Source organism: Manis javanica, chromosome 18, assembly GCF_040802235.1.
Source record: "Manis javanica isolate MJ-LG chromosome 18, MJ_LKY, whole genome shotgun sequence".
NCBI lineage: Eukaryota > Metazoa > Chordata > Mammalia > Pholidota > Manidae > Manis > Manis javanica.
In genome coordinates, this window is record NC_133173.1 from 24476819 (window position 1) to 24548907 (window position 72089).

The 72089-nt window shown below is 39.7% G+C and overlaps 4 pseudogenes; 2 read left to right on the plus strand and 2 right to left on the minus strand.

Annotated features, from left to right (window-relative positions):
* Positions 1 to 1046: 1046 nt before the first annotated feature.
* LOC140847270 (olfactory receptor 7A17-like) lies at positions 1047 to 2585 on the minus strand (annotated as a pseudogene).
* Positions 2586 to 14913: 12328 nt separating this feature from the next.
* Positions 14914 to 17945, plus strand: LOC140847271 (olfactory receptor 7A17-like; annotated as a pseudogene).
* An 18309-nt stretch (positions 17946 to 36254) lies between these two features.
* LOC140847272 (olfactory receptor 7A10-like) lies at positions 36255 to 37702 on the plus strand (annotated as a pseudogene).
* A 21262-nt stretch (positions 37703 to 58964) lies between these two features.
* Positions 58965 to 59855, minus strand: LOC140847273 (olfactory receptor 7A5-like; annotated as a pseudogene).
* Between the last annotated feature and the right edge of the window lie 12234 nt (positions 59856 to 72089).

Sequence of the window (72089 nt, forward strand, 5' to 3'; positions counted from 1 at the left end):
ATATCTTGATCTGAGTGATTAAAAAGTGCGGACATACTATATACATATGTAAATTCATCAAGTTGTACACTAAAATTTGTGCATTGTATTGTGTGTATCACAATAAAACTATCATTAAAAAATGGAAGCTATTGAGGTTTCCTTTCAGACAACCAAGAGACTCTAGAAGGATGTGCCATGCCTCTCACAGTTATAACTTCAATTACATGAATGGACAGGAATTTAAAGTCTGTAGTGAGTCATCCTTTGATCATGAGAATATATATATATATATATATGTATGTATGTATGTATGTGTGTGTGTGTGTATATATATGGTGTATAATACATGGTGTTGATGTCATTTAATCACTGCCCATTTTGCCATTTTTTCTTTATGATAAAATCTAGAAAATGGAGATATTTCGTGTAGAGCAGTGCAGTCATATTTGTAGGTATCACTGGAAATTTTAAATTGGAGAAAGGGGAGTGTGGGCTGCCCTTGCATAACTGTAAAGGTGGTTCTGATTTTAATGCCTGGCATAAGGAGGAAGAGAATTCAATAAACATGGCAAACAATCCTTCATCTCAATGGAAAAATAAAAACCTTGCACATGGACACCAAAATCCATACTTCAATGTATCAGATGTACAGCATAATTCCACAGATTTTCCATTATTATCAAACTATATACTTAGTTTGCTTGTCAAAAGTAGTTTTTTCCTTACAAATAATAGAATTTGTGACTATACTTTCAGTAAAAAAATGGGATGATATGTATCATTTGAAAAGAAAGCCATGCTACCATATGAAATAAGTGGGAATTTCCAAATATTTTGGATCAAGTTTGGGCAAAACTATGAGAAAATAAGAAGTGAATAAAAGGAATACTGCCTGTATGTCAGACACAGAAGAAAGCTTTATAAGGTGAGTGACTTAAACTGAATGGAGAAATTGAACTAAGAAAATGAAAATTCAGGAATTAAATAGAAGGAACAAGTTCTACTTCCAATATCTGATTTAAAAAAAATAGCAAATTCTGGCTCTGAGGCTTTGAGCCCTGACATCACAGGCACTTCTTCATTCCTAGAACAATTGGACCCATTATAGCTGTCATCCCCATGAATCTTTTTAGAGCCCTATTTATGTCCTTATTCCTGAGACTGTACATGGAGGGGTTCAGCAAGGGTGTGAGCACGGTGTACATCACAGGCTACTGCACTTGTGTGTGAGCTGGGGGTAGCAGCAGAGCTGAGGCTTCTACAATAAAACAAGGAGACAGTGGAGAGGTCAGATGCACAGGTGGAAAATGTTTGATATTGCCACAGGTGGAAAATGTTTGATATTGCCCTGAGCTGATGACATTCCATATATGGAGGGAACTATCTCAGAGTAGGAGTAAAGGATCCCATTGAGGGGACCAACAGCCAGGAGCACAGCTGTGACATCCATCACTGTGTCAAAGATAAAAAGGTGTAAGAACAGGAAAATCAGACAATTGAGTTCACAGATAAAATGGGGGATATCCAAATCTGTACAGAATGACAGTCATACCACCAATAATCTTTCCAGAAAGGAATTAAGAGCACTGATGATCCAGGACACCAGCCACAGCAGTCCCCAGAGTTCATAATGACCTTGTAGTCCAGAGGGTGGCAGATGGTCACATACCAGTCACAGGCCATCACACTCAGGAGAAAGGGGAAAAAACTCTAAAGAATATGAAAAATACATTTGGCTGGTGCATCCTGCATAGGTTATTTCTTGGCTTTGCACCTGGATGCTCAGCGGCATCCTGGGGCTGGTGGTGGAGGTGAAGCCAATGTCCGCAAAGGACAGGTCAGAGAGGAAGAAGTACATGGGTGTGTGCAGGTGGGAGTCTGAGCTGACAGCCAGGATGAGGAGCAGGTTCCCAAACACAGGCACATGGAGAGGAAAACTCCAAATATGAAGGGCTGCAGTTCTGATACACAATGAAACTTGTGTATTATTTCCTGGGTCCATGTGGTAGAGATGACTACCAGGAAACAGGAAAACAATATGACTAATTTTTAATAATTGGCATTACTAATGCAATGAAATTATACAATCTATATTTTGCAGTCAGTAAGTCAATAATCATAATTTTGTATGAAAATTATTCTCCTCAAGGTTTCCCCCTCATCATCTCTCATTATTAATTCCTATCCACCCTCAGTCTTTTCCCCCAAAGGTCCTGTGTTCTACATTTTAAATGAGAAATTATGTGTGGCATTTGGGTACATCCCATGCTTTCCCTGAAAATTGCTATTCCCCTCTTCAACAGCTGGGGAAACTCTGCTCATTTGACCTGAAATCTTGGAGGCCACAATCCATGGCTTCATAACACTTTTGTCAATATAATGAGGAATTTCCTTCTTATTTCATAAGTTGAGTTGGGATTTAATCTCCCTTTATAAAATGTTTGATAAATCTCAGAGAGTTATTTAGAAATTTTTATGTAGTGGAACCTTACTTTAGCACCTCCTATGCATTGATCTCCCAGTCATGGAAACTGACTTGCACTGTCACCAGACACCCCAGCTCCAAGGCTCAGATCCTTCCCTCTGTGTGGAACCTTGCTCATGGGTCTATTTGGAAATTTTCATCTCCTCTCTGTCTTCAAAGCTTCATCTCCTCTTCCTGACTGTTAAAATTCGTATCCCTCATGAATCTTTTTTTTGAACATTCTCACAGAAAATAACCCTTCATTTTGCACATAATTTTGATGTTTGCACTATCATGGTATAATTTTTCTTTTCAGAGAGATTTATTTATTTGTTTATTTTTATGTTAAAACATTTTATTAAGGTATTATTTATATACATTCTTGTGAAGGTTTTACATGGAAAAACTATGTGGTTACTACATTTACCCATATTATCAAGTCACCACCCATACCGCAATGCAGTCAGTGTCCATCAGTGCAGCAAGATTGCCAGAGATGCACTATGCACCTTCTCTGTGCTACACTGTTCTCCCCGTGATCCCCCACACCATGTGTACTAAACATAATACCCCTCAATCCCCTTCTCCCTCCCTCCCCACCTGCCCGCCCACACCCCTCCCCTTTGGTAACCACTAGTCCCTTCTTGGATTCTCTGAGTCTGCTTCTATTTTGTTCCTTCAGTTTTGCTTTATTGTTATAATCCACAAATGAGGAAAATTATTTGGCACTTGTCTTTCCCTGCCTGGATTCTTTCACTGAGTATAATGTCCTCCAGCTCCATCCATGTTGTTGCAAATGGTAGGATTTGCTTCTTTCTTATGGCTGGATAGTATTCCATTATGTATATGTACCACATCGTGTTTATAGATTCATCTACTGATGGACACTTAGGTTGCTTCCATTTCTTGGCTATTGTAAAAAGTGTTGTGATAAACATAGTGGTGCATACGTCTTTTTGAATCTGAGAAATTGTGTTATTTGGGTAAATTCCAAGGAGTGGGATTCCCAGGTCAAATGGTATTTCTACTTTTAGTTTTTTGAGGAACCTCCATTTTGCTTTACACAATGGTTGAACTAGCTTACATTCCCACCAGCAGTGTAGGAGGGTTACCCTTTCTCCACATCCTTGCCAGCATTTGTTGTTCTTAGTCTTTTCAATGCTGGCCATCCTTACTGGTGTGAGGTGATATCTCATTGTGGTTTTAATTTGAATTTCCCTGATGATTAGTGATATGGAGCATCTTTTCATGTGTCTGTAGGCCATTAGAATTACTTCTTTGGAGAACTGCCTCTTCATATCACCTGCCCATTTGTTAATCAGGTTGTTTGATTCTAGTTGTTAAGGCATGACAGTACTTTATATATTTTGGATGTTAACCCTTAGTTGGATATGTCATTTACAAATATATTCTCCCATACTGTAGGATACCTTTTTGTTCTGTTTATGGTGTCCTTCGCTGTACAGAAACCTTTTAGTTTGTTGTAGTCCCATGAGTTCATTTTTTATTCTTTTTCCCTTGCTCGAGGAGATGTGTGCAGGAAGAAGTTGCTCATACCTATATTCAGAAGATTTTGCCTATGTTTTCTTCTAAGAGTTTTATGGTTTCATGATTTACATTTAAGTGTTTAATCCATTTTGAGTTTACTTTTGTGTATGGGGTTAAACAATAATCCAGTTCCATTATCTTGCATGTAGCTGTCCAGTTTTGTCAACACCAGCTGTTGAAGAGGCTGTAATTTCCCCATTGTATGTCCATGGATTCTTTATCATATATTAATGGACCATATATGGTTGGGTTTATATCATGGCTCTCTAGTCTGTTCCATTGATCTATGGGTCTTTTCTTGTGCAAGTACCAAATTGTGTTGATTACTGCGCCTTTGTAGTAGAGCTTGAAGTTGGGGATCATAATCTCCCAGTTTTATTCTTCCTTGTCAGAATTGCTTCAGCTATTCGGGGTCTTTTGTGGTTCCATATGAATTTTAGAGTGATTTTCCCTAGTTAGTTGAAGAATGCTGTTGGTATATTGACAGGAATTGCATTGAATCTACAGATTGCTTTAGGCAGGATGGCCATTTTGACAATATTAATTCTTCCTATCCTTGAACACAGGATGCATTTCCATTTATTGGTATCTTCTTAATTTCTCTCATGAGTGTCTTGTAGTTTTCAGAGTATAGTTCTTTCACTTCCTTGGTTAGGTTTATTCTTAGGTATTCTATTCTTTTTGATGAAATTTTGAATGGAATTGTTTTCCTGATTTCTCTCTCTGCTAGTTCATTTTAGTGTATAGGAATGGAACAGATTTCTATGTGTTAATTTTGTATCCTGCAACTTTGCTGAATTCAGATATTAGATCTAGTAGTTTTAGAGTGGATTCTTTAGGGTTTTTAATGTACAATATCATGTCATCTGCAAACAGGGACAGTTTAACTTCTTCCTTGCCAATATGGATGCCTTTTATTTCTTTGTGTTGTCTGTTGTGGCTAGAACCTCCAGTACTATGTTGAATAGAAGTGGGGAAAGTGGGAGTCCTTGTCTTGTTCCCGATCTTAAAGGAAAAGCTTTCAGCTTTTCCCTGTCAAGTATGATGTTGGCTGTGGGTTTGTCATATGCGGCCTTTATTATGCTGTGGTACTTGCCCTCTATACCCATTTTGTTGAGAGTTTTTATCATGAATGGATGTTGGATTTTGTTGAATGCCTTTTCAGCATCTATGGAGATGATCATGTGGTTTTTGTCCTTCCTGTTGATGTGGTGGATGATGTTGATGGATTTTTATCCTCGAAACCCTGGAATAAATCTACTTGATCATGATGGATGATCTTTTTGACGTATTTTTTAATTCAGTTTGCTAATATTTTCTTGAATATTTTTGCATCTATGTTCTTCAGGGATACTGGTCTGTAATTGTCTTTTTTGTGGTTTCTGTGCCTGGTTTTCATATTAGAGTGATGCTGGCCTTGTAGAATGAGTTTGGAAATATTTCCTCCTCTTCTACTTTTTGGAAAACTTTAAGGAGAATGGGTATTAGGTCTTCACTAAATGTTTGATAATTTTCAGCAGTGAAACCATCTGGTCCAGGGGTCTTGTTCTTAGGTAGTTTTTTGATTACCAATTCAGTTTTGTTGCTGCTAATTCGTCTATTCATATTTTCTGTTTCTTCCTTGGTCAGCTTTGTTACATTGTATTTTTCCAGAAACTTATCATTTCTTCTAGGTTATCCAGTTTGTTAGCATATAACTTTTCATAGTATTCTCTCATAATTCTTTGTATTTCTTTGGTATCTGTAGTGATTTTTCCTTTCTCATTTCTGATTCTGTTTATGTGTGCAGACTCTCTTTTTTTCTTGATGAGTCCAGGTAGGGGTTTATCTTTTTTCTTTATTTTCTCAAAGAACCAGCTTTTGCTTTCTCTGATTCTTTCTATTGTTTTATTCTTCTCAATTTTATTTATTTCTGCTCTAATCTTTGTTATGTCCCTCTTTCTACTGACTTTGGGCCTCATTTATTATTCCTTTCCTAGTTTCATTAATTGTGAGTTTAGACTGCTTGTATGGGATTGTTCTTCTTTCCTGAGGTAGGCCTGTATTGCAATATACTTTCCTCTTGGCATGGCCTTGGCTATGTCCCATAGATTTTGTCGTGTTGATTTATTGTTGTCATTTGTCTCCATATATTGCTTGATCTCTGTTTTTATTTGGTCATTGATCCATTGGTTATTTAGTAGCATGTTTTGAAGCCTCCATGTTTTCGTGGGAGTTTTCATTTTCTTTGCATAATTTATTTCTAGTTTAATACCTTTGTGGCATAAGAAGCTGGTTGGTAAAATTTCAGTCTTTTTGAATTTACTGAGGCTCTTTTTGTGGCCTAGTATATGATCTATTCTTGAAATGTTCCATGTGCAATTCAGAAGAATGTGTATTCTGCTGCTTTTGGGTGTAGAGCTCTATAGATGTCTGTTAGATCCATCTGTTCTAATGTGTTGTTCAGTGCCTGTCTCCTTACTTATCTTCTGTCTGGTTGATCTGTCCTTCAGAGTGGAGTGGTGTGTTGAAGTGTCCTAGAGTGAATGCATTGCATTCTATCTCCCATTTTAATTGTGTTAGCATTTGTTTCACATATGTGGGTGCTCCTGTGTTGGGAGCATAGATATTTATAATAGTTTTATCCTCTTATTGAACTGACCTCTTTATCATTATGTAATGTCCTTCTTTGTCTCTTGTGACTTTTTCTGTTTTGAAGTCTATTTTGTGTTGTACAAGTACTGCAACTCTTGCTTTTTTCTCTCTATTCCTTGTGGGAAATATCTTTTCCATCTGTTCACTTTTAGTCTGTGTATGTCTTTGGGTTTAAAGTGAGTCTCTTGTAGGCAGCATATAGATGGGTCTTGATTTTTTATCCATTCAGTCACTCTATGTCTTTTGATTGGTGTATTCAGTTGATTTACATTTATGGTGATTATCAATAGGTATGTCCTTATTGCCATTGCAGGCTTTAGATTTGTGGTTATCAAAGGTTCAGTGTTAACTTCCTTACTATCTAAGACTCTAACTTAACTCACTTAATATGCTTTTACAAATACTATCTAAAGGTTATTTTCTTTTTCTCCTCCTTTTTCCTCCTCCTCAATTCTTTATATATTAGGTATCATATTCTGTATTCTTTGTCTATCTCTTGATTGACTTTGGAGATAGTTAATTTAATTTTTCGTTTGCTTAGTAATTAGCTGTTGTACTTTCTTTACTGTATTTTTGTTCCCTCTGGTGACAGCTACTAAACATTAGGAACAATTCCATCTATAGCAGTCAGTAAAAAATACACTGTAGAGATGGTTTGTGGGAGGTAAACTCTCTCAGCTTTTACTTATCTGGAAATTATTTAATCCCTCCTTCAAATTTAAATGATAATCTTGCTGGACAAAGTAATCTTGGTTCGAGGCCCTTCTGCTTCATTGCATTAAATACATCATGCCACTCCCTTCTGGCCTGTATGGTTTCTCCTGAGAAGTCTGATGAAAGGCTGATGGGCTTTCCTTTGTATGTGATCTTATTTCTGTCTCTGGACACTTTTAGTAGTCTGTCCTTTTCTTTGATCTTTCCCATTTTAATTATTATATGTCTTTGTGTTGTCTTCCTTGGATCCCTTGTGTTGGGATATCTGTACACCTCCATGGCCTGAGACACTATCTCCTTCCCCAGATTGGGGAAGTTTTCAGCAATTACCTCCTCAATAACACTTTCTAACCCTTTCTCTCTCTCTTCTTCTGTTATCCCTATAATGCCAATATTTTTCCGTTTAGATTGGTTATACAGTTCTCTCAATATTCTTTCATTCTTATAGATCCTTTTCTCTTTCTGTTCCTCAGTTTCTTTGTATTCATCTTCTCTAGTTTCTATTTCATTTATTGTCTCCTCCACCATATCTAATCTGCTTTTAATATCCTCCATTGTGCTCTTCAATGATTGGATCTCCAACCAGAATTCATTTCTGAGTTCTTGAATATATTTCTGTACCTCCATGAGCACGTTAATTTTTATTTTGAACTCCCTTTCAGGAAGAGTCATAAGGTTCATGTCATCTTTGTCAGGAGTTTTATTAATTTTACTTTGAACCAGGTTTCTTTGGCATTTCATATTTGTATGTGGTGCTCTCTAGTGTCCAGAAGCAGTAATCTCTGAAGCTGCTCCATCCCTGAAGCAATGTTGGGGGTCACAGGGGAGTGGTTTTGGTGACTGGGGGTAGGAAAGACCTGTTTCCTGCTTCCTGGCTACTATGCCTGTGTCCTCTGCCTGAACAAGTGCCCTGAGCTCACAGGTATAAGCCTCTATGCTTTGCGTCTGTAGTTGCTGTAGACAGATCTTCCCTCTGGCCTGCCTAATGCCAGGGTAGGGTTCACTGGTTTGTTAGTCAGGTGGGGCTGGCCAGGAGAAAGGCACAGTAGGCTGCATATCATGGAGGGGGTCCTTGGAGCTGTGTAGCCAGCCAGGGAACTGGATCACCTGAAAATAGTGAAAGCTCCCAAACTGCTGAGCAGAGTGCACCTGGAAAATTTTGTGGAGCAGTAAGCTCTCTGCAATTCTTGCCCCTTTAGCAGCCCTTTTGCTAAGGGCTTCTTTGTTAGGAAGTCTCTCAGACTGCCTGCCTTAATTTTTTCCTAGAGCACCTGGATATGGATCCCTGCTTTCCACAACTGATTGGAATCTCAGTCTCTCCACAAATTCTGCCTGTTTTAGCTTTCCAATCCCCTAATCATGAGAGTATCATGAAAGCACCATGAAATGTAGGTTTGTGCTCCCAGAGCAGATCTCTGGAATTAGGTATTCAGCAGTCCCAGGCCTCCACTCCCTCCCCACTCCATTTATCTTCTTCCCACTGGTGAGCTGGGGTGGGGGAAGGGCTTTGGTCCTGCCAGGCCACAGCTTTGGTTCATTACCCTGTTCCTTGAGGTCTGCTCTTTTCTCCAGGTGTATGCAGTCTGGCACAGTCCTCTTTCCTGTCGCTCTCTCAGGGTTAGGTGTATTAATTATATTTTCATATTATATGTTGTTTTAGGAGGAAGCCTCTGTCACACCTCTCATGCCGCCATCTTTAATCTCTCCCTGTAATTATTATTTAATTCCATGTCCCATTTTTTTGCAAGACTGCGAGTGCCTTGAGGCTCACATTAATGTTATACATATTCCCTGACCTTAACCCCAAGATAGAGTTTAACTGAGAATGGTAGCTGAATTCCGCTTGGAATGTTTGTGTTTTTATGGAAATTGTTGATGTTGAGAAATGAAAGAAAAGAATCTGGGAAATTCTATAATGAGAGGGTGTTATGGAAAATACTGGAAAAACCTGGACTGGATAATTGACAGAAGAACCAAGCGGCACTTGGAGGTCTTGGAGTGTTGAGTTTTTATTTTACATTGGGGAGTAATACAGAGGGGAGTAATCTCCCAAGGTCTGAGCCCAGAACAAAGGCCAGGGGAGCAATGTGTATTTTTCTGCTTCTGTAACTGCAACATTCCTACATGCACAGCAATGAGCAGGCAAGGGGGAGGGAGTTTGGGGAGTGAGTGCCTGGCAGAGCAGTGGGGTGAAGGGGAGGGGGAAGCGGTAGTCTCTGTTGTCTTTGCTAAGAAGAGCAGCAGAAGGGAGCCACCTGGACTAGACTGCTATCCTTGTAAGTTTTTCCCTACCACTCCCCCACCTCTGATGCCCCTTTAAACACTTCATTTTAGAGGGCATCATTTCCTTGGTTTATGACAGGGTCATAATGGCTCTGCATATACATGAGCTGTACGGAGGAAATGCGTTCTCTGATAAAGTTAATGAGCCAGTTGAAGATGCAGGGTCCCACTAATAGTTCAAGTAGCAACAGAACCATTGGCCTGGCAAGGCTATTTGAAGGAGTAGCCACGGATTCTATTTTAACATTTGCAGCTTGGAAGGCACAAACATCAGGGTTATTGGAGGCGATGGGCACCTTTTTCAAGGGCCGATTAAAATTAGAAAGGAGAGGGAGGGGCACATACCCCCTCCCGCCCCAGTCCTCCTTGGCGCACTTCTTTGGCACGGAGCTCCACCATCTTTGCGCAGTGGGAGCTGAGGATACTCAAGGGACTGAAGGCAGACCCCGTAGTAATACTAAACTGCTTAATCTGTTATAGTAAAACCTGAGAGGTCTATATTTTGTGGTAAACTGGCTCTTTAGTTAGTGCCTTTAGGTCTGCTTGACCTTTTAATCCCTGTCCCTTCATGCTTGGTTCTGGACTCCCCCCTATCAGACATTCCAATGTGGGTGAGGGAGGTCCAGCGGACAGTGGATCCCTTTCTTCCCCTAATTGCACAGGTCTGAGTCCCATTTATTTATTGTTTTAGTTCAGTACCTTTTCCCATCTTTAAGGCAAAGAGTGGCTCTCTTCTTACTATAACATTTAGCAGGCATGTGGCTGTAGGCACTGAACCCAGTCCCCCATTTGTCTGACTTTATGCAACCACACTGAGGTTGCCCAGAAGTGAGGGGGAGAAAAGGAAGGGAAAAATGGTATAAAACAACATTACATTGTGGTAGTGGGGAGATGCAGGCTGAGGCTTTAGTATAGTTTAGGAGAAACAGGTAAGCACAGCAAAACAACCTACAATTACCCAATAGACAATTAAAAGGGCAAGTTTTGAGGAATAGTCCAGTCTGGGGGGGTGGGAGTAACAGCAGAGAGTTCAATGCCTAGAAAGAAAGATGCCATGCCAGGGAGGGCCAGGATCCATGGCGTGCAGGTGTTCATTAGTCAGAGGGTAATTGTTGGATGAGGAGGCAGAGATGGTTCTGGAGGTCTGGCTGGGCTTCCCACTGATGTATTTTTTCCATCCAGATTACGGGCCTTTTCACTCTGGAATGATGGACCCACCCAGTGATGTCTGCAACCTTGAGGGCAGTAAGAGTAGTTAGAACAACAATGTGGGGCCCAGTCTACTAGGTTTGAGAGGGTCTCTTTTCCAATTCTTGACTCAGACTGAGTTCCCAGCCTGGAAGGACTGTACTGGGGTCCCTAAGGAGATCAGGGCTCTTTCTATGGTGTATTGCTGCAGCTTATTTACAGTAGCTCCCAAGGCTTGGAGATTTTCTCTTGCTCCCTCATCTCCTATCTGGTGTAGGTTCCCTGGGAACTTCCTAGACATGGGAGGGTGTCCATACACTAATTCAAAAGGGGAAAAGCCTTGAGTCCCAGGTGTGCAGTGAGCACACAGAGAGCCAGGGGCAGTACAGCCAGCCATGGTAGACCAGTTTCTTGGCAAAACTTAGCTGAGGTTCCTTTGAGGGTGCAATTCATTCACTTTACTTTCCCTGAATTTTGTGGCTTGTATGCAGAGTGGAGTTTTCAGGTAATGTTGAGAGATTTCCTGCATTTTCTACAAAGGCTGGTGCATTGTCACTGAAGTGTAGATGGTAGGCTAAACTGGGGCACATTTTTTCTCAGAAGGACTTTGGCTACTTTCCAGCTTTGTTCTGTCCTGGTTGGGAAGGCTTTGACCCACCCAGAGTATGTACACACTATTGCTAGGAGGTATCTGAGTCCCTTGCTTGGCTGGATGTCTGTGAAATCTATCTCAAGGTCTTCAAAGGGGGCAACTCCTACTCTTTGGACACTGGGTGGGGGTCGTGGTACAGATCGCGTGTTATTTCTGGCACAAGTCATGCACTGCTCACTTACTGCTTGGCATAATTCTGGCAACTGGCTAATATAATATTGCTCTTTTTTTTTAGTTAGGGTGGCTCCTTTAGCTATGGCTCAGTCTTTTTCCTTTTTAGTGTGCTTGGGTGGAGGGGCCTGCACTGAGGGTGTTAGGGCCATAGTGAAGGAAGGAGCTTTATCTGTTTTTCTATTGGGTGCTGTTTTATCTGCTTTATCTGTTAGCTGATTCTCCTGTGTTATAGGATTGTTTTCCTTTTGATGTGCTTTGCAATGCAGAATTGCTACTTTTTTATAGACAAAGATTGAAGGGCCTTTTCATATCTGGCAGGCCTAGGGCTGGTGCTTGTTCTGAAGCAGCTTTCATTTCCAGGAAGGTGGCTCTTGCCTCTTTTGTCCAGACAAAGGGCTTTCAGTCTGGCCTCTCCCCAGGAGGCTGTAGAGGTGTCTTGCCATTGTTGAGAATCTGGGAATCCAGATTTTTGCAGAACCCGGCAACCCCTAGGAATTTTCATATGCCTTTCTTCATCTGGGGCTGGGGTAAGGAGTTAATGACCTTTTCCCTCTCTGGCCCTAGTGCCCTTTCTCCTTGGATGAGGAGGAAGCCTAAGTACCAGACTCACTGCTGGTAGATTTGTGCTTTTTTCTATGAGACTTGGTATCTTGAGTCTGACAGGAGTTTGCAGGAGGGCCTTTGTGCCTTTTGCACAATTTTCCAAGGTGTTACTGGCAAGGAGGATATCATCTACATACGGCAGGAGGGTACAGCATGTGGCATCTCTTGGAAAGCTGGCAAGGTCTGTGGCTAATGCCTCTTCAAAGAGAGTGTGTGAGTTCTTGAACTCTTGTGGAAGTCATGTCCATGTTAACTGCATTTACCACCTTGTATCCAGTTCAGTCTAAAAGGTAAACAAGAGATGGCTTTAGGGGGCCAGCCAGAGGCAGAAAAAGGCATCTTTAAGTCTATCAAGTGAAACATTTGGCAGACCCCAGGATCTGGCTGAGGAGGGTATACAGATTTGGGAACACCAGGTGTAAAGAAACAGTCACTCTGTCAATGGCTCTCAGCTCTTGAACAGGCTGGTGGCCTCCTCCTGGCCTTTTGACTGGTAGAAGCAGGGTGTTCCAGCATGACTGACACTCAGTTAGAATGCTTGCCTCTCTGAGTCTGGTCAGGTGTTCCTGGATGCCTGCTCTCAGCTCTTGTGAGAGGGGTACTGCCACTGTCTTTGTGACTCTGAGAAATTGCAGTCTTTTCACTGAAGGGGACTACAGGGAGGGTGGCCACAGAGTGTTCTGCCCCTGTGTCAACCATAAAAGTTATGGTTTGGCTCCCCACATTCATTCTGACCATGGGCTCATGGGAACCAAGAGTGAGAGAGCCTATTCCTTGTTAGTCTGAGTCTGTTCCTGCCAGGCCAGTGAGCCTTTCCCCATGGGGCTCCTCCCAGTAGCAACTGGATTTCAGGGCTTTGCCTCAGTTGGGGCATTCATCTTCTAATGCCCCTTCTCTTTATCGTAAACACACTGGTCCCTGATGGGGGTTCCTAGGCCTCCCCTCTTTTGGTGGTTGGCTTTTCTCTGCCTTTTGGTCAACTCTTTTACTTTTAGGGTGGCTCCTAGGAGGCTGGTCTTTTTCTTCATTTTTCTTTCAGCCTCTCTGTCAGCCTGAACTTCTCTGTTTAGATATACTTTGTTGGCAATTTTAATCAGCTGAGTGATATTCATCCTGGCAAAGCCTTCAAGTTTTTGGAGCTTTCTTCTGATGTCTGGGGCAGCTTGAGCTATGAATGAGGTGTTGACCATTTATTGGCCCTCCGGTGACTCAGGATTGAAGGGGGTGTAGATGTGATCATCGTGACACAGTCTTTTCATAATCATCCCCAGAAGACTCCCCTGGTTGTTGAGTGACTGAATAAACTTTGGTCATGTTCATAGGCTTTTTGGACCCAACTTGGAACCCCTGGATGAGTGCATCTTGATATCAGTGTATCAGGGGTGGTTTTATCACTGTGGGTGCTCCTTGGGGACAGTGATTTCAGCTCATGTGTCCTAATCAAGGATCCTGGCTGCCTCTTCTCTTCTATTATGAACAGGGTGAGGAGAAACTGTTGACAGTTTTTTTAGATTGGCTGATGGGTTTGGAAGACGGATTAAATGAGATTAACCAGGGCTTGTGGCTTTTCTGAAGGGGTGTCAGTTGTGGAGAAGGGTTAATAGTAAAACATGGACTGGCAGGACTGGATGGTTGCATATTTATTATGTCTTTCATGCTCCCTCATCTCTTGCACCAGAATCTGAAGGGTGCCTGCTCCCAGGTGAGGGTGCAGTCTGGCTGCTGGTCTGGAGGAGAGTGGGTCCACTGGTTCTGGAGTTGGGAGGGTTGCTTATGGTGGCAAGGTATCTGAGAACAGGGCCTGGGTGCTGACTGCCTTGGGGTTGCATAAGGTGGGGGCAATATTAGCTCTTCCTCTGCATCACCAGCAAGAATTGCAGAAGCTAAGGCTTCTGTTGATTCTTTGTGGGCTGCTTCATTGAGGCAACTAAGACCCTACCCTGTCCCTGCCTGTTGCAAGTGAATCACACCCAAGGGGGAAGAGTCTGGACAACTCCTAACCAGGAGTCAATGTATTGGAACTGGTCAGGATGACCTGGATCTCCAGTGATGACCTACCAGACCTGAAAGACTGTTGGGACATCTAGGGCCCCTTCCGGAGGCCATCCTACACTTAAGATGGGCTATTCAGATTCACACAGAGTTCTTAACCTGCTGGCAGTTAATTTTACTCTGCAGTCTTTTTAAAATCCCTCCCTAAAATTTTTCATGGTGTCAAGAACTGTGGGTTTCCTGTGCCCTTACCCCTGGTGTGTCTGTGTAACAGTACTACCACAACAGACAAGGGCGGGGTGCCTCCTCTAGAGAGGAGACCAGTCAGATGCCCATCCATTTGCACTCCTTGTGGCGACTTCGGCCAGCCTTGGTTAAGGTGCACCTGTATAAATCCCAGGCCAGGCCAGCCAAAGCTGAATCACCGATATGCCCTGATGGCTGACCGCAAAAGCGGAGGAGGGCCCATGCAGATTCCGTAGCACAGGCCGTGGAATCACAGATTCAGTGCAGACTGAATAGCTTCAGCTGCCCTGCACACTCACTCACACACACACCCAGGCAGACCAGAGTTTAAACATTCCCCCCTCCCGCCCCCGGGAATATCTACCTGTGAGAATTCTAATAAGCCTCCTGGGAGGTGATCAGGCTCTCCTTCCACCCCAACGGGTGGGACTGGATGGGTCAGGGGCCCTGGGGCCTTACAGAATTTGATGTCAGAACCAGGTTCTCACCTACCAAGCCTCCTTGTGTCCAGCTGGAACAGCAGAACGGGGCCGGCTCAGGGCAACCAGGCCGGAGCCTGCCAAGGGGTCACCGACCCCGCGGTTGCCCCAAACCGGTGGCAACAAAGGGCCAGCGCAGTTGGGTTTCCTGGTCAGTGAACCAAATTTATTGAAAATAACTGGAGAAACCTGTACTGGATCACTGACAGAAGAACCAAGTGGCACTCGAAGGTCTTGGAGTGTTGAGGCTTTATTTCACACCGGCAGGCCCAGAGGGGAGTAATCTCCCAGGGTCTGAGCCCCAAACAAAGGCAAAGGGAGCAATTTATATCTTTCTGCTTCTTTATCTGTAACCTTCCTACGTTCACAGCAAGCGAGCAGGCAAGGGGGAGGGAGTTTAGTGAGTGTGAGGCAGAGCAGGAGGGGGGAGGGTGAGCTGGAGTCTCTGCTTTCTTTTCTAAGAAGAGCAGCAGAAGGGGGCCACTTGGACTAGACTGCTGTCCTTGTAAGTTTTTCCCTATCAAGTGGAGGATACATTAGAGGAATGTTTTCCATATTTGAGATTAGGATCCATTAGAGGGTCAGGTATGGCTTTAAGAACTAAATAGAATGGAATATGTAGCTTTCAAAAGAAAATATCAGAATTCATTATACGTAGGAAGTGTACATACTAAATGGTTTCTTGATTCTCTTTGTCCAGTGCTCTGCATGTGTGCGTATGTGTGTATTTGGTTTTGCATTTGCACACATACTGGATCACAAGTGTAAGGCATGCCTTATTATGGAATGAAAATGGAAAAACATTTGGAATCCACTGCAGTAAAGAATAGTTTTAAAAGAAGTCCAGGTCCTTTTAGTGAGGGAAAAACAGTATGAATGAAGAGACTAAAAGAAGGGGCCAGTGCAGAGAGAAGGGGCAACCAGGACGTGTGCTGACATGAACTCAGACCCAAGGGAGCACACACTGCCTGCCCACATACCTCTGTGTCCACGTCACACACCCAATCTAATTGAATTGATGTGTTACAGATTTTATTATTCCTTCTCCATGAACTCAGCCTTACAGCCCCTTACTTGACCCTGACTTTATGTTTTCTCCAAAGGCTAAGACTGAAGATCCCATTAGGACTAATTCTCTTAGATCCTTCAGGCATTGAATTCTCCTCTCTGCAGCAAATGGGAGGACTGCCTCTTGTCCCTTTTATATAAATTTTGGGCACCACAATCCTTGGCTTCATAACAATTTGGCAAAACAATGAGGAATTTCCTACTCAGATCCGAAGTTAAGAGGTGGAATCAGTCTCCCATTCTACAATGTATGTTTAGTATCAGAGTTACATTTAGATTTTTTGTGCACTATAACCTGATCTTAACACCTTGAAGGAACTGTGTGATTTAACTTTTAGAAAATTTCATTCTATGAAGTAGTATTATTAAGAAATTCACTCCACCTTGAATAAGTGGAGCTTGAAAGAGTTTAGTGATTTGCTGGAACTTATAATCCAAGTATGAGTTGGACCTTCCTTGGAATTCTGTCACTAGGATTCCAGTTCTCAAGTACACATAGAGTGGTTCTCAGCCATAGATAACTTTTTCCCCAGGGAGTATTTGGCCATGTCTGGAGGGATGCTGGTAAACACATACACTGCACAGGATACACCCAACACAAATAAGCATCCCATCCTAGATGTCAGCATGGCAGTGTGAGAAAACCTAGTATACACCAAATCTCCTCCCACTTCAAAGTTTATTCCCTTTGCTGCTTATTCTAGTGGGTTGTCCAGTGGGTCAGCTCTCTTGATAATGTGAAGACATTACTTCATTCTCTTTAGGATGCATTTTTTTCTGCTTTCTTATTCTAAGCATCATGGGGATGTAACTGGGCTGCATGATGGGAGAGCCAAGAGAGCTTTATTATCCTCACAATCTCTAGGGACCACCTGAGCTTATTTTTCCCACACACGTCCTTTCTTTTATCACTTTCTCTCAGGTTTTTGAACTGGTATTTTTTTGTGTGTAATTATTGGACACAAACCAGTCATATTTAAACGGTTTGCCATGTTTACATGTGGGAGACATAACAACTAAAACCTGGGGACAATTTCTGTATGCTTAGGAGAAAGATAATGTGATATTGACAACTTGCCTTGCATCATTGTTTACTTACTCATTGAAGCTGCAGGTGAGACTATCCTGGTGGTAACATGGGCCCAGGAGGCCACAGTGTATGTATACATCTGTGTGTATTCTGGAACATGAGTTGTTCTCAAGGCTATTAGGGGGCAAGTTCCATACAAAAACTATGGATGTTGGTTTTTGAATGTAAATACAGATTGGAGAATTCCAATTATATTTGTAATTCCCATTTTACAAAAAATGTCATGTTATTTTTTGAGTCCTGGAGTCACTTCCAAAATATGGAACCAGAAAGTGATAAAAAATCACAGAATTTATTCTGGATTTTCTAAAAAGCCACCACTGCAGCCCCTCCTACTTGGGGTTTTCCTCTCCATGTACTTGATCACTGTGTTTGGGAACCTGCTCCTCATCCTGGCTGTCAGCTCAGACTCCCACCTGCACACACCCATGTACTTCTTCCTCTCCCATCTGTCCTTTGTGGACTTCTGCTTCACCTCCACCACCATCCCCAAGATGCTGCTGAGCATCCAGACACAGAGCAAAGTTATAATGTGTTCAAACTGAATCAGCCAGATGTAGTTTTTCATACTCTCTGGGGCTTTGCACATTTTTCTCCTGACCATGATAGCCTATGACCTGTAACTGGTCATCTGCCATCGTTGTACTGCACAGTCATCATGAAACCCCTTAGCTCTTTAGACTCCTGGTTCTGGTGATTTAGATCAAGAGCACTCTGAATTCCTTGTTAGAAAGGTTAATGATTTTGTATCTCTCTTTCTACTCAGACTTGGAAATCCATCACATTTCTTTTTGTTTTACCTGGAGAATAGTTGATATACACTATTAAATTGGTTTCGAGTATACAACACAGTGATTCAACAGTTATATATATTATTAAATCCTCACCTCAACTAGTGTAGTTACTGTCAACACAGAAACATGTTACAGAACTATTGACTATATTCTCTATGCTGTACTTTCATCCTCATGACTAATTTATATTATGATTGAGGTTTTGTGTCTATTTATTCCTGCACTTATTTCACCCACAAACCCCAACTCCTCCCTCATAGTAACCACCAGTCACTTCTCACTCATATTTTGTTCATTTTGTTTTTTTACATTTGGTTTTTAGACTCCAGCTATAATTGAAATCATATGGTGTTTTTCTTTCTCTGCTTGGCTTATTTCACTTAGCATAATACCCTTTAGGTCCATCCATATTGTTGCAAATGGCAGTATTTCTTTTTTTATGGATGAATAATATAAATCATATATATCCATTTATCTATTTATGGACATTTTGGTTGCTTCCATGTTGTCTATTGTAAATAATGTGGCAAAAAACTGTTGCATATAACTTTTTGAAACAAATATTTTCTGGCCTTCAGGTAGATTTATCAAAATAGAATTACTGGTTCATTTGGTATTTCTGAGTTTTTGAATGAACCTCCATACTCCTTTCCATAGTGGCTCACGTATACACATTCCCACCAAAAGTGTAGGAGGTTTCCCTTTCCTCCTCATCTTCACCAACACCTGTTATTTCTTGTCTTTTAGACAGTGGATGTTCTGACTTCTCTGAGGTGATATCTCAGGGTAGGCTTGATTTGCATTTCCCCAATGCATAGTGTGTGGAGCATCTTTCATGAGCCTATTGATCATCTATATATCTTGTGCAGAAATTGTCTATTCATATCCTCTTCCCAATTTTTAACTGGAATAGTTGTTTCTTTGATGTTGTGGCATATGATTTCTTTATGAATTTTGGATGTTAACTCAAACCAGATATATCATTTATGAATATAGTCTCCCATAGTGTAAGTTACCTTTATGTTTTGTTGATGGTGCTCTTTTGTGTGGAGAAACTTTTCATTTTAATGTGGTCCCACTTTGTTGATTTTGTTTCCCTTGGCCAGGGAGATGTGCCCAGAAAATTTTGCTGATGATTATGTTCAAGAGATTATTGCCTATTTTTCCTTCTCATAGTTTTATTGTTTCATGTATTCTATTTAGGACTAATTCATTTTGAGTTTACTTTTGTGTATGGTGTTAGTAATCCAGTTTCATTTTCTTGCATGTATCTGTACAGTTTTGCCAACACCAGCTGTTGAAAAGGCTGTCATTTCCCCACTGCATATCTATGACTCCTTTATCGTATATTAATTGACCATATATGGTTGGGTTTATATCAGGGTTCTTTAGTCTGTTCCATTGGTCTATGGGTCTGTTCTTGTGCCAGTACCATAGTGTTTTGATAACTGTAAGTTTGTAGTAATTATAGCTTATATTCAGGAGAATGATACCCCCAGATTTGTTGTTCTTTCTCAAGCTTACATTGTCTACATTGGAGGCTTTTGTGGTTCCATGTAATTTTTTTCTGCTTTTTTTTTTTTGCTATCATTGATGCATAATCACACGAACAACATTATGGTTACTAGGCTCCCACTATTATCAAGTCCCCACAACATACCCCATTACAATCACTGTCCATCAGTGTAGTAAGATGCTATAGAAACACTACTTGTCTTCTCTGTGTTACACTGCCTTCACCATGTCCCCACCACTGCCTACATTATATGTGCTAACTGTGATGCCTCTTTTTTTCCCCCTTATCTCTCCCTTCCCACACATCCTCCCCAATCCCTTTTCCTTTGGTAACTGTTAGTCCATTCTTGGGTTCTGTGAGTCTGCTGCTGTTTTGTTCCTTCAGTTTTTCCTTTGTTCTTATGCTCCACAGATGAGTAAAATCATTTGATACTTCTCTTTCTCTTCCTATCTTATTTCACTGAGCATAATACCCTCTAGTTCCATCCATGTTGCTGCAAATTGTAGGATTTGTTTTCTGCTTAAGGCTGAATAATATTCCATTGTGTCTATGTACCACATCTTCTTTATCCATTCATCTATTCATGGACACTTAGGTTGTCTTTATTTCTTGACTATTGTAAATAGTACTGCAATAAACATAGGGGTGCACATGTCTTTTTCAAACTGGGCTGCTGCATTCTTAGGGTAAATTCCTAGGAGTGGAATTCCTGGGTCAAACAATATTTCTATTTTGAGTTTTTTGAGGAACCTCCATACTGCTTTCCACAATGGTTGAACTAATTTACATTCCCACCAGCAGTGTAGGAGGGTTCCCCTTTCTCCACATCCTTGTCAACATTTGTTGTTGTTTGTCTTTTGGATGCTGGCCATCCTAACCGGTGGGACATGATATCTCATTGTGGTTTTAATTTGCATTTATCTGATGATTAGGTATGCAAAGCATCTTTTCATGAGCCTGTTGGCCAACTGAATTTCTTCCTTGGAGAATTATGTGTTCAGCTCCTCTGTTCATTTATTAATTGGATTATTTGCTTTTGGTTTGTTGAGGTATGTGAACTCTTTATATAATTTGGATGTCAACCCCTTATCAGATATGTCATTTATGAATATATTTTCCCATACTTTCCGATGCCTTTTTGTTCTTCTGATGGTGTCTTTTGCTCTACAGAAACTTTTTAGTTTGATATAGCCCCACTTGTTCATTTTTGCTTTTGTTTCCCTTGCCCAGGGAGATATGTTCATGATGAAGTTGCTCATGTTTATGTCCAAGAGATATTTGCCAGTGCTTTTTTCTAAGAGTTTTATGGTTTCATGATTTACATTCAGGTCTTTGATCCATTTTGAATTTACTTTTGTGTATGGGGTTAAACAATAATCCAGTTTCATTCTCTTACATGTAGCTGTACAGTTTTGCCAGCACCAGCTGTTGAAGAGGCTGTGATTTCCCCATTGTATATACATGGCTCCTTTATTGTATACTAATTGACTGTATATGGTTGGGTTTATATCTGGGCTTTCTGGTCTGTTCCACTGTTCTGTGGGTCTGTTCTTGTGTCAGTACCAAATTGTCTTGATTACTGTGGCTTTGTAGTAGAGCTTAAAGTCAGGGAGCGTAATTCCCCTGATTTATTCTTCCTTCTCAGGATTGCTTTGGCTATTCAGGGTCTTTTGTGGTTCCATGTGAATTTTATAACTATTTGATCTAGTTCATTGAAGAATGCTGTTGCTATTTTGATAGGGGTTTGCATTGAATCTGTTGATTGCTTTAGGCAGGATGGTCTTTTTGACAATATTAATTCTTCCTTTCCATGAACATGGTATATGTTTCCATTTCTTGATATGTTCTTTAATTTCTCTTATGAGTGTCTTGTAGTTTTCAGAGTATAGGTCTTTCCCTTCCTTGGTTAGGTTTATTCCTAGATATTTTATTCTTTTTGATGCTATTGTGAATGGAATTGTTTTTCTGATTTCTTTTTCTGCTAGTTCATCATTAGTGTATAGGAATGCAACAGATTTCTGTGTATTAATTTTATATCCCAGAACTTTACTGAATTCTGATATTAGATCTCATAGTTTTGGAGTGGATTCTTTAGGGTTTTTTGTACACAATATTAGTCATCTGCAAACACGGACACTTTGACTCCTTCCTTGCCAATCTGGATGCCTTTTATTTTTTGTGTTTTCTGATTGCCATGGCTAGAACCTCCAGAACTATGTTGAAAGTGGGAGGAGTGGACATTCTTGTCTTGTTCCTGATCTTAAAGGAAAAGTTTTCAGCTTCTCTCTGTTAAGTATAATGTTCGCTGTGTGTTTGTCTTATGTGGCCTTTATTGTGTTAATGTACTTGCCCTCTATGCCCATTTTGTTGAGAGTTTTTATCAAGAATGAGTGTTGAATCTTCTCAAATGCTTTTTCAGCATCTATGGACATAATCATGTGGTTGTTGTCCTTTTGTTGATGTGCTGGATGATGTTCATGGATTTTTTAATGTTGTACCATCCTTGCATTCCTGGGATGAAACCCACTTGATCATGATGGATGATGTTTTTGATGTAGTTTTGAATTTGGCTTGATAATATTTTGTTGAGTATTTTTGCATCTAAGTTCATCAGGGATATTGGTCTGTAATTTTCTATCTTTGTGGTATCTTTGCCTGTTTTTGGTATTAGAGTGATGTTGGCCTCATAGAATGAGTTTGGGAGTATTCTATCCTCTTTTACTTTTTGGAAAACTTTAAGGCAGGTGGGTACTAGGTCTTCACTAAATGTTTGATAAAATTCAGCAGTGAAACCATCTGGTGCAGGGATTTTCTTTTTAGGTGTTTTTTTTCATTATCAATTCAATTTCTTTGCTGGTAATTGGTCTATTCAGGTTTTCTGTTTCTTCTGGGGTCAGCCTTGGTAGGTTGTATTTTTCTAGAAAGTTTTCCATTTCTTCTAGATTATGCAGTTTGTTAGCACAAGATTTTTTCATAGTTTTCTCTCATAATTCTTTGTATTTCTATGGTGCTGCAGTGATTTTTCCTTTCTCATTTCTGATTGTCTTTATGTGTGTAGACTCAATTTTTCTTGATATGTCTGGCTAGGGATTTATCTATTTTGTTTTTTACCTCGAAGAAGTAGCACCTACTTTCATTGATTCTATTGTTTCATTCTTCTCAATTTATTTTTATTTCTGCTTTAATCTTTATTATGTACCTCATTCTACTGACTTTGAGCCTCATTTGTTATTCCTTTCCTAGTTTCATTAATTGTGAGTTTAGACTGCTTATATGGGATTGTTCTTTCCTGAAGTAGGCCTGTGTTGCAATATTTCCCTGTTGGCACAGCCTTCTCTGCATCCCACAGATTTTTCTGTGTTGAATTATTGTTGTCATTTCTCTCCATATACTGCTTGATCTTTGTTTTTATTTCATCATTGACCCATTGCTTATTTAGGAGTGTGTTATTAAGCCTTCATGTGTTTGTGAGCTTTTTCATTTTTTTGTGTAATTTATTTCTAGTTTCATACCTTTGTGACATGAGAAGCTGGTTGGTACAATTTCAATCTTTGTGAATTTACTGAGGCTCTTTTTGTAGCCCAGTATATGATCTATTCTTGAAAAATTTCCATGTGCACTTGAGAAGAATGTGTATCCTGTTGCTTTTGGATGGAGTGTTTCGTAGATGTCCATTAGGTCCATCTGTTTTAATACATTGTTCAGTGCCTCTGTCTCTTTATTTACTTTCTGCTTGGTTGATCTGTTGTTTGGAGTGAGTGGTGTGTTGAAGTCTCCTAAAATGAATGCATTGCAGTCTATTTCCCCCTTTAATTCTGTTAGTATTTGTTTCACATATGTAGGTGATCCTGTATTGGGTGCATAGATATTTATAATAGTTATATCCTCTTGTTCGACTAACCCCTTTATCATTATGTAATTTCCTTCTTTGTCTCTTGTTACTTTCTTTGTTTTGAAGTCTATTTTGTCTGACAAAAGTACTGCAACTCCCACTTTTTTCTCCCTATTAGTTGCATGAAATATCTTTTTCCATCCTTTACTTTCAATCTGTGTTTGTCTTTGTGTTTGAAGTGACTCTCTTTCAGGCACCATATAGATGGGTCTTGTTTTTTATCCATTCAGTGTCTCCACATCTTTTGATTGGTGCATTCGACCATTTACATTTAGGGTGATTATTGGTACACATGTACTTATTGCCATGGCAGGCTTTAGCTTTGTGGCTACCAAGGGTTCAAGGATAATTCTTTTACTATCTAACAGTATAATTTAACTCACTTCATATGCTATTACAAAAGCAGCCTAAAGATTCTTTTTTTACTCTTTTTCTTCCTCTTCCATTCTTTGTATGTTATGAATCATAATCTGTACTCTTTGTCTATCCCTTGAGTGACATCTATTTAGTCTTAGGAATACTTTCATCTATAGGAGTCCTTCCAAAATGCACTGTAGAGGTGGTTTGTGGGAGATAAATTCTCTCAGTTTTTGCTTATCTAAAAACTGTTTAATCCCTCCTTAAAATTTATATGATAACCTTGCCAGGTAGAGTGTTTTTGGTTCAAGGCCTTTCTGCTTTACTGCATTAAATATATCACTCCACTGCCTTCTGGGCTGTAAGGTTTCTGTTGAGAAATCTGATGATAGCCTGATGGGTTTTCTTTTTACGTGATCTTTTTTCCCTCTCAAGCTGCTTTTCAAGTCTATCTTTATCCTTTTCTTTGCCATTTTAATTATTATATGTCTTGATGTTGTCTTCCTTGGTACCCTTGTGTTGGCCTCACTAAAATTTTTAAAAATATAATTTATCAGAATATAGTGACATACAAAAAGTTATACATATTTAAAATGTGAAATGTTCTGATTAAAAAACAAAAATTAACTGTACATACTGCATGTGTTCATTTATCTGTGAATGAAGAAAGTGCACCCAATATTAGTTTTGTTATGTAATTTAAAAAGTTAATTACCCTGCCTTTTTTTCCTTATTTCTGATGGTGATGTGGGATATAAATTTAATTCAGGTGTTTGTTCTTAGGAATAAATGAAATGCTGGGAACAAATGTTAAGCCCAAGAACTCTTTCTTGGGAAAGAATACATGTGTGTGCATTTGTACATGATTTTCTTTCAAATAAACATACTCACAAATATGTGGATATACACAGACATTAATAGTCCCATGCTTTATGATGAAAATAAATTTATGACAAAATTGTATAGGATAGAAATTAAAAGAATGAATGGTTGAGTTACCATTAAATTAAAAGGCTAGAAATTTTGACACAAAGATACAATGGGAACTCACTACATGCAGCAATGTGGCAGAACTCCTGACTTTAAGTTTTCTCTTCTACCTACTGTTAGATTTCAACACAAAATTCCTTTACCAAAAGAAAGCAAATTGAACTTTGAGAGGCTAATATTCAATTTCCTCAAAGAGATTTAAAAAAATGTGTGTATCATATTTCTGTTGCTGCTGTAAAATATTAGCATACTGTGAAGGGTGTAAAAGCAACATTTATGTTCTTATGTTTTGGAGGAAAGAGCCTGAAATGAGTCTCTGTAGACTAAAATACAGTGTCTGAAGAATTGGTTTCCTCTGGAGACTCCAGAAGAAAATTCCTTTCCTTTCCTATTTGAGTTTCTGGTACACACAACCTTTCCTTGTCTCATGGCCCTTTCTCCATCTTCAGAGCCTCCAGTATAGCATATTCAAATCTCCATCTGATTTCAATTATTCTGCCTTTCTTTTTCACATTTAGGGAACCATGACTGTGAGAAAATATTTGCAAATGATACATAATATAAAGTTTTAATATCCAAAATGTATAAAGAATTCATACAACTCAACACCAAAAGAACAAAAAATCCACTTAAAAAATAGGCAGAGGACATTAGTAGATATTTTTCTGAAGAAGAATTCAGATACATGGAAAGGTGTTCAACATCGCTAATCATCAGGGAAGTTCAAATCAATACTACAATGAGATATCAATGTAATGTTTATTCATGGATGTGATAATGTGCTTCAAGGTTAGGCCTCTGCAAGACAGGAGAATTCATGGAGAAGCAGAAATAAAAACAAGATTCAGCTGAATTCTAACATGGTCTTGGGAATAGAAAATTGATAGATAATTTCCCATTGTATCCAGACCTGTGTCCCACAGGGCATGATATCCTCATAGGCAGGACAAACAATGGAAGCAGTGACTAATAGGAAGTGGTGAATACCTCATATGTTGCATCCCTCAGCATATGCCACCTTGGGCTGCACAGGACATAGTTGTGCTTTTGGAATCCTAAGTCTGGTCTGCACAGGACATAGCTGTACTTTAGGAATCCACCAAAACTTGACTCTTTCCTGCTGTCTTATCTGTGGACAAAGCTCCAGTCTGATCATCAGGCATCCAGGGAAAAATTATGACTTCCACAGGGAGATATTCCTCTCAGAGACCTCTTCCAGGTGAGTCTGAGAGCCCAGCAGACTTGGCATGTAAGGGTCATGGAGAAGCAAAGCCAAGAAAAATGCTATTGATGGACACCTGAGAGCCAGTGCAGCCTAGTCTCCAGCCTAGGGAGGACTGCACTGGTCTCATTGCTTGTTTAACAAAGTGATACAATTATCTCGGAATCTGGACAGAGATGCAAACATTGAATTCAGCAAGTGTGGTGTCATTTTGACTGTTAATTGACAGCAGAACATAAGTCCAACTGTCCCTCTATTTCAGGTTGTCAGGTAGATTGCTAGCTGTGAGGAGATACACAGTGAAGCGACGGCATTTCTTTTAATTTTTAACATGCCGAATTTTTCACTATTTTAATATTGATGAGAAAGATCCAGATCAAGGAATGCTTCCAAATACATCCCTGCACCACAATGATGCTGAGTGAGACATAGACTTCACAGTATCTTCTCCATTCTGGGTGTTCACACGAAAAAAATCTATTTAATAGGTCAGAAAGCATATGCCAAAGAGCATTAGTTTATTATTATTTCATTATGTGTGAGGCCATATGTTTTGTGGATTAGTTAACCATTTCCTTTCTCTCTTTTTTTATGATTATTCACTTGATTTTTATACTTGATTTATATGTGAATCCCACATTTCTCCCTTATTATTATTATTTTTTTAAATAAAATGCTGAAGTGGTAGGTAGATGTAAAATAAAGGTATAAAACATAATTTAGTGCTGTAAGAGGGCAAATGTAGATGATCAGGTCTGTGCCTATAGACAAAGTATTAATCCAAGCTAGACAAGGGCAACAAAACATCCAAGGATGCAGAAGATTTCTCTCAAAACTGGGGGGGTGGGTGAGGTTCTAAGCCTCACCTCTGTTGATCCCCAATTTCTCACATGATGGCCTCCCTTCGACTGTGCCTGTCTTAGGTTGTTTCTTCCTTGAGGAATCTTACCTGTCTCTGGCTAACCAGCCATCTTCCGGGCCATACAGAGAAATGTAAAGTTGGTAAGTGAGAGAGAAGCAATATTCTTTGAAAAGGTTAGCTTTTTACTTCTTTGCAGATTTATGCCCTGTGGCTTCCATGCCCAGCATTTGTCTTGAGGTATCTTTACCACTTGGAAGAATTATGATACTAGGTAATTTTCAATATGAGGCACGAATTCTAGTAAAGGGCTGTAATAGGAAGGACTCTAGAAGTAGCAGAGAGAAGAAAACATGGGAAGATTGATTATTTCTTTGACATAATTTCTTGTAGAGTAACATAAGCATGTATAGGTTCTAACAAACTACTAATTAAATTGTGTACACACATTAACAGAATAGGAATACAGCTATATAACCAAAGCAGACCTACAATTACCAGCCATTTCCAGTGAAACCAAGAAAACCAGTTAGGCACCCTAGGCATTTGTGAAAACTTACCAATGATATGATGGATATTGTCTAACTGAATTTGAATAGTTTGAGGAAAATCAGACAAATTAAAACAACACATTCCTGGGAACTGTTCACATCCCGTTTGTTCTTTTAACAGTAGATACTCTATAGTCACACGATTTTGGAGCACTGCAACTTGCACTTCTCCTAATTCTTGGTTGAGTTCCGACAACATAGATCCAGTCAAATTTGTTGTTTTACTGTATGCACAGGCCAGCTTAGATATCTCCTTCTTCATTCCAATGGCAAGTCCAGGAACTGGTGGGATGAATGCAGCTACAACTGCAACAGCGCCAGGATCTTTGTTGAAGGTTTTTGATGATCATCTTCTGGAATGACTCTTCCAGAGGATGTTGATGTTGGAAGTTCTTCATATCGTATCTTAATTCGTTTTCTGGGTAGCCAAATTAGGCTTTGATCCTCTGTATAAACACAAACAAACCCTTTGTCCACACTTTGAAATGACCTTTATACCATTGTGGGGAACCTATTAGAGATCACCACACAGGGACTGCTTTTTTTTTAAAATAAAGAATTATTATCAGAAAAATGTACTTCCATAGCTGATCAAAATTAAGGATATGTCATTTCCTTTCTTTTTAAATAATATTTATTGAGGTATAGTTGATATACAATATTATATTGCTTTCAGATATAAAACATGGTGATTGAACAATTATGCACATCCAAAATGCTTTCCACAATAAATGTAGCTAAAGTTCATCAACATTCAAATAAATTACAGTATTATTTACTATATTCCCTATGCCATAGTTTAATTCATAAGACTAATTTATTTTCCACTTGGAACTTTGTACCTCTTTATCCCCCTCATCCATGTTGCCCATACTCCAACTGTCCCTTATGGTAACCACTAGTCTGCTATGTTTGTGAGTCTATTTCTGCTTTGTTCATTTGTGTTTTTTTTATATTCCACATATAAATGAAATGATATATTTTTTGCCTTTCTGTCTGACATTTCACCAGTTATAATACCCTATAGGTCCATTCACATAGCAAATGGCAGGGCATTTTTAATGGCTGAATAATATTCCATTGTGTCTATGTACTACTTCTTTATCCATTCATCTACTGACTGTTAAGTTGCTTCCATAACATGGTCATTATAAATACTTCAGCAATGAACATGAGGGTGCATATACCTTTTTTTGGTGTCATTAATCTACAATTACATGAGGAATATTAACCCACAAATACCATTACAGTCACTGTCCATCAATGTAGTAAGATGCTGTAGAATGACTACTTGTCTTCTCTGTGTTGCACAGCCCTCCCCCTGCCCCCCACCACATTATACATGCTAATCATAATGCCCCCTTTCTTTTCCCCTCCTTATACCTCCCTTCCTACCCATCCTCCCCAGTCCCTTTCCCTTTGGTAACTGTTAGTCCATTCATGGGTTCTGTGATTCTGCTGCTGTTTTGTTCCTTCAGTTTTTTCTCTGTTCTTATACTCCACATTTGAGTGAAATTACTTGGTACTTGTCTTTCTCTGCCTGGCTTATTTAACTGCACCTTCTAGCTCCATCCATATTGTTGCAAATGGTAGGATTTGTTTTCTTCTTATGGCTGAATAATATTCCATTGTGTATATGTACCACATCTTCTTTATCCATTTCTGTACTCATGGACACTTAGGTTGTTGCTTCCATTTCTTGGCTATTGTAAATACTGCTGTGATAAACATAGGGGTGCATATGTCTTTTTCAAACTGGGCTGCTGCATTCTTAGGGTAAATTCCTAGGAGTAGAATTCCTGGGTCAAATGGTATTTCTATTTTGAGCTTTTTGAGGAACCTCCATACTGCTTTCCACAATGGTTGAACTAATTTATATTCCCACCAGCAGTGTAAGAGGGTTCCCCTTTCTCCACAACCTCACCAACATTTGCTGTTGTTTGTCTTTTGGATGGTGGTGATCCTTACTGGTGTGAGGTGATATCTCATTGTGGTTTTAATTTGCATTTCTCTGATGACTAGCAATGTGGAACATCTTTTCAAATGTATGTTGGCCATCTGAATTTCTTCTTTGGAGAACTGTCTGTTCAGCTCCTCTGCCCATTTTTTAATTGGATTATTTGCTTTTTGTTTGTTGAGGTTCATGAGCTCTTTATATATTTTGGATGTTAAGCCTTTATTGGATCTGTCACTTATGAATATATTCTCCTATATGATAGGATGCCTTTTTATTCTGTTCGTGGAATACTTTGCTGTACAGAATCTTTTCAGGTTGATATAGCCCCACTTGTTCATTTTTGCTTTTGTTTCTCTTGCCCAGGGAGATATGTACATAAAGAAGTCACTCATGTTTATGTCCAAGAGATTTTTGCTATGTTTTTTTCTGTTTTATGGTTTCATGACTTACATTCAGGTGTTTGATCCATTTCCAACTTACTTTTTTGTATGGTGTTAGGCAATGATCCAGTTTCATTCTCTTACATGTAGCTGTCCAGTTTTGCCAACACCAGCTGTTGAAGAGGCTGTCATTTCCCCATTGTACATCCATGGCTCCTTTATCATATATTAATGACCATATATGTTTGGGTTAATGTCTGGAGTCTCTCTTCTGTTCCACTGGTCTGTGGCTCTGTTCTTGTGCCAGTACCAAATTGTCTTTATTACTGTGGCTTTGCGGTAGAGCTTGAAGTTGGGAAGCAAGAAGCACCCTGTCCCCCACCTTATTCTTCCTTCTCAGAATTGATTTGGCTATTCGAGGTCATTGGTAGTTCCACATGAACTTTGGAACTATTTGTTCCAGTTCGTTGAAGAATGCTATTGATATTTTGATAGGGATTGATTTGAATATGTAGATTGCTTTAGGCAGGATGGGCATTTTGACAATATTAATTCTTTCTAGCCAAGGGCATGGGATGAGTTTCCATTTGTTAGTGTCCTCTTTAATTTCTCTTAATAGTGTCTTGTAGTTTTCAGGGTATAGGTCTTTTACTTCCTTGGTTAGATTTATTGCTAAGTGTTTTTTTTATGCAATTGTGAATGGAATTGTTTTCCTGATTTCTCTTTCTGCTAGTTCATTGTTAGTGTATAGGAAAGCAACAGATTTCTGTGTATTAATTTTGTATCCTGCAACTTTGCTGAATTCCAATATTAGATCTAACAGTTTTGGAGTGGAGTCTTTAGGGTTCTTTTTGTACAACATCATGTCGTCTGAAAATAGTGACAGTTTGACTTCTTTACTGATCTGGATTCCTTGTATTTCTTTGTTTTGTCTGATTGGCATGGCTAGAACCACCAGTACTATGTTGAATAACAGTGGGGAGAGTTGGCATCCCTGTCTTGTTCCCGATTTTAGAGAAACAGCTTTCAGCTTCTCACTATTAAATATGATGTTGGCTGTGGATTTATCTTTTGTGGCCTTTATTATGTTGAGGTACTTGCCCTCTATAACCATTTTGTTGAGAGTTTTTATCATGAATGGATGTTGAATTTTGTCGAATGCTTTTTCAGCATCTATGGAATGATCATGTGGTTTTTGTTGTTCTTTTTGTTGATGTGGTGGGTGATGTTGGTGGATTTTTGAATGTTGTACCATCCTTGCATCCCTGAGATAAATCCTACTTGGTCGTGGTGTATGATCCTCTTGATGTAATTTTGAATTTGGTTTGCTAATATTTTGTTGAGGTTTTTTGCATATATGTTCATCAGGGATATTGGTCTGTAATTTTCTTTTTTGGTGGGGTCTTTGCCTGGTTTTGGTATTAGGGTGTTGCTGGTTTCATAGAATGAGTTTCGGAATATTCCCTTCTCTTCTATTTTTTGGAAAACTTTAAGGAGAACGGGTATTATGTCTTCTCTGTATGTCTGATAAAATTCCGCAGTAAATCCATGTGGCTCAGGGTTTTGCTCTTGGGTAGTTTTTTGATTACTGCGTCAATTTCGTTCATGGTAATTGGGCTGTTTAGATTTTCTGTTTCTTCCTTGGTTATTCTTGGAAGATTGTATTTTTCTAGCAAGTTTTCCATTTCTTCTAGGGTTTCCAGCTTATTAGCACATACATTCTCATAGTATTCTCTAATGATTCTTTGTATTTCTGTGGTGTTCTTTGTAATTTTTCTTTCTCTTTTCTGATTCTGTTGATGTGTGTAAATGCTCTTTCCTCTTAATACGTCTGGCTAGGGGCTTATCTGTTTTGCTTGTTTTCTCAAAGAACCAGCTGTTGGCTTCATTGATTTTTCCTATTGTGTTATTCTTCTCAATTTTATTTATTTCTTCTCTGATCTTTATTTTGTACCTCCTTCTATTGACTTTGTGTCTCTTTTGTTTTTATTTTCCCAATTTCAATAATTGTAACATTAGACTGTTCATTTGGGATTGTTCTTCCTTGTTTAAATAGGCCTGAATTTTCTCTTTTCTGGATTTTCTATAAATAGGCCTATATACTTTTCTCTTAGAACTGCCTTTGCTGCATCCCACAGAAATTGGGGCTTTGTACTGTTTGTGTTGTCTCCATATATTGCTTGATCCTATTTTAATTTGGTCATTGATCCATTGATTATTTAGGAGCTTGTTGTTAAGCCTCCATGTGTTTGTGAGCCTTTTTGTTTTCTTTGTACAATTTATTTCTATTTTTATGCCTTTGTAGTCTGAGAAGTTGGTTGGTCAAATTTCAATCTTTTTCAATTTACTGAGGTTCTTTTTGTGTCCTATTATGTGGTCCTTTCTGGAAAATGTTCCATCCGCACTTGGGAAGAATGTGCATCCTGCTGCTTTTGGGTGTAGAGATCTGTAGATGTCTATTAGGTCCATCTGTTTCAGTGTGTTGTTCAGTGCCTCTGTGTCCTTAATTATTTTCTGTCTCCTGGATCTGTCCTTTGGAGTGAGTGGTGTGTTGAAGTCTCCTAGAATGAATGCATTGCATTCTATATTCTCCTTTAATTCTCTTAGTATTTGTTTCACATATGTTGTTGCTCCTGTATTGGGTGCATATATATTTATAATGGTTATATTCTCTTGTTGGACTGGCCCCTTTTTCATTATATAATGTCTTTCTTTATCTCTTGTTGCTTTCTTTGTTTTAAAGTCTATTTTGTCTGATACAAATACTGCAACACCTGCTTTTTCCTCTCTTTTGTTGGCATGTAACATTTTTCCATCCCTTGACTTTTAGTCTGTGTATGACTTTGGGTTTGAGGTGAGTCTCTTGTAAGCAGCATATAGACATGTCTTCCTTTTTTATCCATTCTGTGACTCTATGCGTTTTGATTATGCATTCAGTCCATTTACATTTAGGGTGATTATTGAAAGTTATATACTTATTGCTATTGTCAGCTTTAGATTCCTGGATACCAAAGGTTCAAGGGTAGCTTCTTTACTATCTTACCATTTAACTTAACTCACTTATTAAGCTATTATAAACAGAGTCTGATGATTCTGTATTTCTCTCACTTTTTATTTTTCTTTCTCCATTCTTTATATGTTAGGTGTTTTATTTTGTGCTCTTTTGTGTTTCCTTTGACTGCTTTTGCGAGTAGTTGATTTTATTTTTGCATTTAGTTAGTATTTGTTTGGTCTGCATTCCTTGCTGTGATTTTATTTTCTCTGGTGACATCTATTTAGCCTTAGGAGTGCTTCCATCTAGAGCAGTCCCTTTACAATACCATGTTGAAGAGGTTTGTGGGAGGCAAATTCCCTCAACTTTTGCTTCTCTGGGAATTGTTTAATCCCTCATTCATACTTAAATGATAATCATGCTGGGTACAGTAATCTTGGTTCATGGCCCATCTGTTTCATTGCATTAAATATATCATGCCATTCTCTTCTGGCCTGTAAGGTTTCTGTTGAGAAGTCTGATGATAGCCCAATGGGTTTTCCTTTGTAGGTGACTTTTTTCTCTCTCTGGCTGCCTTTAATATGGTTTCCTTGTCCTTGATCTTTGCCATTTTAATTATTACTTGTCTTGGTGTTGTCCTCCTTGGGTATTTTGTGCTGGGAGTTCTTTGAGCTTCTGTGGTCTGAGAGACTATATCCTCCTTCAGTTTAGGGAAGTTTTCAGCAATTAATTTTCCAAACACACTTTATATCACTTTTTCTCTCTCTTCTTCTTCTGGTACCCCTATAATGCAGATATTGTTTCATTTTGGTTGGTCACACAGTTCTCTTAATATTCTTTCATTCCTGGAGATCCTTTTATCTCTCTCTGCCTCAGCTCTGTGTTCCTTTTCTCTGATTTATATTCCATTAACCACCTCTTGCACCTCATCCAGTCTGCTCTTATGTCCTTCCAGAGATTTTTTTTATTTCTATGTTCTCCCTCCTAATTTGTTCCTTTAGCTCTTGCATATTTCTCTGCAGGTCCATCAGTATGGTTATGACCTTTATTTTGAATTATTTTTCAGGAACATTAGTTAAATCTATCTCCCTAGGCTCCCTCTCAGGCATTGTCTTGGTGATTCTGCACTGGATCAGATTGTTTTGTCTTTTCATGGTGATAGAGGTAGTCTTGGGCAGTTTACACGTGTGTTAGCTGGGAGAAAGTGTCCCTTCCTGCTTACTGGTCTCCTTGCCATCCTCGCTGCCTCTGCTGGTCATCCACCCAAGAGGAGCAGCTTCTGGTTTTATTTCATGAGCCATCACCAGTGGAGCAGCCATTGGGGCAGCCCAGAGCCCTGCAGGGAGTGGCAGGTGTGCCGGGTATTCTCTGTTGCAAGAATGGTGACCCTTAGCACCTTCTCCCAGCTTCCTCTGTGTGTGCACCCCAGCGGGGCCTCTGAGTCTGTCCTGCATGGCTGCGGAGGATGCTCTTGGTGATTGCTGTGGGTGCTAACACTCTGTGGCTGCTCCCCTGCTATGGTGGAGATGCACCAGAGGGGGAATGGATGGGAGGCTGTTTATCACAGTGAGGGGCTTCAGAGCTGTGCTGCTTCCCAGGGGGCTTGGGAGCCTGAAGTTCCCTGGGGTTCCCAGCTGCTGGGCTGTGTCCTGGGATGCTTCCATTCAGCTGTGAGGCCCCTGTCCCTTTAAAACTTTCAGAATGCACTCCCTTAACTTTTGTCCCAGGGGCTGCAGGGACCCCCTCACAGGTCTTACTGTCCTGTTTCCCTAATATCCAGCACCACACACACTGTGTGTCTGTGCTCCTGGTGTGGATGGCTAGGGCTGGTTATTTAGCAGTCCTGGGCTCCCTCTCCCTCCCCGCTCTCACTCCTCTCCTCCCACTGGGATCTGGGGTGAGGTGCACTCGGATCCCTCCAGGCTGCGGCTTGTATCTTACCCTCTTCACGAGGCGCTGGGTTCCCGCGGGTGTGGATGTAGTCTGGCTGTTGTGCTGTATCTTCTGGTCTCTCTTTTAGGAATAGTTGTATTTGTTGTGTTTTCAAAAATATATATGGTTTTGGGAGGAGATTTCCGTTGCTCTTCTCATGCCGCCATCTTGGCTCCTATCCATATATCTTTTTGAATTAGTGATTTTTTTTCTTTATGTAAATTCCTCTAAAGTGGAATTTCTGGGTCTTACTAAATTTCTAATTTTTGTTTTTTGAGAAACTTCCATACGCTTTCCACAGTGGTTGTTATCAATTCAGATAAAAGTAGAGCATCAGGAATATAGTCAATATAATACTGTAATAAGTTTGTGCAGTGACAGATATTAACACACTTATCATGATAACCATTTAGTAATGTGTGTCACTGTCAAAGCACTATATGGTACACTTCATACCAATATAATATTATACATTAAATGTAATTTAATTGTGTTTAAAATAATTTAAAAAATGAAACAAGTACTTGCATGACATAATATTCTTTGGGAAAAATCATATGAAGAATTTTTTTTGGTAAAAAGGATGGAATTACATGACATGCAGGACTGTATAAAGTATGGTCTGGAGAGTCCCTTGCAGGTTGGATGAAGACAAAAACCAGGACTGCAGTGTGTCCACTGTGTTACCACATTTGAGATCAAATCCCAAAGTACAAGAAAAACAAAGAAAAAAGAGCCAAACGAAAGGGAGAAAAAGACTTACCTCATCTGCTATCCAGCCATATAAAAACCAGCTGGTCATATAAATATATAATGGGCACCAAAACAAACAAGCAGACTTGCACTCTTTGATATTTAAAATATATGCTTTGCTGTATTTTGTATATTTCCTTTTTTGAGAGATTGGTATATTTTATTTGCTTGGCATCAAGTGGATGTGATCAGGTTTGGAAAGCCTTCAGAGCCAAGGAGGTGCTTCCTTCCTCACAGTCTCTTAGGGTCCACCTGGGCTTGTTTGACCTTTGTTCTTCCTCGTGTCCTTTCCCTTCCTCTCCCTCTAGGCTTATTGAACAGATTGTTTATATTTCTTTAAATACAGAGCATGAAATGTACATATAAACATGGAACCCCATTTTAATTTTCCATGGGCGGCTTATGATAACAATTTCTGGGTCTGATGTCTACATGTTATAGGGAACAGGTAATTGATTTGAGCAGCATAAGCACTTAGAGACTAAGTGGTGAGGGCAGGAATGAGGATGTGGAAATAACACAGGACACCTGGGTGCATAGTGGGGTCCAGTGTGGGGTGGGGTGTGTCTGTGTGTGGTTGTTCCTTCTAATGGAGGACAGTCCTCAGAACAGGGGTGTCAGGGATTACAAATCCAAGGTGACTTCAATAACTCATGGGCCAGAACTCAGTCAGTATAAGATAAGAGGAAGGGCATCTTTTTCAAAGCTATGATGACTTTGCAACAGATTTACCTTGTGTGGACTCCCCGGGCCTTGGAGACTCAGCAGGCAGGAGGCCACCTCGCCCTCACCATCCTCTGACACCATCTCTCGCTGCCCTCTGCCTCGCCCATCCCCCTCGGCACGCTGGCCCGTGCTGAACCCTGATTTCCTAAAACCACTACCTTCTCAGGACACTTGCACCCTGTCCATTCCCTCTTCCAGGCACACAATCACCACATAATGTGTGTCTCCTGCTCATTCTTCTTCGAGGTGTCTGTTCACCTGTCACCTTGTTGCAGGTATTTCCCACCCCCTGAAAAAAAATCATTTACACTATTCTTTATACATGCTTTCTTTTCTTCATAGCCCCTGCACCCTCTGAGAGGGGCACTATTATTTGTACCTGATCACTCCTCCTCCAGCACTAGATCCTGGGAAGTTTGTTTTTCAGCATTTTACTCTGAACAGTTCCTGAAATGTGGTCTGTATTCATTATCTGTTCCTCACATAAATGAAATATTCTCTGAATAAAACAGTAGCACACATTATGTTTGAGTAACAGGTGGACAGTGAAAAAAGATTCCTATAACAGAAAAACTAGGGAGGCCCAAAGCATGCCATACATGCATCAAATATAGAAATGAACTTCTTTGATGTAAAATAAAAGATAGCACTTATTCTAGGTTACCAATATTCCCTTATGGGAAAATCAGTCATTTCTTTTCTCTACCTTCTGGTAGTCACCTCCAGCACACGGATCCTGGGAATGATACAAGAATTTCAGGATTTCTTTTTCTGGGATTTTCAGAAGAACCAGAACTGGAGCCCCTCCTATTTGGGCTTTTCCTCTCCATGTAACTGATCACTGTGTCTGGGAACCTGCTCCTCATCCTGGCTGTCAGCTCCAACTCCCACCTACACACATCCATGTACTTCTTCCTCTCCAACCTGTCCTTTGTGGACATCTGCTTCACCTCCACCACCATCCCCAAGATGCTGCTGAGCATCCAGACACAGAGCCAAGCCAAAACCTATGAAGGCACATCAGCCAGATGTACTTCATCCTACTCTTTGTAGGGATGGATGATTTCCTCCTCATTGTGATGGCCTATGACAGCTATGTGACCATCTGCCACCCCCGGCACTGCACAGCCATCATGAATCCCCAGCTCTGTAGACTGCTGGTCCTGGTGTCCTGGAATATGAGTGTCCTGAATTTCTTATTACACAGCTTAATGGTGTTGGGTCTGTCCATCTGTTCCAACATAGAAATCACCCCCTTTTTCTGTGAACTTAATCAAATGGTCCAACTTGCCTGTTCTGAAACTTTCTTTAATAACCTGATATATTTTGCAGCTACACTGCTGGCTGGTGGTCCCCTCACTGGGATCCTTTACTATTTTTCTAAGATAGATTTGCCCATACATGGAATCTCATCAGCTCAGGGCAAGTCTAAAGCATTTCCTACCTGTGCATCTCACCTCTCTGCTGTCTCCTTATTTCATTTTATGGGCTTAGGGGTGTACCTTAGCTCTGCTATCACCCCCAGCTTGCGCTCAGGTGCAGCAGCCTCAGTGATGTACACCATGGTCACACCCATGCTGAACTCCTTCATCTAGAGTCTGAGGAACAAATATATAAAGGGTGCTCTGAAAAGATTCTATGTGAAGGAAAATAAGGACCAATAGCCCCCTGGACTGAACAAGTGCCCATGACTGCAGAGGCAAAGACTCAGAGTTTGAAATTGTGATTATTTGACCAAATGGACATAACATTGTTCTTTCTGTTTATTTTCTGGAATTTCATTTCTTTGACCTCATTACTCTATCTAATTTACATAACTTATAGTAGCTTTCTGCTCTCTCTGTTTTCCAACAGTTTTTTCCTTTGTTGTTTTACTACTTTCCCAAATTAATTTCCAATTGTAGATCTGAATTATTTGGTAATTTCCATTTATCTAATGAGACAACAAAGATATTTTAAATAAATATTTTCTCAAATGACTTATGTCATACCAAATAATGTTTCTTTTATTTTTCTAAAAGGATTTTCATGCATTTTGTGTTGCCACAATGGAAAAAAATTACATGATGAAGAAGGCAGTTTATATAATTTTATCATAGAGGAAAATCTGAAACCACTGTTTTGACTTATATTCATGGCATTCCTTTTCATGTCACTATTGTAACTCCTTTTCCTGATAATATAGACTTTTAACACACTAGCATGCTTTACCCCTAGTCACTGTGGTTATTTTCTTCAGTAGGACCTGTTCTTTTTCAGCCTGTTCACAGCACCTGTCATAGTCACTACCAAAAATGATCATATTTGTCTCCTTCTGGAGTCTATATGGATACACAAATTCAATGAAATCATTGATTTTATGACTTTAAAGAGAACATTTAAAATATGCTGAAGTAAAATTTAAAGTTATACTTTTAATTGCTACACAAAATATTTCTTTTCCAAGCTGTACATATACTCATTCATGTGTGGAATGCTGGTGTCTGTGTGTAAAAGGATATACTCACTGGGTGAAGGATCACTTGCATGTGTGTGCTTTTTCATTGACATCTTCTTGTTAATGTTTTAAAACTTCTGATGATGCCTATAAATATGATTCCTTCTTCTAAATGAAATCCACACCCATTCTAAATTTTGTCTTAACCACTAAAGGGACAGTGATTGAATGAACAATATCAGCATCATGAATTTTAGTCTCCATTTTTCTCAGGAATCCCTTTAATATTTACAGTTAAATAATGACTCATTGTAAGAGCCTTGGTTCACATGTCCAGCCATGTGACTCAGGTCACCATTTTTCTAGACAGCATACATGTCCTTCCATCTTTCCTAGGTACCTACAAAGACCATTTAGATAGTCATTTTTAATAGTTACATGAAATAAACTTGAAGTACAAAGTATTTAAGAATGTTCAAATATCAGGGGAAAAAAGCCAAAATAAGGAGAGCAGATTATTACACTTTCCCTCAGTTCTGTTTGCTAAGATTACTGAATCAGTCAGGTATTGCTGCATTACAAGTCATCTTATCAAACTGTTTTACGGAATACCTTCATTATAGAAATGGACCATATGAGAGGAAGCTGTTCTGACCTGTATAGGCCTCCTCAAGGGCCTGCAGTCAAATGTCTGTTTCTCCATTGTGTTTCCAAAGCCATCCTATGATGGGGTGTATTTCTGTCTGAACTGATAAATGTCAGTTATTGTTGTATATTGTTAAGAACCAATATATGGTCCACTTATATATGACAGTTAATCCATTTTAGAGAAAATAAATGAGTTTCTTAAATGTGACTTGTCTTAACTACACTGCTTCTATGTCCTATTGAAATGTTTGAAGCATTTCTTTCTTCTTAGTTAGAAGAGAATCCCCCAGACTCGTTCATGTCTCAGCTGTCTGTGATCTAGACCTGACTTTGAGCCACGTAGATTCAGAGTTTTCTCCTTTTAACTAATTTGTGAAAGTGTAATGACAGAATAAACAGTACATTTTTAAATGTACAATTTGATGAATTAAAGGAGCCACACAAAAAAACTGAGGGCACATACTGCATTTTTCATTTTTATGTAATTTGAGTAAGGGCATAATAAGTCATAGCTACTTTGTTGTGGGTTATAAGAAATTTATTCACCCTGAAACCCAGTTTCCATATACCTAAAGGTAATATAGGTAATAAACTTATCCCCACATGGATGTTGTGAAGTATAAATGAAATGTGTGGAAATAGTTTGATGAATTCCCCCCTCAAGAGAATGTTCGAGTAACAGGTATGCATATGTATATGTGTGGTTATTTGTGCACATTTATCTTTCAAAGAAGCACAGTCACACATACATATACACTCAGTGACTCATTTTTAATTCTATTACTATGTTGAAAGAAACCTTGAGAGAATATTGACAAAGAAAGAAATTTAAAGAAGGGAGGTTTGAACTAACATGAAAAAGAGTATAGAAATTTTTATTGAAACTTTTAAAGTAGAATGGGTGACCTTAATTTTAGTAATATTTACTTTTCCTATCTTAATGCCCTAATTGTCTTACATTCAGAACCACATTAACATTTATGCCATGGGAAATTCTCAATACCAACTATTAGTGCTAAATATCAAATTGACTTTGACTTTGGATTTCTTTCTTTATTTAAAGTAGGAAATTAATACAAAATATCCTACACAATGAGAATTAAATGAATGAATATGTAGACTTAAATTCAGTTCCCTAAAACAAAATTGCATAAGGTAAATGTCTGTATTGGATTCCTATTGCTGCTGTAACAAGTTATCACACTAGAGGCTTAAAACAGACAAATGTGTTTGTAGAATTCTGGAGGTCAGAGCCCAAAATCATCTTTATTAGGTTAAAGTCAAGAAGTATGCAGGAGTGGAGTCTTTCTGCAGACTCAGTGGAGACTCTGTTCCCTTCCTATTCCAGCTCCTAGAGGCCACCTGCATTCTTGGCTAATGGCTCTTCCTCCAACTTCAAAGCCAGCAGCTTGACATTTCCAAATCTCAACCTGACAGTAACTCTTCTTCCTCTCTGTGTTTAGGGATAATTGTCATTACCTCACACAGCCAACATTATCAGAGATCATCTCCTTTCTAAAGCCAGCTTTAGATAGCAACCTTACTCCATCTGCTTCCTTAATCTTCTCTCACTACAAAAAATAAGATATTCAAGGTTCTGGAAATTACGATGTGGACATCTTTTGGAGAATCCTATGCTACCTATTACAGTCTTTTCATGAGTGTATTATTTGGTGTCACTCAAGAGCCCTTGTATGAAAGAATCACGCACAGAATTTATCACAGCCTCTGGGATGAGTGAATACACTTTTCCTTAAACAATCACATGTAGAAATGAACTTTGTGATTACCTACACTAGACTCCAGCTCAGGACAACAGTCTTGCTGCTAAAAAGATTCACAGACAAGAACCTGTGGCATCGATGTCACTCGGGAGCTCATGTAAATGCAGGGTCTCTGTGCTCACAAGAACTTGCTGAATCAAAATCACAACTTTAAGTAACTTCCTGGGTGACCTACAGGTACACTCATGCTGGAAAAGAGCTGGTCTAGAATTAGTTTTCACCCTCTCATGTTGACATTTGGAGCAGGATAATTATTTGTGTTGGGTGCTGTCCTGTGCACTGTAGGTGTTGAGCATCATCCCTTTAGACATGACCAAATACCCCCAAGGGCAAAATCTTCTCTGGATGGGAACCACTTGCCCAGAGTTACAACCAGAAGCATCCTGACAGAATTACCACCAAGGTCCCATCCCTTACTCAGACTACAACTTTTGCAAGATCTCTAAACTCCACTTATGTAAGGAACATGTAGTTCATAATGGTACTACCTCATAGAATAGACTTTCATAAACTTTAAATCAAAGAGTCCATCAATAGATGAATGGGTAAAGAAGATGTGGTACATATACACAGCAGAATTTTATTTAGTCAAAAAGGACAAATGATGCTGGAGTTCTTATTTGTGGAGTCAAAGAATGAGATTAGCAAACACTCAAGGTAGCAGAGCCAAGGAGAGGCTTTTATTTAGAGGCAAAGTATGAGGAAAGAGCTCCTGACTTGTGCCAGGAGGGGACAAGAGAGCCCCAGGGTGGTGCATTGTCTAGGGGTTTTATAGGCAGTTGAGGGACAAAGGGCTAGGGATGCAGACATGCCAAAAGGTCCCCAAATGTATATCTTTGAGGAGACACTAAGTTTCTTATCAGTCTTCCTGGTTTTTTCACAAAGTTATCAACACAAGAAATTTATTGCTTTGATTCTTTTCCAGAGTAGCAGCTCTTCAGTCTGGGAGCAGATTCTTTCCCAAGATAGCAGCTTCCTGGTCTGGGAGCATGTCAATCAAGACTGCCTGTTCTGCTCCCAAGATGGGCTGGGTTATTGTCTGTTATGTTAAGAAACTTACTTTTTGATTTCTTGAGTTTTAAAATGCAATCTTGTCTTTAAGATGGAGTCCTTCCTGTTTTCACTATGCTGTTTGTGATTGGGTTTTCTTGCCATAATTAATTAATTGTCCAGGTTGCAAATAATCTGACTTAGGGCTAGAGGAAGAAAAGCAGCATCTGGGTAAAGTTAAAGAAAATAAGCTGGGCCTTTTAGCAGGTTAAAGTAATCTTACAATAGCCTGGTATAATTGACACAATAAAGACATGGGTTATGCCAAGGTGTATTCTTATCTGGGGGATATTCAAACATTCCAGGCCAAGTTACTTCTGGCTTTTTAGTTTTAATTAATCTCACAGAAGAATGCTTATACTCCCAGTTTGATTTTTACTTTAGAGAGTTAATGTGACTCTGACTTTGCTTAATTGTTTAATATGGAGTTTTGGTAGGTGTCTTTTTCTGGGGCCCCTCACCCTACTGTGTCTAAACCTACAGTCCCTGTCTCACAAAGAAATCCTGCCATAAGCAATAACATGGGTAGACCCCTTATACTAAATGAAATCATCCAGATGGAGAAAAAATACCATAAAATTTCACTCATGTGGAATCTAACCACAAAACAAAACAAAATGAACAAACCAAGAGTAGACTCATTGACACAGAGAAGTAACTGGTGGTTACCACAGGGGAGTAGAAAAATAAAGCAATACTGATATAACAAATTACAGAGGACTCACAGACACCAAGAAGTGACTTGTGGTTACCAAAGGGGAAGGGTTGTTGAGGGAATGAGAAATAAAGAGGAACTATAATTCTCAATCACAATATAGGTAAGTCAAAGGAAGGCATTACACCAAAGAGAAGACAATAAATTACTCTATAACACCTTACTATTCTGATAGACTGTGACCACAGTAGAAGGGGTGAGGATGAGACAGGTAGCATAGGTGCAGGCAGAGTAGGGTGAGGGCCTCTGGAGAAAAACAGAGCTAGATAATTACAGTCAGAACAATGAAACAATGTGCAAGGAAGTCCCTATCAAAACTGTGTGTTAAGCATTATGCAAAGTCACACTAATTCTCTCGGGTAGAGATACCAGAGTAGGAATATAGACATCTTTGGTGAGATCAGTTAAAGCTCAAAAGACCAGGAGCAACTTGGCCTGGAATGTTTGAGTCTTCTGCAAATAAAGAAGAGTCAGCGTAACCCACAACTTCACTGTAAACAGCCCTAGCAAACAGACAACCCAGCCCATCCTGGGGGCAGGGCAGGTGGTACAAGTCTGCACCCCTAGCCCTTCACCCACATTCCTGAAAATCCTCAACCGATTATAAATCACTTAGACAATGAGCCAACCACAGACTCTCTTGTCCCTTACTGGCATGAGCCGGGAGCTCTGTTTTCTCACTTTATCTCTAAATAAAAGCCTCTACCTGGCTCTCCTACTCTGAGTGTTTGCAAAGTTCATTCTCCAGCTCTGTGAACAAGAACCCCGGCATCATCTTCGGGGGCTTATCTGGGATTACTGTGGAGGTGAGTATTGGCATCCAATCCTGCCTTTTCTTTCACTGTTCTTATAGAAGGAAGCCGTCTATGGCACACAGCATTGGGTGCTCGTAAGCCACTTAAATGGGACTAGCCCAAATGCTGATTTCAGAGTCTCAAGTGACAGGTTCCCCTGCGACTCCCTCAGTGGATCCCTCATCTCCCTTGGAAGCCTGGAAAGTCAACTGAGTGGAGGCCAGGATTCCCTTTCAGAGGATCTCCTTGGATGCAAGGGACTGAGGAAAGCGATGGGCATCTGCTACAGTCCAGGCTGAGGCTACACTTCAGTGGCTCCTCAAAGGCCAACGTGTCTGGAATCAGACCCCAACAGCCTGTCTGGGTGTCCATGAGGAGTGTCTCTCTCTCTCACTCTTTCATCCTGCCTTTTCAGGCCACCCTGGCCTCTGGGTGAGGCAAGGATGCTCTTTACTTCCTTTACATGCTCTATGTGTGCCTCTAACTTCAGCATTTCATGGAACCTGATGCTCGCCACCAAAAGATAGGAGATCTACACTTCATTCTTATTCCTGCCTTAATGCTGCACCTTTTAAAAATCTCATAAAAATGTGTCTGGGCACCCATTAGTGACTTAAAAGATTATTAGCATTGGCTACCAGTCTTAAGTCTCGGGTGAAAGGTTTCTTGGTGTCTGCTGCTCCTTGATCCCCCAACTCTGGATGGACTGGAATATCGGGGAGTGGCTGAGCCAATTTCCTACTTTCCTATCCTAATCTGCGGACTCCAAGGGCAGACCAGACAGTGGTCCTTGGATCTTGGCTCTGGCCAATTGATGCAATGGAGCTGACTGAATTTCCGGCTAAACTGCTGCCTATGTGAGAGTTGTAGATTACCCCTGACCTCTTGTCTCACAGATCAGATTTGCTACAGTGGGTGACTGGCTAAATAATTCCAAGGAAGTGTCAGAAACTGGTATTTAAGAGTATAGACACCCCCCTCCATAACTGTACATATAAATGGCCCTGTTTAAACTCTAGCCATGGCTCTATTCTACTGATCTCTCTTCCTTGAAGTCAATCTTCCTGGGGCTACATCATTTCCTTATCTGCAGCCCATGGAACTGGCAGTGAGAGGTCAAGTAGTCCCTGCACTTGCGAGACAGACAGGGGCCTCTTAAAGAATGATTCCAACTATACTATGTTAAAGTCTGTGCAGAGAAACTAGGGTCTGGATCAGGACTCCCAGAAGGCATAAAGTAAGAGCATACTGGCGAGGTCCTCACTAGGTCCAGGGTTCTGAAGCAACTCTCACTTAGTGGGAAGGCAAGGTAAAGGCCTTGCTGGTGAGGAGTGTTTAAGTCCAGTAGGCCTGGCAGAGGAGGTGATTGACCACTGTCACCCAGGCTCCAAGTGCGAGGGGACGCCCTCACAGAGAGAGGCCAATTAGGTGCTGGACGCCTGTCTTTCTCTCTCTTCCAGATGGGAGCATCCTCTTCAATTCTAAAGCTAGACACACTTCTGGATTGCATTCTGAAGAACTGGGGGCAATTTGTTCCCCAGACCCTGAAGAAATACCTTATCTTCTGCACACAAGCCTGGTCTTAAAACAAACTCTCTCATGGAGAGCCCTGGCCTCCCCAGGGAAGAATACTGTATAATAAGATCATGTAGATAGATTTATTTTGATGCAAGAAAGGGAAAATGGTCATAAATTCCACATGTACAGGCTTTCTTTGCTCTTAGGGAAAGAAAAAAAACTATGCCATAAATGTGGATTAATTCCAGACCATACTCCAAACCCTAATTCCTGCCCATTGGTTCTGCCATGCTCACCTTATCCAGATCCAAGTCCACTTGCTGAGAGCCCCAAAAGTCTGACCACAGGAGAACTACCACCTCAAGCATCACTGGCTCAATCACCCCACTAGGTTTCCCAGGGGGTGAAGAAAAGACAGTTATACCCATCCTTATTGCCTTTACAGGAAGTAGCCAGTGGAGAGTGGGGACCAGCCCAGTCCATGTCCCCTTCACACTCCAAGGCCCAAGGCAAATTAAACAGGACATGGGTAAATTTATAGATGACCCAAACAAGTACATAGAATCTTTCCAAGAACTTCTTTTATCTTTTGAACTGGCCTGGAAGGATGTTATGCTTATACTGGACCAAACCCTTACCGAAGGGGAGAAAGAGAAAGTAATCAGAGAAGCCTTAGAGTTTGAAGATGAATGGTACACTATAAATGCACATGGGAGATCTCCAGAGGAGCTAACCCGAGTCCCCACTGGCTGTCAGGCAGTGCCTTTCACTGACCCAGAGTGGGTTCAAATACAGATGATGCTGATAACTGGCACAGGAACCACTTTATAACTTGTATTTTAGAAGGGCTGAAAAGAGCACAAGTAAAACCTATAAATCACTCTAAATTGTCAGCCATGAGGCAGGAAGAAAAAGAAAGTCTTTCAGTCTTTCTGGAGCAGCTCAGGGAGGCCCTGATGAGGCACACTCATATGTTCCCACAGTCCCCAGAGGGCCGAGTCCTTCTCAAGGATAAATTCATCACCCAGTCAGACCCAGATATCAGGAGGAAGTTACAAAAATTGGCATTTGGCCCAGAACAAAATCTGGAGAGCCTCCTGAAAGCACCTCAGTTTTCTATAATAGAGACGAGGAGGAAAGGAGGGACCAGGACAGGAGAGACAACCACAAAGCAGAGGCATTAGCCATGTTCCTGAAAACCCTCAACCGATTATAAGTCCCTTAGACAATGAGTCAACCACAGACTCTCTTGTGCCCTCCTGATGTGAGCCAGGAGCTCTATCTTTTCACTTTATCTCTAAATAAAAGCCTCTACCTGGCTCTCCTACCTTGAGTGTTTGTGAAGTTCATTCTTCAGCTCCACAAATAAGAACTCCAGCATCAAGGACTTGACAATATGGGTGAATGTTGAAACCACTGTGTTGTTTATGTGAAACCATCATAAGATTGCATATCAATGATGCTTTAATAAAAAAGTTCCCTTCTTGATTGGATGATGGCTATGCATTGCACAGTATGGCCTAATCAGGGTGATTTAACATCTTTCCACACTAGATGGGAGATGAATTCAAGCATCTAAAGGTGTTATATGAGTTGGGCATGAAAAATGCCATTTATAACCCAGAACATAATGGCTCAGGTGAGGAGTTATTTACAATAAGGAAGAAAAAGTTGTGCTTCAAACAGCTCACCCATCCCTCTCTAAGTCCCTAGTGGCTTTTCTTGCCCATCACTTAAGACAACACATAAATGTGGTTACTCATGCTGTAGCAGACTTCAGAGAGACAGAAACAATGTAGATATGGAAGATAGTGCAATTTGATATTTAGAGGAAGAGTTTAAAGGGCCCCATGAAGGTTACAGGTACCCAGATGGAGGCTGATTTAATAAAGGCCAGAATGGTAAAAAGAAGTTGGATAGAAATTAGAATAAAATCTTTTTGGAACTGTGGCAGCAATTGAAACTGGAGCAGTAGTTCCAGACATAGGGTGAAGCAAGAAATGAGAAGTAGAAGACAGAGTGAATTAAAAGGAAAAATAGAATGCAATGAACTCATTCTTGGAGAATTCAACACTCTACTCACTCTGAAGGATAGATCAACCTGACATAAAATAGGTAAGGACACAGAGACACTGAACAACACATTAAAGCAGATGGACCGAACAGAACTCTACACCCAAAAGCAGCAGAATACACATTCTTCTCAAGTGCACATGGAATATTCTCAAGAATAGATCATATGCTAGGCCACAAAAAGAGCCTCAGTAAATTCAAAAAGATTGAAATTGTACCAACCTGTTTCTCAGACCACAAAGGAGTGAAACTAGAAATAAATTATATAAAGAAAATGAAAAATCCAACAAGCACATGGAGACTGCAGAACATGCTCCTAAATAACCAATGGATCAATGACCAAAAAAACAGAAATCAAGCAATATATGGAGACAAATGACAACAATAATTCAACACCGCAAAAATCTGTGGGACACAGCCAAGGCCATGCTAAAAGGAAAGTATATTGCAATGCAGGCCTACTTCAGGAAAGAAGAACAATCCCATATAAGCGGTCTGAACTCACAATTAATGAAACTAGAAAAAGAAGAACAAATGGGGCCCAAAGTCAGTAGAAGGAGGGACATAATAAAATTTGAGTAGAAATAAATAAAATTGAGAAGAATAAAACAATAGAAAGAATCAATGAAAGCAAGAACTGGTTCTTTGAGAAAATAAAGAAAATAGATAAACCTCTAGCCAGACATATCAAGAAAAAAAGAGAGTCTGCACACATAAACATAATCAGAAATGAGAAAGAAAAAATCACCACGGTCACCACAGAAATACAAAGAATAATTAGAGAATACTATGAAAAATTATATGCTAAAAACTGGATAATCTAGAAGAAATGGACAACTTTCTAGAAAAATACAAACTTCCCAGGCTGACCAAGGAAGAAACAGAAAATCTGAACAGACCAATTACCAGCAATGAAATTGAATTGGTTATCAAAAAACTACCTAAGAACAAAACCCCTGGACCACATGGCTTCACCGCTGAATTTTATCATTTAGTGGAGACCTAATACCCATTCTCTTTAAAGTTTTCCAAAAAATATAAGAGGAAGGAATATTTCCAAACTCATTCTATGAGACCAGCATCACTCTAATACCAAAACCAGGCAAAGAAACCACAAAAAAAGAAAATTACAGACCCGTATCCTTGATGAACATAGATGCAAAAATACTCAACAAAATATTAGCAAACCAAATTCAAAAATACATCAAAAAGATCATCCATCATGATGAAGTAAGATTTATTCCAGAGATACATTTGAAAATCCATCAACATCATCCACCACATCAACAAAAAGGACAAAAACCACATGATCATCTCCATAGATTTTGAAAAAGCATCTGACAAAATTCAAAATCCATTCATCATAAAAACTCTCAACAAAATGGGTATAGAGGGCAAGTACCACAACATAATAAAGGCCACATATGACAAACCCACAGCCAACATTATACTTGACAGGGAAAAGCTGAAAGGTTTTCCTTTGAGATCAGTAACAAGACAAGGATGCCCACTCTCCCCACTTCTATTCAACATAGTACTGGAGGTCCTAGCAATGGCAATCAGACAACATAAAGAAATAAAAGGCATCCAGATTGGCAAGGAAGAAGTTAAACTGTCCCTGTTTGCATATGACATGATATTGAACATTAAAAATCTAAAGAATCCACTCCCAAATTACTAGATCTAATATCTGAATTCAGCAGAGTTGCAGTATACAAATTAATACACAGAAATATGTGGCACTCCAATAGACTAAAAATGAACTAGCAGAGAGAGAAATCAGGAAAACAATTCCATTCACAATTGCATCAAAAGAATAAAATACCTAGGAATAAACCTAACCAAGGAAGTGAAAGACCTATACCCTGAAAACTACAAGACACTCATGAGAGAAATTAAACAAGGTACCAATAAATGGAAATGCATCCCATGCTCATGGATAGGAAGAATTAATATTGTCAAAATGGCCATCCTGCCTAAAGCAATCTACAGATTCAATACAATTCCTATCAAAATATCAACAATATTCTTCAATGAACTAGAGAAAATCATCCTAAAATTCACATAGAACCACCAAAGATCCCGAATAGCCAAAGGAATTCTGAGAAGGAAGAATAAAGCAGGAGGGATTGCACTCCCCAACTTCAAGCTCTACTATAAAACCACAATCAAGACAATTTGGTACTAGCACATGAACAGACCCATAGACCAATTGAACAGACTTGAGAGCCATGATATTAACCCAACCATATATGGTCAATTAATATATGATAAAGGAGCCATGGACATAACAATGGAGAAATGACAGCCTATTCAAAAGCTGGTGTTGGCAAAACTGGACAGCTACATGCAAGAGAATGAAACTGGACTATTGTTTAACTCCATACAAAAAAGTAAACTATATATGGATTAAAGACTTGAATGTAAGTCGCAAAACTATAACACTCTTAGGAGAAAACAGAGGCAAACATTTTCTAAATATAAATATGAGTAACTTCTTCTTGAACGTATCTCCTCGAGGAAGGGAAACAAAAGCAAAAATGAACTCATGGGACTACATCAAGCTAAAATGTTTCTGTACAGCAAAGGTCACCATCAACAGAACAAAAAGGCATCCTACAGTATGGAAGAATATATTTGTAAATGACATTTCCAACAAGGGGTTAACATCCTTTATATATAAAGAACTTACATGCCTCAACACCCAAAAATCAAATAACCCAATTAACAAATGGACAGAGGATGTGAAGGAACAGTTTTCCAAAGAAGAAATTCAGATGACCAAAAGACACATGAAAAGATGCTCCACATCACTAATCATCAGGGAAATGCAAATTAAAACCACAATGAGATATCACCTCACACCAGTAACGATGGCCAGTATCGAAAAGACCACGTACAACAAATGATGGTGAGGATGCGGAGAAAGGGTACCCTCCTACACTGCAGGTGGGAATGTAAGCTAGTTCAACCATTGTGGAAAGCAAGATAGAGGTCCCTCAAAAAACTGAAAATAGAAATACCATTTGACCTGGGAATCCCACTTCTTGGAATTTACCCAAAGAATACAATTTCTCAGATTTAAAAAGACATATGCACCCCTATGTTTATCGCAGCACTTTTTACAATAGCCAAGATATGGAAGCAAGCTAAGTGTTCATCATAAGATGCATGGATAAAAAATATGTGGTACATATACACAATGGAATACTATTCAGCTAAAATAAAGAAACAAATCCTACCATTTGCAATAACATGGATGGAGCTGGAGGACATTATGCTCAGTGAAAGAAGCCAGGTGGAGAAAGATAAGTGCCAAATGATTTCCTTCATGTGTGGAGTATAACAACGAAGCAAAACTGAAGGAACAAAATAGCAGCAGATGCCCAGACTCCAAGTAGAGACTAGTGTTTACCAAACGGGAGGGGTGTGGGAGGGCAGGTGGGGAGGGAGGGAGAAGGGGATTGAGGGGCATTATGTTTAGTACAAATGGTGTGGGGGTGTCATGGGGAGAACAGTGTAGCACACAGGAGGCACATAGTGGATCTGTGGCATCTTGCTGCAGTGATGGACAGTGACTACCTTGGGGTATGCGTGGGGACTTGGGTGGGGACTTGACAATATGGGTAAATGTAGTAACCACATTGTTTTTTCATGTGAAACCTTCATAATAGTGTATATCAATCATACTTTAATAAAAATAAAAAATAAAAAGAAATAGAAGACAGAGACAAAACCACAATCCACCCCTTGTGTCTGCAGAACTTCCTGCTCGACAGTTAGCTGACCCCACCCAGTCTCTCACAGGGAAATGACTGGGTGAGATGGTTTGACTGAGGAAAGGGTCAATGCACCTATTTTGGGGAACCATGTGAGTACAGGAGGCCACATGTTGAAATATCAATTCATTGGTCCTCAGTGAATGTGCAATGTGTCCTGGCTCTGGTGGACATAGGATGCTCTCTGATTTATGGCAACACCGGCTGGTTTCCTGGGACCTCCACTGTTATTGATGGATATGGGGGTAAGGTTATTAGAGTGAAACAAGCCTTAATCCCATTAGCGATAAGGAATCTACCCCCAAAATAGTACACTCTGTGTGTCTTTCCAATTGCCAAATATATTTTGGGGGTAGATATTCTGTAGGGCCTAAGGTCATAGACCACTGCAAGTGAGTTCAGGTGGATACGTGTGGTGAAAGCAGTTCTGAGGGGACATGCTAAGCACCTGCTCAGAGCTTTGCCTGTGCTTTGTCAGGTGAAAATTCCCAAACAATAAAAATTTTCTTGAGGGCAGAAAAAAATTGGGGAAACCATCCAGGAACTGGAAACTGTGGGCATTATAAAGCCTACTCAAAGCCCTTTTAATTCCCCAGAGTAGCCATTGAAAATACCAGATGGCTCCTTGCATATGACCATGGATTACAGAGAATTGAGTAAAATCATTACACACTGCATGCTGCTGTCCCCTCTATAGCAGCCTTTATGGACACCCTCAGTCATGAACTAGAGACATATCATTATGTTGTGGATCCTGCTAATACTTTCTTCTCTATTGACATGCACAGGAAAGTCAGGAGCAGTTTGATTTAATGTGGGAAGGCCAGCAGTGGACATTCACTGTCCATCCACATCGATACCTCCAGTCCCACCATTTGTCATGGGTTTGTGGCCCAGGGCTTGGCAGCATGGGAGAAACCTCCAATGGTGTGGCTGATCCACTATATTGATGATGTCATGCTTGCTTCTAATTCTCTTAGAGACCTAGAAGGTGAAGCACCTAGACTGCTGTAACATCTACAGGAGGAAGGGGCCACGAACAGCACCAAGGCTCAGGGACCTGGTTTTTCAGTCTAGTTCTTGGGGGTTGTGTGGTCAGGAAAGACTATAAAGTTATTCCAGAAGCAATCATAGAAACTATCCAGGCTTTCCCTATACCTACAACGGTTGCAGTATTACAAGAAATATTGGGTCTTTTAGGCTACTGGAGACTGTTTATTCCACACTTGGCACAAAATCTGAAGTTCTTATACTATTTTCTATGAAAGGGTGTCAGGTGGGACTGGGATGAGACATGTGCTTTTTCTTACTGATGCAATATGGGCAGTCAGGGCTGTGTATGCCTTGAGTGTAATAGGCATATCAAGGCCCTGTGAGCTGGATGTTCATGTGACTGAAGACATTTATGGCTTGGGCCTGTGGCCATGGCTTGAATGACACCACCAAACTATTGTATTCTGGTTACAACCCTGGGAAGAAGCAGAGGTCTGATACACCTCAATAGACAATCAAATGGCTGACATGTACCATGCTTTGCTGGCTATGGAGTCCATCTGCAGAACAGTCCTGAAAAAGGTAATAACCACTTATTCCACTCTTTGGTGGGTAAAAATGTGGGCACAAAGGCCATAGAGTGGTGTGGCATAGATGCCTACACTGGCCAAGTGGGGTGCATACCTCCAGCTATGAACCCCTTGAGTAGAGAACTCCAATGCTTATTGGGAAAGTGACATATACCAGTGCAAGGCAAGAAGAATTTTCTTTGGGGCCATTAGTAGCAGACAGCCATTACCAGGAGGGAAGATGCACAGTACACAAATGGCTCTAGACATGGACAGCCACTGAAATGAAGGGCCTTAGATTTCCATCCTAAGGCTGACACAATATGGATGGAAGATAATGAAGGAAAGAGCAGTCAATGGGCACAGTTGTGGGAATTATGACTCATGATCACCCAGGAGCTATCCTCATTAGTTGTCTGCATTGATGGCTGGGCCATCTATTGAGGCTTGACTCGGTGACTACCAAAATTATACCATGCCAACTAGCTGGCTTATCACTGACCCCTTTAGGGGCAAGAACTGTAGGAAGACTTAGGGCCATTAGTGAAATTAAAACAATTATAGTATACCATGTGACAGGCCATTTACCACTGGCATCCCCAGGAAATGATGAAGCAGACACTTTGGTCCAGGTGCATTGGCTGGAAGGAAAGCTGACTTCTGATGAGACCAAATGGTTATATCAAAACTTTCTACGTGCAGGACAGAATACAATGTGGGCTGTAGCACATTTTGGGGGCCTGCCCTTGATCTTTTAAGAAGTCATAAGAGCCTGGTAAGAATGCATTATATACTCTAAAAGGACTTACACCAAGTCCCACAGCAACATGAAACAATACCTAAGGGGACAATGCCTCTCATCAGGTGGGAGATAGACTATTTTGGGCCTCTGCCCATACCAGAAGGTTATTGATATGCCATGACTAGTGTGGACACAGCTGCTGGACTTAGATTGCTTTTCCTATGCATTGCACAGACCATCAAATGACCAAAAGAGGCTTGGAGTGTCTCTTTGTAGCCTATGACTGACCTCAGGTAATTGAGACTGATCAAGGCACCCATTTTACTGGGCATGCACCATAAGAATGGGTACAAAAATTATGGATAAAATGAAAGTTTCAATTACCATATAATTCTATGGGGGGTGGGAAGCCATGATAGAGAGTTACAATGGTTTATTAAAATCTAGCCTGAATTCAGACACCAATAATCTATGAGTATGGTGTGTATGCTTATGGACAGTGTGACAGCATTTGAATGAGAAGCTGTGGAACAGGGTATTGAGCTCGGTAAACATGCTAACACAGTTTGATGCCTCTGCTATACAGCTGCAAGTACAAACCAAGGAGGAATTGAGGCCAAGATTTGGCCACCAGAATAATATCTTGTTGCCAGCACTGGTTGCAATAAGCCCTGGGGACAGTGTTCAGTAGTTGTGGCCTTGGACATTTTCACACAGGGACCAGCAATGACTGGCCCTTATGGCACCTTGGGGACTAGGCCTGGAAGTTGGCCTCCCGTGCATTCCAGGAGTAACAGCATAGTGTTCCCCAAAGATATGGTAGTGTACCTAAATGGCCAGAAGATAAGAGCATCTTACAGGGGCTTTTGTTTTCTTTGTGGCCAGTGCATATGCCTTCAGCAGCACTATATATAGACCTCTCAGAAACCCTCAAAGGGAGAGGGAGAAGGTGTTGTATACTAAATCCATCTGTACCCCCTTCCTGCCACAATCTTATCACAGAACCACATGCATCCTACCTGATGGACAAAATTTGCCTATGTTGGCATCATTAAAACATGTGTCTTATCACTGTTAAGTTTAATCTCCTCTAAAGTCTTTGTGGATTGGGTACACACCCTAGCAAAAACTGCTGCTTGCTGAGTGTGCACAGAGCTCCCTACTGCTTCACTACTAGCCTCCCGTGGAAAGTGCAAGTCATAGACCCATCTGAGTAGAACTGTTCTGAATAAAGCTGCTGGCAATTGATCTCCTCAGGCTTGAGGAACAAAAAATAATAATTTTGTTGTTATCTGTATCGTGATTTCTGTTATTATTTGTATGTTGTTATAGCCTCTATAGCTATTTTGGGATATGGTTACAATGCTCAGCTTTCTCATACAGGGATCATCATGGAAGATTGAAAGCATATATATCATGAGGCAAGAATTCTGGAGGGGTGTAGCATAGGGAAAAGGAAATTTTATGGCCAGGATTCTCACCTCTCCTATTCTAATATTGCCCATTGTATGCATACAAGGCTGCTTACATGTCCCTTGGATAAAAACTGTTTATCATTGAATAGAATCTCCCAGAAGAAACTGTCAGTCACAGAACTACAAACCCCGGGGAGGTGAATGCACAGTGGAAGGAAACACACAAGCCTCTGGATGTAATTGGTCAGCTGTCAGTCAGTCATCATAAAGACTGGCCCACAGAGGCCCACTGAGTGCCAGGAGGCTTGCAGAGGGAAGACTCAGAGCCCTGTGGAAGGACGCAGGAGAGTGAAGCCCTAGAAGCCTGGTGCTGGGAAGGGAGAAGGGAGCCCCATGCTGGGAAGCATGAGGGAAAGCAAAGGCTGTAGCTGGGCCAGAGATTGAAAACAGGGCTCACTGTTTGTACACAGCAGGATGACTACAATGAAAATAAAGCTAGTATGAGGCCCTTTTTACCCAAAACATTCTGTTGTCATTATTTTGCTCTCCAAATTCATAGTGAACTTGTCTGGAGTGGGGAACACCCCTTTGAGGAACAGAAGAGTTGTATAAAACGTCAACAGACTTAATGTGAAAACTGGTTTCATATTTTCCTCTATAATTAAATTGTGTAAATGGCTTAGTTGCCAAGTGTATTTTTTCCAAGCTCATGATTATTCCTCAGGTACTCTAGGGAAAAATGTGTGGCATTATGTATTGAAAGGGCAAGCTCCCAGATTCTATTTCAGCCAATTGGGACCCAGATCCTACCTCAGCCAATCAGGACCTGGATCCTATTTCACCCAATCAGAGCTTGGTCTCTCTCCTCTCCAGTCAGCAAAGAGCTCACCCACCACCCTTAGACCCTGCCAATTGACCAGAGCCACGACCTATCACCCCACTAGATCCAGCCAATCAGCCAGAGCCATGACCATCACCCCACCAACTGCCCTAGAACCCCATAAAACCTTTGTGGTATTGAAACTTGCTCTCTTTCTCTGGCATCTTGCCACTGCATTGGTGTAGATGAGAGATTGAGCTCGAGCTAGCTTGAATAAAGGCTCTTTGCTTTTGCATCAGTGTTGGCTCCTTGGTGGCCTTCTGGGATTCGTGACTTTGGGCACAACAATATGTAATTTGCAATGAAATTACTTTAACACATCCAAATTTTCCATGTTAACCCCAGGAGAAGGGGGTTCCCTACTTGGGAAAAGTTCTTTATTAATTTCATGAGACCAAAGGAAGGGATGGGCCAGAAGTTGGCAATTAAAGGATTTATTCTCATGGCTCAGTCTCTCCTGGCTCACATGGGTCATTGTCCCCTCTATCATGGTTCCCAAGCTCTCTCTCTGGCCATACTGCTCCCAGCCCACCTCCCACAACAAGAGGAATTCTGTGAGAATGTCCCTGGTGACTGGTGAATGCTTGACCGATTTGTACCAGGAACAGAGGGGAGGACAGAATGGCTGTTTCCTCTTCACCCTTACCCTGGACCACCAAATCCGTGACTGACAAGCTGTTCTAGGTAAAACATCCCATAGATATGCAAACAGGATACCTATTAAGGCCAGGCAGGGATCCTGGTCAGAAAGTCCCAATTTTCTTCACAACCCACCCCTCCAGGCTTCTTGCCTCATAAGCTGTGCACCCTCAATCTTCTGCAATTGTCCCTGTGCAAGAAAGCTAGGACACTGTAACCAGACTAAAAATCAGGATTCAAGAGAACAGAGAGCCATAAGCCCTTCACGGGGATTTTGGTGAGGGCTTCACTGCATAGTCATGATTGACTAAATTACTGGCCATTGGCTGATTAAGCCTCCACCCCTGCCCTTGGGTGGGGTCCCAAAGTCTCTCATCAACATGACAAGATACCCATTTTACATTTAAGACTGCAGTGTTTTCAGGAACTGTGGATAAAGACCAAATATATCTGGGAAATATATACTTCTTATGACTCAATGCATCTCAGTTCGCCCCCTTGCCTTCAAACACAGATTCCTTACAGTAACAGGATCTCACCTGTCACAGCACTTTACATCTGGTGTGGCATTTCTACAGGAGTTAGAATAGGACCGATGCAAGTAGGCCTGACATTCGGAGGAGCCAGTTGATGTGGGGACAGACTTGAAGAGGTGGCTCACTTGTCCTGTAAAGTCTTATGACCACAGTCTCTCTCAGAGGAATGTGATTCTGGTTTGCAGGATGTCATTCAACCTTGTCGAGTTCCAAAAGCAGAGGTGGTCTTGGCAAACATACAGCTTCATCCTTGAGGGCATCCGATATGCTTTTGCTAAGAGATATTCTCTGCCTTGAGCCTCTTTTCAGGTATTAATAAAATGTTGGATATCCCTCATTGCATAACCCACCTATTCATCCTTTTATACTCAGCTATAGTTTCTTCTCTCTGTTTGTCATTTCTCTTTACCCAGACATTTCCCCCTGTGGAAGGAATGTTAAGTCTGGCTACTGTGCTGGCCCAGTTGATGGCAGCAAAAATACCAGCCTAGCAAGTGCCTCCTCTCAATCCACTCCCACTCCTGGAAGGCGGGGTTACACAGGAACAGAACTAGTCAGCTGTCCCGGCCGCTAGGAAGCACAGCTGCACTATCAGCCCCAACACAGCCAGAAGGGATGAAGGCACAATCCATCCCAACAGGATATTAGGAATTCTGGCATAAATATTTATCATAAACACACAAATAGCAACAGAAATTATGATACAGATAACAAGAAAAGCATGACAATCCTCAAGCCTGAGGATCCAGCTGCATTCAAAGTGCTTCCCAGATTGCATCCATAGCTTGCACATTTCATGGGGGTCCAGCAGCTGGACTGACAGGGAGCTCAGGCCTGCTCAGCAAGCAGCAACTATTGCTAGGTGTGTTCCTGTTCACAGGAATGTAGAAGAGATTAACCTAAAGGGAAATAAGACATCTTTTTAATGACACCATAGGCAAATCTTTTCCATTAGGCAGGATGCATGCAAGAGATTGGTCCTGGAAAAGGACATGGCATGACTCAGGTCCTGTCCTGGTCTAGCATACCAGACCTTCACCCTTCTCCCTGTGGGAGTTACTGATGGATCAATATGTAGGACTATGGGTGGCACATTCTCTGGCCACAGTGATAAGACAAAACTCCCCAGTAAGTTGCTCTTATATTACAGTCATTTTGGGTACAATACTGTAATCTTTAGGGGGCCACTGTCTTGTTCCTCCAGGAACACATGGGAGGTCAGCCTCCAGGCCTTGGTTCCAAGGTTCCAGAAGGGCCACCAATCACTGGTCCCTGTGTCAAAACACCCAAGGCCACATCCACTCAACAGAATCTCCAGGGTCTGTGCAGTTGGTGCTGGCAGCAGGATGTTATTCTGGTGGGCAAACCATGGCTGCAATAATTCCTCCTTGGTTTGTATGTGCAGCTGATATGATGCCCTTTCATACCAAATGGTATAAGGGTCTCAGAATTTATGCCAAGTGCAGGATAAACACTCTCCAGTAGCCTACAAGATCCAAAACCTCTTGCAATACTGCCACAGTTCTAGCAAGATTTTATTGGGCTTCCCATCTAATTTTTATCTTTCACTGACTTTATCAAATCAGTCCACATCTGGGTCCTTGAGGCCTTCACAGGGCCCTTTGAGCCTTTTCTCTCAGTAGCAGACCATATTTCCTTCCGTGCTCTCATTATTTATATCTCTCCCAGATCTACTACAAACAAGTAACCTCATTTATGGGTTGCCATAAGTTAGGGCAAGAATAGTCACTAGGGATTGAAAGAGTGATGGGGTGGGCTTTTGAAGCACCAGATTTATTATTCCCATTGTAAAAACTCCTCTTCTGGGTCCTTATGTCCAGGAGGAACACTGTGGTCATGTTCCTGGTGACTGGCAGGTGCTTGACCAGTTAAACACCAGGAACAGGGTGGAGGAAAGAATGGGTGTTTCCTCTGCACCCCTACCCTAGACTGGCAAACCCATGACTGACCAGCCGCTCTCGGTAATGCATCCCATAGATATGTAAACAGGACACCTATTAAGGCCAAGTGGGAATTCTCATCAGAAAGTTCCATTTTCCCCACAGCATCTATGATATGGAAATTTCCAAGTATTTGTGATCAGAGGTTGGGAAAACTTTGTAAATGTAGGAAAATTGACAAAGGGAAAAATTATCTATATAAAAGGCATAACAGTAACTTAAGTTAGTTATAAATAGTATAGAGAGGTTATAATAAAATAAATGGAAATATGAGGAAATCAAAAGAAGGAGCAAGCTCTGTGTCTAAAATCTGATCAAAGCATAGAAATTTCTGGTTGTGAGGCTTTGACCCTTAAAACCATGAAAACTTCTTCATCCCCAGGACAACTGACCTTACATAACAGACATCCCAATTAATCTTCCTAGAGCCATTTTTATGTCTTTGTTCCTCAGTGTGTAGATGAAGGGGTTCAGCATGGGCATCACCAGAGTGTACATCACCGAGGATGCTGCACTTGAATGTGAGCTCTGGGTAGCAGCAGAGCTAAGGTACAACCCTAGCATCATACAATAAAATAGGGACACAACAGAGAGGAGAGATACACAGGTGGAAAATGCATTATACTTTCCCTGAGCTGATGAGATTCCATATATGGAAGAGATTATCTTAGAGTAAGAGTAAAGGATCCCAGCAAAGGGATTGCCACCCAGCAGGACAGCTGCAAAGTACATCACCAGGTTATTAAGAAAGGTGTTTGAACAGGCAAGTTGGATCATCTCATTGAGCTCACAAAAGAAGTGAGGCATTTCTGAATTTGTACACAGGAAAGGTGCAACATCATTAAGATATGTAACAAGGAATTCAGGATACTAATGATCCAGGACACCAGGACCAGGAGCCCACAGTCCAGGGGGCTCATGATGACCATGTAGTGCAGGGGTGGCAGATGGCCACATACTTGTCATAGGCCTTATGGTCAGGAGAAAGACATTGAACACTGCCAAGAGTATAATAAAATAAATCTGGATGATGCAGCTTTAATTGGTTACAGCTTTGTTCTGAGTCTGGATGATCCACAGCATCTTGAGGATGGTGGTGGAGGTGAAGCAGATGTCCACAAAGGACAGGTCAGAGAGGAAGAAGTACATGGGTGTGTCCATGTGGGAGTCTGAGCTGACAGCCAGGATGAGGAGCAGTTTCCCAAACACAGTGATCAGGTACATGGAGAGGAAAAGCCCAAGTAGGAGGGGCTGCAGTTCTGGTTCCTCTGAAAATCCCAGAAGAAAAAGTTCAGAAGTTCAGGTGTCATTTCCTGGTTCCACATGGTGGAGATAACTTCCAGGAAAGAGGGGAATAACATGACTAATCTTCACACAAACTTGCATCATTCATTTGTAGTTGAAATGCTACAATTGGTATTTTGCAGTCAAGAAGTTAATTTTAATGTTTTGTGCATGGTCCTTGTTAGGGAGTCCCTTGAGTCTCTTTTATATGGAAATTTTGGCCCAATAAGATTTTTATCTGGAAACTCATGCCCTTTACAGATTTAATGTGAAATTCTTCAGTATTCTGTGAATATATATTGAGTTATGACTGTGACAGGGTGTTCTGTTTTCCACTGCTATTCAGGCAAGGTCTGAAAACAAGGTGACAACTGAACAGACACTTCATGTAAGAGAGGAGGGAGATGGAAGTATAGATGGGGAAGTGTGTGCTCAGCAGAGAGAATGGCCAATGCAAAAGCCATGAAGAAGGTGCTTGTTTCAAATGTTCAGGTCAAGAAAGGTGAAACTGGAGTTGCAAGGTGAATAGAGATGAGGGAGGGTGATGAGCAGTGGTATCAGACGCAGTGAGAAGGCAAGTGGTCCTAAAAGATCAAAGCAAAGGGATTCCCTCAACCACACAACCTCTTGCGATCTTGTTGCAAAGACATCCACGAGTTGAAACAGACCCCCTACTTAATACCTTTTCTTGACTGAGTGCTGGCACCTGTATTGTACAAGTCACCATGGAATATATGAGTCCGGGTGCCCCTGTCCTGAGGATGGCTCAAACTCCACAATCATACACATACTTACGCTGAGTGCATTATTTCCATGTGTTTCTCAGCCCCAGGTTTACTGATTACTCTAAGAATGGACCCAACCCAATGGCTCAGATCAATGATCTTTCACTGTGATGTAGAAGTTGTTCCAAGGATTTCCAATTCTTAGGCTTCTCATGAAAAATTAAACTTGGGTCTCTATATTGGGAACACCATTTACTATCACATATTTAATGAGACAAAAATGTGTACAAGGGGCTCTCTTGTTCCCTCCTGGCGTGAGCCGGGAGCTCTGTCTGTCTTCTCACTGCATCTCTCAATAAAACTCCACCTGGATCTCCTACCTTTAATATTTTTTTAAAAAATGGGTTCAATAAACAGAGAGAGATAGAGACACAGAGAGTCAGAGGCATGAAATGGATGAGGAGGAAAAGTTATCTTAAAAGACCAGGTGGTCCCTGGTAGACCATGAGGGAGAATAATTTTAATTAGTTCTGGTAGCCATCAAACCCTGATTACGTTCCTAAAAATATTAAGAGAACAAAAAGACAAAAGTAGTGATGTCTTTTGGTGTCAAACACCCTACCTAGTGTACATCCAAGAGAAGGTGAGCAGAGTGATAAATCAACACTTCACAAAGGAAAATACACAGTACAACCAAAGTAGGGCACTTTTAATATCAATCACTAGAATACTTGTTTTCCCTATGCCTACCCCATATTTATTTGACAGTTCATTTTTATAGGGTCTGAAAGGGGATAACACTAGCCCCCGTCTTCCTTTTCTTGGGTGGCATCTTTTCTTAAGTTTTCTTTCACATTGGGTTGGCCTCATTTTTGACAAATCCAGTGGGCACATTATAGTCCTGGTTCTGGACTTTATTCAACAGGTAAATGTCCCCAAACACCCTGTATACTGCCCACACCATAGCAATTCTATCCTTTAAACCAAAAACTTTATTCATATGATTGTGCCTGAGGGCATTATGGTATACACACATGTATTACATTATAATCTGAACTCACTGTTATAATGCATGCCAAAACAGCAGACTTCACCTCCTTTGTTAACCTCTGTACTTTGTACAAATATTTCTGATATATGTGTACATATATAGAAACCAATGTAAGAATCTGAAAAGTTACAAAATGGAAAGAATGAAGGGGTAAATAAACAAGGTTAAAATGAGTACTTTCAAACAACTATCATAAGCAAATTGAGGAATCAGTAAATGACACAAGATATAAAATAGCAATAAGTTAATGATATCAACATGGATCAATAATTAAATTGTCAAAGAACTAGACATAAAAGAATGTAATACATAATGTTCCAAGAATGTTTGGGATTATAGCAGATCCTCATTTATTATTTGAGGAATGAATCAGGAATTATATCTTAATATATATGGGCATTTATCATATGACAAAGTTGTATTTCAGTCTATTTGGAAAACGTTGAATTATAAAGGAAAAAACACTAAAGGCAGTCTACTTGAGAGGACGTGACATCTTAAGACATCTTGCAAATAATTAGAGGCATTACAACTTCCAAGTAAAACTAGCCAGTACATTTTAGATGAGTAGCTAAAACAATACATAAAATAATATACTGGGGGAAGAGGTGGCAAAACTATATTTAAAAAGGCAAGAAATTCAGAAGTAAAATTAGATACTTTCTAATAACATTTAAAAATTTTATGGTCAAAACTTTGCTCCAAAGTTCAGTTCAGAAGAATGACCTGTAGAAATTATGTGAAATGCTGACACCTTTAAAAAGATGACCAATTAATATACAGGTGTATAATAATAAAAGGTAAATAGAATTGGTGGTTAAATATATTAATTTTGCTGAAACAAAGCAATAGTTTAAAAACAAGAAGAAATGTATTTCATAACCACCAGGTTGGGTAAAAAATCTTAAGGATCTGTCTCATTGTTTGGAGTTGGAACTTTCAGAATGGTAGCAAATGGGGACTCTTACTTTATTGGCAGGCAGGGAAAGTTACAACTGGAAAACAACCTGAAGATAGCTGTATTGAAAATGATTTTCTTTAACTCAGGATTTCTTAGAATCGGCAATATTGACATTCTGAGCTGATCCCTTTTTGTGGTGCAGTCTATCTTGTAGGATGTTCAGAGAATCGAGCCTCCACCCACCCTTCTCTAGTGTGACAGCCAAACGCATCCCTGTACATTGCTCAATGTCTCCAGGGGACAAAATTACACCTGATGACTACAGTTTGAACTTAACAATCCCTAACTTATTTTTCTAGCACCAACATAATAGTAACTTAATGATAAGTTACATAATAGGAACTTAATGATAAAGAACAGAAAAGATCATCAAAACTGTGGGTAGCACAGACACTGAAATATTATGTGGTCACTGAAATAAATATGTGAATTAATTATTCAAGCAATCACAGACATCTATTGCCTCTGGATATGTAGAAGTGGAAATCAGGTTACAACAGGTCCATGTTATTGGTTTCTAATCACTTCTCTCATCTGGGGCCCACTGGGGTGTTGGACTCACCTGGATGGGGTCTCTGAGATTAAGGTGTCCTTGTAAAAGTCTGAATCCCTCCCTGGATGGTAGATTATGGAGATGAAATCTCTGTGCTCCAATGACAGCAGGAAGGAGTGAAGCATCAGTCATCCAGCAGGAATTAGGACTCTCAACACTCAAAAATAAGCAAATCAAAACCCCCGTACCCATTTTCATTCTAGGTTGCACAGGATAACAGGTGGGAATGAGGGAAATATTTATAGCTTCAAATTTCTCATTTGGCAATTTTCCTATTGTTATGCTAACTTCCAACCACATGATTGCCCTGGGAAAAAGTGTTCTGCATGGACAGGAAATTTCTCCTAAGGAATTTCTATTCCCAATGGATCAGGTTAGAAGAAAAGTGAATCTAGGATTTTTTCTTTGAATTTCTTCTCCAAGGACGTGCTAACCTCTACCCAGAAATCTCTAAGTGCCCCACACCTTATCCCAACTTTGAGTTAGAGTTTTCTCCTAGTCTAAGACTAAGGAACCAACGGGTATGAGGTCTCTTGTATTTTCAAAATATTGACCTGTGGTACAGACACATCCTCTGACTTCTCCAGAAAATTCCTATTCTGTTTTTCAACAGAAGAGAGAATAGAGTTCTTCTGATAATAAACCTAGAGCACTACACACTTTGTCTTTATGATGTTTGTGCCATAACATGAAATTCATATGTATATCACAAGTTTAGATCTGTCACTTAGCCCTTCTTTAGAAAATGTTTATTAATTATAGGAGACATATTTAGACACTTTTATGCTCTGTATTTAGTTTAGCACCTTATAGGGACTGTTGTAATTTTTATAATCATCTTATTCACAAAGAACTACATCTATGAACTCTGTTCTCCCTTGCAGAAATAGGGTTCCAAACAGTTTAGTGATCTGCCCAAAGTTCATATCCAAGTGTGATATTGGCCTTGGTTGTAATTCATTACCAAAATTAAGGTTACCAATTGTACTTTAAATATTTTTGTTTATATATATATATATATATATATATATATATATATATATATATCTTACCATATTTCGTGTTAATTCAAACATTTGTAATATTTCTATCCTTTCTATCTTTAATGTTTCCTTTCAACATAAAAGATATAATCATAAATGTGTTTTTATGAACAGCATGTGTGTTTTTTTAAGAAAAATGTATAGAAATGTGCACATAGATATAGATACAACCTTTACCCTTGAATGTTTTCTTTGGACAAAAAAAATTAATTTCCATGCATTTCATTCCTTCCTCACAAGAGCCATATAAAGTTGTGCTCAGTATCCCACATTTCCTTCAGAAATAAGGAAACTGGGTTCAGGGAGCCAAAATTTTTAATGATTTCATAACAAAGCAGTTAAAATTTAGGTGCATCATCTTAAATTATAACAAGTGGAAACATGCAGTATATGCTCTTGATTTTGTAGCTTCTTTAATACATCACACCATATGCGTTATATGTACAGTTTATTCTGTGTATTTATTTTCTAGTAATTCAATTAAATGGAAAAAATCTAATGGTGCATAACTTAGCATAGTAGATCATAGGTACCTGATTCTCATTTAAGCTGAGTGGGAGATTGTCTCTTTTAACTGGGAAGAAAACAAAGAGCTATTTATGGATGTAGGAACAGTGGAATTAGATTTAATTAATTCACATGATAAAATCATTTTCCTCATATATTGAAGATTAAACTAAATATAGAAATACAGTAAGTTGACCTCAAATTGATTCAAGGCAGAACAGCAATATGGCCACATACATCAGGGATGAATCTTAGGAAAACAATGTAGATATGGACAGGGGAGTAGAGACTCATCAGGAGTTCAACGGAGATCAGAAACACTCCCAAGCATATAATTCCATTGATAATAAACATATTATGATTAGTCATTTGACACAGAACAGCTTGTTCCAGAGCTAAAGCTAACTGATACAATAATCAAAGCAAACAGAACTGAGGGGAATCATAATAATCTGATGCTTTTATTTTGGGTTTATTATCTGACATTTGAGAAGAGCATTGATGATCATTCAGTTATTTAAGTTTATTTCAGATAACTTTATTAACAAGCTACTATATTGAGGTTCCCTTCACGGTTACTTGGAGGTTTGAAGAACATGCATGTTTCTACAGTTAAACTGGTGGCTCTAGATTGCATGACAGGGCAGATATTAAGCTCTCTTCTGAGCCATCATACACATAGAAGAGAATCCTTAGGACGAAGAAGATTTGAAATGGGTGATACTGACATTGCTCAATGACCATCTCTTAGTATCCATGATGAATGTTAGAAGAAGGGAGTGAACTCATAGAACAATATAAAGAATTGTATTTGTCGTAAAATTGGAAGTTTCCCAGCAATTAACAGACAGCAATTAGATAAAAACCATAAAATACACTAACAAATTCTCCACTTTAATAAACCCTTCACTCATGGACACCAACCTTCAGTAACTAAATGTAGAGCATAAAACAGAAATATTCTTCATAACAAGAAAATGGGTTATTTGAATTTTTGTTTCCTCATATTCTTGGACATCTCTCACACTGAGATTATATTAGGTCAATCTATTTATTCAAATTTGTCTTCTATGTGGATTCCAATGAAAGAGATACATTTGATAATCAGTTTATTTCTGTGGCTACGGTAGGTGATCTGGAACACAAGCTGAAGAAAAGAATAAAACCAGGAGAGCAGTTACCAAAGACACAGATACATGTAATGAACCTCTCATTATTATTGTTTCAGGAAACCTAAGGAAAATTTACCTGACCCACAACTTATTTTTATTAAATCCAAGTTGCCCCATGTAAAGTATGGAAATTTTCAAACATTTGTATTCTGATGCAGGAAAACTTTGGAAAACAAATGACAATTGACAAAGGTAATAACCGTCCACATATCAGACCCAGCAGCAGTTCAATAAATGAGATGCTGAAATTGTACAGAGAGGTTGAAGTCAAAGAAATTGAAATTCCAGGAAATAAATAGCAGGAGAATTTTCCATCTTCACAATCTGATCTAGACATAGCAATATCAGGATCTGAGTTTAATGTGGTGTATCTACACCACAAGGACAACTGGATCTTACATAAATGCCATCCAAAGGAATCTTCTTAAAGCCGGTTTTATGTATTTATCCTTGAGAGAGTAGATGAAGGGGTTTGCATGAGTGTGACCATAGTGTACATCACTGAGGCTGCCACACTTTAGTGTGACCTTTGGGTAGCATCAGAGTCAAGTCAGTCTCCCAACCTCATATGATAAAATAAGTAGAAACAGAGAGATGAAATGCAGAGGTGTAAAAAGCTTTATACTCCCTTGAACTAGTGAGATTCCACATACAGAGGAAAATTATCACAGAGTAAGTGTAGAGGATCTCTGCCAGGTGACCACCAGCCAACAAACCCACCAGTAGTTAAATCAGTGTCAGAACAGCCAAGTGGGACCATTTGATTAAGTTCACAGAAAAGGTGAAGCAGCATAAATACATCAAAAGGATCGCCCACTGTGCCCACATCAGATTTATTGAAGGAATGCTATAAATGGTACATTATACATAAATCAATCAATATGATATACCATATTAAAAAAGGGAAAGGTAAAAACCATGTGATCATCTCAGTAGATGCAGAAAAAGCATTTCATAAACCCAACAACCATTCATGATAAAAAACTCTCAACAAATGCCTATAGAGGGAACATACCTCAAAATAACAACAATCATGTATGATCAACCCACAGATAATATCATACTTAATGGTGAGAAGCTAAAAGTTTTTCCTCTAAGATCAGGGACAAGACAAAGATCCCCCCTTTCACCATTTTTATTAACATAGTACTGGAATTTCTATCCATGGCAATCAGGCAAGATAAAGAGATAAAAACAACCAAACTGTTAAGGTAGAATGTTCACTCGTTGAAGAGGATATGATACCATATATAGAAAACCATAATATTTCCACCATTAAACAGTTATAACTAAACACTGGATTCAGCAAAGTTGTGGATGCAAAATCAATATACAGAAATATGTTGAATTCCTATAAAGTAACAATGAACTAGTAGAGAATAAAATCAGGAAACCAGTTCCATTTATAATTACATCAAAAAGAATAAAATACCTCAGAATAAACCTAACCAAGGAGGTGAAAGAGCTGTACTCTGAAAATGACAAAACAATGGTAAAATAAATTGAAGAAGACACAGATAAATGGAATTCTACCCAGTGCTCATGGATAGAAGAACTAATATTTTCAAAATGGCCATCTTGCCCAAACCAATTTGCAGATGCAGTGCAATTCCTCTCAAAATACCAATGGCATCTATCAGTGAACTAGAGCAATTAATCTCAAAATTACATTAACCATAAAAAAACTTTCAAGTAGTAAATTTGAGCATGAGAAAGAAGAAAAAAACTGGAGGTATCACAGTCCTGAATTTAAGGTATAAATACTACAAAGTTACAGTAATAAAAACTGTATGGTACTGGCACAAGAACAGACTCAAAGAGCCAGAAATAAACCCAAGCATATACGGTCAATAAATATATGACAAAGGAGCCATTAATATTCAATGGAAAAAGACACCCTATTCACTAAATGGTGCTTGAAAACTGAGCAGCTACATACAAGAAAATGAAACTGGATTACTAACACCATACATAAATGTAAACTCAAATTGGATTAGTCCTAAATAGAAGACATGAAACAATAAAACTATGGGAAGAAAACAAGGCAATAATCTCTTTAATATAAGCATGAACAATTTTTTTCTGGGCACATCTCCCTTGCCAAGGGAAACAAAATCAACAAAAGAAGTGGGACAACATTAAAATGAAAACTTCTGCAGAGAAAAAAGTACCATTAACAAAAAAAAAGTAACCTAGAGTATGGGAGAATATATTCATAAATGATATATTTGGTAAGAAGTTAACATTCAAAATTTATCATATTCATATCAATATATATCAATATCACCAAAGAAACAAATAACTCAGTTAAAATGGGAAGAGTCTAATACCAAAACCAGGCAAAGACCCGACCAAAAAGAAAATTACAGACCAATATCCCTGATGAACGTAGAGGCAAAAATACTCAACAAAATATTAGCAAACCGAATTCAAAAATATATCAAAAGTGTCATATACCACGACTAAGTGGGATTCATCTCGGGGATGCAAGGATGGTACAACATTTGAAAATCCATCAACATCATCCACCACATAAACAAAAAGGACAAACACCACATGATCATCTCCATAGATGCTGAAAAAGCATTTGACAAAATTCAATATACATACAGCATAAAAACTCTCAACAAAACGGGTATAGAGGGCAAGTACTTCAACACAATAAAGGCCATATATGATAAACCCACAGCTAACATCGTACTGAACAGCGAGAAGCTGAAAGCTTTTCCTCTGAGATCGGGAACAAGACAGGGATGCCCACTCTCCCCACTGTTATTCAATATAGTACTGGAGGTCCTAGCCATGGCAATCAGACTAAACAAAGAAATACAAGGAATCCAGATTGGTAAAGAAGAAGTTAAACTGTCACTATTTGCAGATGACATGATATTGTACATAAAAAGTCCTAAAGACTCCACTCCAAAACTACTAGAACTGATATCGGAATACAGCAAAGTTGCAGGATACAAAATTAACACACAGAAATCTGTGGCTTTCCTATACACTAACAATGAACCAATAGAAAGAGAAATCAGGAAAGCAATTCCATTCACAATTGCATCAGAAAGAATAAAATACCTAGGAATAAACCTAACCAAGGAAGTGAAAGACCTATATATACCCTGGAAACTATGACACTCGTAAGAGAAATTAAAGAGGTCACTAACAAATGGAAACTCATCCCATGCTCCTGGCTAGGAAGAATTAATATCGTCAAAATGGCCATCCTGCCCAATGCAATATACAGATTTGATGCAAACCCTATCAAATTACCAACAGCATTCTTCAGTGAACTGAAACAAATAGTTCAAAAATTCATATGAAAGCACCAAAGACCCTGAATAACCAAAGCAATCCTGAGAAGGAAGAATAAAGTGGGGAGATCTCGCTCCCCAACTTCAAGCTCTACTACAAAGCCACAGTAATCAAGACAATTTGGTACTGGCACAAGAACAGAACCACAGACCAGTGGAACAGAATGGAGACTCCAGACATTAACCCAAACATGTATGGTCAATTTGTATATGATAAAGGAGCCATGGACATACAATGGGTAAATGACAGCCTCTTCAACAGCTGTTGCTGGCAAAACTGTACAGCTACATGTAAGAGAATGAAATTTGGTTATTGTTTAACCCCATACACAAAAGTAAATGCAAAATGAATCAAACCTAAATGTAAATCATGAAACCATAAAGCTCTTAGAAAAAGCGCTGGCAAAAATCTCTTGGACATAAACGTGAGTGACTTCATCATGAACCTATCTCCCTGGGCAAGGGAAACAAAAGCAAAAATGAACAAGTGGAGCTATATCAAACTAAAAAGCTTCTGTACAGCAAAAGACACCATCAGTAGAACAAAAAAGCATCCAAAAGTATGGGAGAATATATTCGTAAATGACATATCCTATAAGGGGTTGACATCCAAATTATATAAAGAGTTCACATACCTCAACAAAACAAAAGCAAATAAGTCAATTGATAAATGGGTAGAGTAGCTGAACAGATACTTTTCCAAAGAAGAAATTCAGTTGACCAACAGGCTCATGAAAAGATGCTCCACATACCTAATCATCAGAGAAATGAAAATTAAAACCACAATGAGATATCATGTCCCACCAGTTAGGATGGCCATCATCCAAAAGGTAAACAACAACAAATTTTGACAAGGATGTGGAGAAAGAGGAACCCTCCTACATTGCTGGTGGGGATGTAAACTAGTTGAACCATTGTGGAAAGCAATATGGAGGTTCCTTAAAAAGCTCAAAATAGAAATACCATTTGACTCAGGAATTCCACTTCTAGGAATTTACCCTAAGAATATAGCATCCCAGTTTGAAAAGACAGGTTCACCCCTATGTTTATCGCAGCACTATTTAGAATAGCCAAGATATGGAAGCAACCTAAGTGTCCATCAGAAGATGAATGAATAAGGAAGATGTGTTACATATACACAATGCAATATTATTCAGCCATAAGAAGAAAACAAATCATACCATTTGCAACAACATGGATGGAGCTAGAGAGTATTATGCTCAGTGAAATAATCCAGGCAGAGAAAGACAAATACCAAATGATTTCACTCATCTGTGGAGTATCAGAACAAAGAAAAACTGAAGGAACAAAACAGCAGCAGGATCACAGAACCCAAGAATGGACTAACAGTTACCAAATGGAAAGGGACTGGGTATAATGGGAGGGAAGGGGGGGACTAAGGGCAGGGAAAAGAAAAAAAATGGGAAGAGGATAAGAGACATTTTTCCAATGAAGACATACAGATATCAATAAGCACATGAAAAGATGCTCCCCTCACTATGCATTGAGGAAATGCAAATCAAACCTACACTGAGATATCACCTCATGGCACTCAGAATATCCTCTATATAACAGACAAGAAAAAGCAGTTGAGGATGAGGTGGAAAGGGAAACCTCCTACACTTTTGGTGGGAATGTAAATTGCTGAGCCATTATGGAAAGCAGTATGGAATTTCATCCAAAATCTCAAAATAGAAATACCAAATGAACCAGTAATTCCACTTCAATGAATGTAAATGAAGAAAACAAAATTTGATTCACAACGTTATTTTCAACCCTATGTTTTTGCCACATTATTTAGGATAGACAACATGGAAGCGACCAAAGTAACCATCAATAGATTAATGGATGGAAAAGATGCAGTACATATACACAATGGAATATATTATTCATCCACAAAAAAGAAATCCTGCCTTTTGCAACAACATGGGTGGACCTACAGGGCCCATCCTGAAATGAAAGAAGCCAGGCAGAGAAAGGAAAATACCATATGATATCATTTATATGTGACGTCTAAAAACCAAATGAAAAGAAATGAACAAAATAAGATTGAGAAGTGACTGGTGGTTACCATGAGGGAGGGGTTGGGGTTGGTGGGTGAAATAAGAAGTGCAGGTATAAATAGGCACAAAACCTCAATCATAATATAAATTATTCAAGGAGATGAAAGTACAGCATAGATAATATAGTCAGTAGTTCTGTAACATCTTTCCGTGTTGACTGATAGTATCTTCACTCGGGGTGATGATTTAATAATGTAGATAACTGTTGAATCACTATCTTGTATACTTGAAACCAACTTAATAGTGTATATCAACTATACTCAAGTTTAAGCAGAAAGAAAAAGAAAATGTGGGGAATTTCCAAGTCTGAGCAGAAGGAGAGATGCAAAATCATTAACCTTTCTAACAAGGAATTCAAAGTACTCATGGTCTAAATCACCAGAACCAGGAGCCTAAAGAACTGAGGGGTTTCATGATGACTGTGCAGTACAGGGGGTGGCCACTCATGTGATTGAAGTTATAACTTTTGTGGAGAGGCATGGCACATCCTTCCAAACTCTCTTGGTAATCTGAAAGGGAACTCCAGTGGATGGAATCTCAATGGAAACTTTACTCCATTTATAAATGTAGGTTAATCTTCCTACTTATTCTTATATACATGTATGACACTTCACTCTCTTCCCAGTTGCAAAATATATCTCTCACAATGGTGTGGAGTGACTGACCTACGTGTGCTCTAGATCTGACCTCAGTTATGTGCCACTAGAATTTTTAATTCTAATTTACTGGAGTATAATCATGTCCAATAAACTGCACATATTTAAAATGTGTAATTGCCTGAGTTAAAGGAGTCATAGAAAAATTAGGAGCACATAATACATGGATATATTTGTTTCTAAATAGAG